Below are 72,089 nucleotides of genomic sequence, written 5' to 3'. Positions count from 1 at the left end.
CACAGTTATGCAGTCATATGTACATATAGTAGCTCGTGCATTTCTCATCGTAATCTAAATAGTGTAATAGTGTACTAGTGTTAAGCTTGAATAAATTTCCTCAAACTATAAAATAAGGGGAGCGTACGGTGTCGTTCGCGAAGACAGTCGGCAAAGGTCGTGTTTGTGGTGCAAAGGTCGTGTTTTAGGAGATAATATTTTGAGGATAAAGTTACCGCTGTTGATTTGAAGGGCGAGGACGCTCTTTAAATAGAACTTCAGAGCATAATACGTAACCATCGTTTCGAATGATGGCAAAATGGGAAAAGTAAGCTTTTTTTTTTATTTCACTTTTCAATTCCGTTCATTGTCATAAAAAGGTGTACACCCCCGACGCCCTGCTTTCTCCTCAAATCAAGAGAGATAACAGCATCATTATGTGCAGCGGTTGGCACTCACCGTGTTATTTTGTGACCGTGTCATTTTGACCACACCGAAGCAGATCACTAACGTACGAAAAAGTGAAAAACAAAAGAAAACGATTAAAATACAGCAGCATGGTCCTGTGAGAAGCGGGACACGCCAGACTGAATCACTCGAGTGATTCAGTCAACTCGATCAAGATCAACTCGAGTTTTTTTTTTCTATTTATTTTACTTATTTTTTCTAAAAAGCTGGATTTATACATATACATGACATTCTCGGGTAAACATAAACAAGCCCCCGCCACAACTTCCGGTGCCACGAAGACTTCCGGTTCTTCCGCGACTAAGGACGCTCGGAACCAGCCGCCATGCAGAATTATATCTATAGCTTTCCTGATTTGTTGAAAACGGGAGGCGTATACGACCCTCTCTCTCATCAAATCAGAAGCGATAACAGTATATCAATTGGCACAGTGGTTGGCGCAGAGCGTGTTTGCTGTGAAACCGGATGTCGTTTTGGCACCAAACCGAAAGCTGTCAAAACGGCGTGTATTAAAAAGTGCTTAAAAGTGAAAAGCTAAAAATATGTGTAAATAAATTATTGGCTCGGTCACACTGTACCATGCGAACTCGCAGCACTTTGTCTCGCAGCCAAGTTGCTGTCAAGTGACGATCCTGCTGACAGCAACTTCAAAACCCGCCAAAAACGGCTAACGCGAAAACAAACCTCCTTCGTGTGGTCACGCGTATACTATAACACGTTCCCAAACTATAGCTCCTCATACATTTTCGCGCCCGCTTTCCACCTTTTCACTCTTTCTCCGATCGAGCTAATCAACTGTTGTAATTTATTACGAACCTGATACAAAGAAGCGTCCCATTGTGCGGGTAAGTCGTGCCCGCTTTAAAACAATGTTGATAGCAAAAAGGTGCAATCGTGCGAGCCTCTTCCGTCGGCCCCAAGGCATCAAGTTGATGTTTAAGGCGTGCAAACTTGAACACGAACGATCTGTGTGTGTATGTGTGTGCCCAAAGCGTCAGAAGGATGGAGGACGGAGATTGGGCTTCACCTCCATCGCCTAACTGGTTGTTAGAAGCGCGTGAAAATGAAAGTGATGGGATGAAAGGCACGTTCCGCTGATTCGGGCGCGCGTTTCGGGGTTTTTTTTTTTTTTTTTTTGTTAATTACGACGTACGGCATTTTGTAAAACACTGTTCGGACACATCGCGAAAGGCTAGTTACGTACATGTTATAATGTGGATTGTGGAACGTGCGTAACAGCGCATCTAACGTTGCAGATGTTGTAAACTGCGCGCTTCCGAGTTGTGAGTATAAAATGAGGCTGTAAACCTGCTTGTCATAGATTGTGCTCTGGATAAGAAAGAAGGAAATCTGAGAAATATGGCTATGGAGTCGGAACCTCATACGTGTAATGCGTTCCTGCAGTGAACCGCATCGATTATCTGTGAATTTTTCGACGACCGCCGAATCGCTCCAGTCGCTTTAATCGCACTTCGTGGTTTCTGCCGTCTGCTCAAGCGAAAGCCCAGATTGTTGCTTTTCGACCGCCGAGAATTTCTCTCTTTTCCTTTTTACGGACCACAGGAAATGCACAGAAAAAATTTCGACAGACGTGCAGCAGATAGAAAAGCAACCCAGTGGATAATTTGATTTTTATTATTATTACTACCACTACAGCAGCATACTTGTATTACGCTTAGACTTGACGTACAACGCCCGAGTAAATGGGCAGCTGCCGTGCGATTCTCCCACAGTTTCAGTTTGTCTTGTTTTCGACTGATTATGCTGGCCGCGTGCACCTTTGGGTGAAAATGGCAATAACTCATGACTCCCCCAATTGGTTGCTGAATTCATTTTCAACTCCAGTTCATATCATCACAGGCCATATTCAAGCGACTGCTAAAAAGAGAGAGAGAGAGAGAGGCGTCCGACGTTTTCTGTTTCTCAAGTACCGCGGTGCTGTTATAGACTGGATTTGTGAACGTTTTTTCGCCCTTGGGGGTATAGCTCAGTGGTAGAGCATTCGACTGCAGATCGAGAGGTCCCCGGTTCAATCCCGGGTGCCCCCTCTTCTGTGGCCTACTTTTTTAAATTTTTTAAAAACATGTAGTTTTGATTTTGCGCTCCATGCGGGCTGTTGTCCTTTTGATTTTGCACCATATTCCTCTTAATCTGCATAACTTGCATGGCTACCGTCATATGCACGTAATTCAACCTCCCTCGTTGGACACCCGAGTTCTGCTTCATTTTTCGCTCGTGTCCACATTAAAGACATCAATGATCTGCAGAAATCACGGAAAGTTCCTCAGTGTTCCCAGTCACACGACGACGACCACTGCGTAGGATGCATATAAACGCCGTTCTGATCGCCCTGCAGCTCTTCGCGCCATCTCCCGGACAACTTAGACTACAACTACATCGCGCTGCGCTTGATAGGTTTCGGTTTCAGATTGCTCATTGTATGCGCCATTTTGAACGGATCTTGTAGATGCTGAATATTATGACGTGGGTAACAGTGACGAGAGTTTCGCAGAACTGGCGTGAGCGTGTCGAAAACGCAATGATCACAAAGGATGTTATGCGACACGTGCCCCCACAAAAAAGAAGAGCAAAATGTCATTCACGCAATCGGACCGTCAAGAAATTGTTGCAGGAGTGCTGTTGTTGCCTACTCCTTGAACGAGTGCACGCACAAACTAGCGTAAATCCTTTTACTCTAAACTAATATACTAAATATACTAAACTAGACGACAGACATATGCGCTTAGGCACCGCTACTTTCGCTAAACTAGATCACTCCTAAATATTCACATAAAAGAGGGCGGGGGGGGGGGGGAGGATATGCTTATTAAAAAGGAAGAGAAGAACCGGTAAATCTTAGCCACGCAAACAGCCGGCTTGTTATTCCTTTGAATAAAATAAAATAAAAATAAAAGGAACAAAACGAAATGTGAGGACAACAACGTGACAATGTCACGGGGTTATGCCAGCAAAACAGCATCAACGATCGTGCTATTACTCTTTCATGATTACTATCCCGCGCACAAATCTCTCTTGACAAAAAGGAAGAAGTAGATACTCTTCGATTAGCATAGGCTACATAAAAAGCGCTACATACATACAAAGATTAGTGCATCATTCCAATCAGACTTGTACGCATTTTAAGTATTATATTTAAAATACTGTATTTTGAGTACTTTTTTCGATATTTAATATCTTACTAGTTACTTTTTTTTTTAGTATTGTGTACTCTACCTAAAATACCTTTTTTTTCCGGTATTTTCTACTCAGTGCTTTAACTACTTTGTCAGTCGTCTTCGTACTGCTACTTTTTTCTTTTTTTCTTGTCCATTTTGTCTTGGAGTGAAATCAGGACACCGTCCCACACACTTCGGTAGGGTCTTCCGTGTCGCCTACATTGTCAGATTGCAACATGGAGCCTACCAAGCAGCCGTCTCTACCTTGGTGATATCTGAGTTCAAGTCTGGAAACGACAACCATAGGTCTTCCTTACAACCGATAGCGCTCAAGTATCTTAAACGTATCTTAAATACGTTTTGAGGTATTTGGCACTCTATTCTAAACACTTTTGTTTTGAAGTATTTCGAGCTGTATACAGTCGGATCTCAGTATTTGGTAACTTATTTTACATACAGTTGTGCGGTATTTCGTACATGTCTGATTTCCATCTATGTTTTTATCTATGTCATTTTACGGTCAAAGGACAGTGCAGTGCATATACAAGTACAAAATCGCAAAGGAGCTTACGCTGTTCCAATACCGGTTCGTATAAAGTAAGAGCCCTCCGAAGTTCACAAGAAGTTCATCCAGAGGGCGGGTCCAAGACGTCAATTTCATCCTGAGTTCACTAAGTTCACTGACATATTTCAACACTAGGTACATCTGAAAACGCGTTTTCACTAGCCACACACGCAAAAAAAAAAAGGCTAAATATAATGAGGATAGCACCATGGAATCTTTTACCATCCGAGGGAACACCGTACACGGATGCGGATCGTGCACTTTGCATGCATGTCGTTAATGAACATGCGTGCTTTGCTCAATAGCGTCATTACTTAGACCAAAGACTTCGAAGATGAACCCTATTAGCCGTGCTCGTCTAAGTAATGGGTACGCGATATGTGTATACGGCCGACATCTTCATATCTCTTCTGTTAACATCATCATCAACAAGTTTAAAGCTCGTAAAGCTTAAAGGCGAGCTCATAACATTGCAAGAAGCCACCGCGCGTTAAATGAGACTTAAACCGGACCAATTACACTCCCTGCCACGCAGTACGAGAGACTCATTGAGTTACACCTAATTCATGCTTTGAATCCAGCGAGGGACTTCACCGTAGTCACGAACTTCAGTGATTAGCATATATGAGCGGACGTTTTACAAAAACCTCAATCCCGTAATTTGGACATAAATCATCTCGAAGGCTGACAACCCTGGGAGCAAGTCCGCGCCATGCATACGGGTCGTGATTTGTGTAAACGCGGTGTGCCTCGCTCCATATCCTTTAACGAGCGAATTAAAGTTAAGCGAGCTTCGGACACTCGCAATGCTTCGAATGCTGTGCAGTGATAAATATTTTAATTACTGTACCCCGTTCTACTGGATGTACTGTGTCAGAAGTCTTCCTGGCGTATCGAGTGACTACAAATGGAAATCGTGACTGTACCAATCTCCAATTGCGCGGAGCAGGAAAATTGCAAAAAGTTCGAAGGTGTTTATTTTTTATCGATGTACGCCTCCATCTCTCTTTCCTTGTAGTGTGTATGCGCCAGCCACACCTACCTCACATTCATTAAGTTTCAAAAACAAAATCGAAAGAGTATTATATGTTTGTCCCGGAAGAAATGACGGGTTGGAATGTTATACAACGGGGAAGAGATCGAGCGACCTCAGAAATTACAGGGGGCACTACACTTCTATATAGCTCTCAAATTGCTACTGTGTTCGAACTACGTTTGCAGTATGCATTTACAGCGAAACGCGTCCTAACATTAGAACTCAATAGCTGCACATGAGTAGGAGATACATAAGGTGATTCTGTTCTATAGCACACCGACGCTTCTTCATTCATTTATTTATTTCAAACTCAATTTCTATTTTAATAGATACATGACCTGGGGACCTGGGAGCGTGTTATCACGTGCGAAGCTAGCATTTTTCGAGGTCCCCTGGGCAACGCAGCCATAGAGGATATTACATTGCAGGGAGATATTAACATGGTCGTGAAAACGGGCCATTGAAACAATAAGATACAACAAGCAACAGAAATGATATAGTGTTTGTTCCCAATACCCTCCAGCGTTGTTAGACATTATTATAGAGTTGGATGCAAAGAGCGGTCGGTGACTGAGCAAAAACGAATAATCTGTTCAAGTGTGTCCCGTTGAAATCGTATAGCCGTATTTCTGAGTGTGGGGTGTGTCTCGGTCATTGAATACACCCCGGTTCCTCAGTACCAGAGGTACAACACCGCAAGTTCATCATCGTAATGTATTGATTGTTTTACTTCCTCCCCTCGAAAATAGTGGGCCCCTTCTAAGTTCTTTCTTTTATTAATGTTTTAAATGAGCAGTGAATTTGGGCGCGTTCCATAATTTTTTAAAATTTGGTCTGTGGCGTATTGTGCTATACGAGTGACGCGAGCTCTTTCGCATGAACGGTAATCGTAGCGGACCCCCATAATCAAGTATTTGATCTATGCACTCTCCAGAAACCCCTCCTCTCTTTCAAAGAGCTCGTAAGTGAATGAGCGATACTGACGTCACTCACTCACATGAAGAGTCCGCCGCATGAAGCGTCGCGCCGTTTCCGCAGCAGACGAATTTTCAGTGAGAAAGGAGACCTCGCGGCCGCTGCACTACAGGGATGCTACGTCACACGGTTCTGACTACGTCATGGCAGGATATAGTGTTGTGCCTCTTCCTTGCTCCAGTTCTGCATAGCACCAAACGCATTCAAACGCGGCAACCTTATGAGACCATCATTGGCGGTAAATTTGTGACGAAGATCTGTGTCACGCGGAGTGTCACGTTACCCTATAAAGTTACGGACGGACCTAGAACGGTGGTTGGGCCTATAAAGCTACCGTTCTGAAATGATTGGTCAGCAGCGGGAAGACTCCGTGTCCTTATATAGTCTAATAACAAAACTCCCTAACGTTGCATTCAATGCGAGTACGGAGTTCTTCCTGGCCCTCAGGCTTTTCACATTAATGGAGTATGACCACCAGCTGGCCTGCCTCTATGTCATACTCTCAGTTACAGTGGTCGCAATGTCACAAAAAGGCGTGCGCCCCGCTCCGTCTTCGAATCAGCAGTGGCAACGCAGGTGATAAAACAGCATAGACGCAGCCGAGCTCGTGGTGGAACTCCATACTGCAAATAAGCATGAGTTTGGGCACAAAAAAGAGACGGTAATGAGTATTGAGTCCCTCTGTGTCGTCCGTCTCTTTCTTGTGCGCGTACTCAGGCTCTATGCTCCGAAGAAGGGACTATACCAGCGCTACATTCTCCCACACTGGTATAGAAGGGACCTGGTTGCAGGAGATTGTGGACTTTCACTGGAAACCCTGTTGGGGTATACTTCCAGCAAAAGATCGGCTGGTCAAACGGGGAACTACAAGAAATTCTACTTGCCCCAACTGTGGTGCAAATGAAACAAATACACATGTTCTACATGAGTGTGTTGTAGCGTCGACATTGTGGACTTTAGTGCGCCACTTCGCTGTAAGGGGTAACTTTGCAGTGAGCGCACGAAGTAATTTTGATCATGTAATCATAATAATTGTGTCATACGTACTCTGGAAGATGTCGGGCTGTAGCTCAGAATCGCCGTATTCAAGCAATGCATTCGAGACCTACTCTTGGTATGTGTTTGGCCGTGACTACCTTGAGCGCCGTCTCTTTTCGCTAGGTGAGCAGGAATTCCTGCGTCAGTGGTCTGTTCGGTACATATGGTTAAGTATGGGCGCGTTGCGCGGAGGAACCTCGTTTTCTAACAAGGGATTCAGACCGTGTAAATAGTGTAAATAATCAAAACCAATTTTTCAGTCGAATTCTGCCTGATATGTGTGCATACGAATGGTAGATTGCACATATTGTTAGCAGTTTGACGTACTTGTAATCATAGTTTGCCCGTAGAATACTTACGTTGTTGTTGTGTTAGTTAAAAGCCAAGTGTAATATATGTATTGGCATCATCGTGGAAGACCAGCCATATTGGCTGGCTCCCTTTAACGCAACAAACGCACTAGTCTACAACTGTAATATGGGCAGTTACTTGTGTAATTAGATAATTATGTTAATAAAATATTCTGAACAACTCTGGCCTTTTTGCAGTGTGGTAACGCAATTATGCCGGTGTTGGTGAAATTGCTCTTATTTTGTAAAGCCATTATAAAACCGAACCGTATACATAGCCAAAGCAAACCGAATCGAGTACGAAGCGAATAGCTGTATAACCGGACCGGATACACATGCGGCATGTACGCATATAAACATGTGTGCAGCATGTATACGCGATATATTCCTACAGATCAGAATATGAAGTAGGGCGTGGATATCTTCACGCACGTTCGTGTTTCAGGATTATTTAAACGTGGAACGGCTTTCAACTAGGATAGTCTCCCATTCTGATCTCCCGCTTTTGCAGGAAGTCCCCTAATTAAAGAGTTCATTAATTAATTTTAGGTAATTAGCCATCTTGTAGTTGCATACTTTCTTCGAGAGGATGTCAGCCTCCGTAGAACTCAACTGCACAAACGACATCTATGCTACTCTCATGACTTTTTGTTTATAAAAATTCTGTAACGGATAAAAAAAATCACCCTGTAGGTGTATATGATGTGACTGATATTGTTACAAAAACAAACAAGACTGGTTTTAGTCGATAATCTGACTAGACAATGTGAAAGTCATTCCGTGATGATGATGTTTGGCAGATGTGAGCTGATGAGGCGTGGTAGTTTTTGTGATAGTGTGACTGTAATCCATAGTTGGTCCATCTCCATTTTTTTTTTTGTTACCAATTAATCAATCCTATAGATGGTACATTGTGTACAACGTCCGTAAAGGCGCAACGAGTACGAGTTGGGCCAGGGGTTAATTTGGCTAGATTAGCAAAGATCGTGTTATTTTGTTTGACTCTATAGGCACGCACGAGGCGATAGTTGCATGTACTTGTGATTTTAATAATATTGAACTTACGAGGCAAGTTCTGGGCAGTGTGCAACAATGGAACCCTTGCTATGTGATCCACCGCTTTCTTCTAACAGAGGAAAGCATGTTTAAGCTTGTTACGTGCTGTGGTGCCCACACGCAAGGCGACAGTATACGAGAGCGTTGTAACTCTGTAAGCCATGAGTTTTGCTTTACAGGGTAGGATACGCTCCTGTGACGATCCAGGAGTCCAACCGCTCTCAACATCTTGGTAATGGTGTGGATGATGTGTTTATCCCATGAGAGCGGGTTTGTCAACGCTACGCCTGGAGGCTTCACTCCTTTTGTATTCCGTGTTAGCACAGCGAAGCAACTGTGTATATGGGCGGCGTACAGGTACAGGCGTACAGGCGTACAGGTACAGGCGTACAGGACAGATGGAGAGAGGACAGCAGGAAGGAGTGGGGGACAGGGGGGTTAGCATTCGTCCTGGGCCGACTTCAGGGGTAACGGTGCCGACATTCGTCTGGAAAGTCTTCGGAAAACCCAGGGAAAACCTCAGGCAGCACAGCCGGGGGTATAGGATTCGAACACACCACCTCCCAGTCTTCAGCACGACCTTGGCTACCACCAACGTGCGGGACGCCTTAACCCGCTGGTTTCACCCCTTCTACAAACCCAACAGTGTGTAGGTGTTCCGACGATAACAATGGTCTCGGACAACAATCGTTTCGGTATTCGAAAAAAAAAAAAGAAAGAAATCCAATATTCGCACATGCCAACTTTTCCGGGATTTGGTGAACGTAAACGAAAATCTGTAAAACGATTCTGGACAGCAAAAGAAAAAGAAAAAAAAAACAGAGGCAAAAGCGCGGAAAGCCTTAGCCGTAATGATCGACGACGATAGCATCGCACGTCACGATGATGCTACGGGGGAGGTCAGGCTTCCTTTCGAGCTGGCACGCTCTGGATCGGATACTGAAACCAACTTCGCTAATTCCTGCCTTCTTTCTCTTTTTTTGCCCGCTTATTATTGTCGTTAATGGTCTTGAGCGCACACGCTACGATATCGGAGCCTGGATAGCCCGGGGGACCCGAGGTCGTCGGTAGCCACCTCCTCCATTTGAATGTAGATGTCAAGATTTCGAAAGGCTCATAATTATACTGCGTAGAAGACATGACGCACGACCAGACGGAGCCATCCTTGAAATGTGCTGCTTCTGTACATTTTACAGCGGTAGCTGTTAACGAGAGGGCCTCGGGACATCGCTGTGGCCCTATCACGAAGCCCTCGGTTTCGGTTTCGGCGATGCAAAACAAGTTAAAAAGCTAATAAAAGCAGTTTTGACATACTCATGTTGAATTCCAATTGCAGAGTCGGAGTAAGTGGCACACTCCGCAGTGGAGCGGCTTGATCTGGCCTAGAGCAAGAGTGATCCGAATCTGCGACTGGAACACTTTCTTTTCTTTTCTTTTATTGCGCTCAAACAATGAAAAACAACATACAATAATAAACAGGACTGCGAGGGCAAGCCCTGTGATGCAGTCCAGGCAGGAACACAATTCAATGAAACACACTGGGCGAGGAGCACTGTCATAAGTACAGTTGGAAACTAGGATACAAAAAAACAAAAAAAAAATGCATTAACACATCCGAGTCGATGGGGAGAGTGAGGGAAGACAAAGACAGGAAAAATGACAATAACATGTTTCGATCTATTGAGATGAGCGGAAGTAGTATTTAATACTGCGCTTAAAAGCGGTGGAGTTGGTAATTGCGCGCAAGTTTCGGGGCAGATTATTCCAGGTCTGGCTGCCAAAACATGCTAATGATAGTGAGCCATAATTAGTTCGAGGCGTGGGAAAATGCAGTGTATTGGTGTCGTGCCTAAGCGGGTAAGGCCGAGCAGGATTTTGTACGGGAATCTGGTGCCTGCTAGCAGGTGTGTGAAAGAGATCGTGCATGATCAGAGACACTTTGTACTTCAGAAGGTCAAAAATGTTAAGGACACCAAGAAGTGGAAAAGCAAACCTTACGGATTCTCGAGGACGTAAATTGAGCATAATACGGAGCGCCCTTTTCTGAGCCACCAGCAAAGGCTGTAAGTTGGTGCAATACGTAAGACCGTATACCTCCAGGCCGTAGGAAAGGTGTGAATGGAACAGCGCGTAATAAACAATGAGCAAAGTGTTGATAGGGACAAAGGACCTGAGCTTAGCTAGAGCATACAGACCTGACGTGATTTTATTTTGAACGTGACTAATGTGCGCCTGCCAGTTTAGGTGTTCGTGGAGTATAACACCCAAGAACCTAGCCGTCGTTGCACGGGCAATAATAAGACTTCCGAGGGAAAGTTGCATGCCAGAAAAATCAAGAATTCTTTGGACGGGGTGGAATACAACATACGTCGTTTTCTGTGTGTTGGCCAGCAACTTATTCGATGTTAGCCACATGTGTAATTTTTGTAGAACAAACGATGCCTTACGAAATAGGTTGGGCAAGTGAGTGTCCTCGACAAAAATATTTGTATCATCTGCGTAAAGAAAACAGGTAGAGGAGAGGAAGTCTGGAAGATCGTTGATGTATACTAGGAATAAGAAGGGACCCAAAAGAGAACCTTGTGGGACTCCAGTGGTCAACGGGCGAGGGAATGATGATGAGCCACAGTTGAAAACAAACTGCTCACGACCCTCCAAGTAATTTTGCAAGAGTGATAATGGAACACCTCTGATACCATATCTTTCCAGTTTAGTGAGTAGAATGCTGTGGTTGATCAGGTCGAAGGCTTTCGTGAGATCCACAAAGATCCCCATAGTTAGTAATTTGGCTTCAATATTAGTACGAATCTTTTCGGTAGCGTGGACAAGTGCAAGTGTAGTGGACTTCTTTTTACGGAATCCGAATTGACAATCGCTAAAATGGTTGTTATCTTCAAAGAAACGTTCAAGCCTAACCAGAATTAGCTTTTCAAGCAGCTTGCTTAATGAAGGTAAGAGGGAAATAGGTCTGAAGTTTCCAACATCTGACCTAGCGCCCTTCTTATGTATTGGTATGACTTTTGCAAGTTTGAGTTCTCGTGGAAAAACCCCCTGAAGAAAGCAAGCGTTAAATATTTCTGACAACGGTTCAGATAAATAATTAGAGAATCGCTTCAGGAAGGACGACGATATCTCATCGTAACCTGTTGAGCTCAAAGGTTTTAATGCCTGAATGGTTAATGCAACTTCGTGATGTGTGGTAGGCGAGAGGAAAAAAGTGTCTGCACAGCGGGATGGAAGCGAAAGTGTGGGAGATGTATCAACAGACGACAGCAGGCGTGTTGGGACATTGCAGAAATATTCGTTAAATGTATTGGCTACATCCATTGGCTCAGTAACAGGCACGTCATTCATGAGAAGAAAACGCGAACCAGGGTTTCCCTTTTTGCGCCCAACTTGCGCCCAACTTGGAGTTTAGCCCTGGCCAATCTTTCTTGGTGGATGGCGGCCAGAGACGGAGGAAGAAGAAGAAGGAGATTGCACTCATGTTCCGATACAACGCCATGTTTTGCAACATCAAGGTCCTCCTAATCTCCGAACGTTGCCCTGGTGATGTTTGGCTTTTCAAGAAACAAAATTGCTAACGTACGACGCGAAATACTAGTCACGGCGAAGATGCGTCGGGAAGCGGCCATGTTGCCGAAGCAGAGACAGGAAATAGGAAGCACGAGCGACAAGTGACACGTCGCGTAGAGTTCCGGTTGAACCTGCCTATTTTGGCGGAGCAGCCTGGGTTGCTCCCTGGAGCCACCTTGGCTCGAATGCCGCTCCGAAGCTCCCATTGGGAGACTCCAGAACTGTTCCCAATCTGCCAATCGAACAGACTTGCTCTCGGTGGAGCAACAAAACTTGCTATGGAAACGCTCCGAATCTGCCATTGGAATTCAACATCAGAGATGGATACGTTGCCCCTGGAAGTGTTTTCCGATTTTGCGGCGTTTACCGTCCCGGCGCTTTTATCCCGATTTTAGTAATATTGTTGTCCCGCTAACCCCAGTACACATCACCACTTCACATATCACAAGACAATACTCGTCACTGTAAAGTAGTTGCGCATATATCAACAACAAAAGTGTCAGCATTCACACAGAACAGCTACCACTGAAATTCGCATTACAGAATCGTAACCGTCCTGTATTTTTTTTATATTTTTTTAAAGGGCAGAAGTCCAAAAGGAACCAGAAGGGAGTGGTATACAGTTAGTGCCAAATTTGGAACCTAGACAACAAGAACATCGAGTTTGTTTTGATGCGTATGAATAGGGTGTCTGATTGCGACAGGCAATACTGTATTCCCATTAATGGGACACTCAATTCATTATCCTGACGGAAGCCTATGCGAAATTTTGGTGAGTGTTTGCAGTGCTAAGAAGTAAATCTCGGGGTAAGTAAGAAGGGGACTAAAATGCAGACAAATTGCAATCTTGGGAACTAGAATCTGTAGTTGCTCCTAAATGTACTTCGTCTTCTTTTTTTACGTGTATCGATTATATCCAATCACGCCAAGAAACGCATAGGGACACACACCGCACTCACCCTCAGTACGTCCTCTCTTACATTGTTGCCGGTCACATTCACGCTCACATTCACAGAGCTCAAGACAATAGTAGCAGACAGGCGCGTGTCTTTCCATATTCCGTTGTTAGAAGTAATTTGGTACAAATGTAATTATGAACCTAGATCTGAACCAAGTCCTAAAGAATCTACAATATCTTGCCCCGTATCATTTTTATGCTTTGTGATATCTAAGAAATGGCCTTGTATATACTCTCTGCAAACTTTAAATTTCTCTCGTTCTTTCCTTCTCTTCCTTTTCTTTTCTTTTTTCTCGAAATCTGTTATTTTTAGTTAGAAAATATATAGCCACCGTCTTTCCTCGGCAGCTTTGAGACATTGCATATTCAGGGAAGTCGTGAGGGTTCCTCTGACGCGTTCACAATGGCAAGAGACCGGAACTGGAACTCAGATAGACATCGACGTAGTATCCTGTTCCTCGCTAAACTCTATTCGGGCAGGAGTCAGTACCGTTCTCTGGACAATCACTGTGAGAAATTTATTTGAACGCACCTGACGCACATATCGCGGGTTGCTCTTTTTTTTTTGAAGTCTTGTTCCGAAAGTTCCGCAATTGTTTTCGTAGATCTTGCTGGTATTGTCAGCTTAGAGCAGCTATAGTCAAGACCTCTGCGCCAGAACCCTCAAAAGAACCTTCGCTAAAGGACGCTAAAGGACGAAAAGGAGAAAGGCTTCGGTTTTTAGTACGTAACATTGCATACCTGTCTGAGCTGCCGAGCACGATCGAGCGATCGTTCGAAGCTTGTAAAAATGGCTTTGTGAACTCGTGGTGGCGGTGACGGAACTGTCTGACGTAGTCGGCCACGCTTAGGCGGGCGACGTCACGACTAGCACAGGGGCACAGTGCGTCCTGGGGCGACTTCAAAGGGAACAATGCCGACATTTGTCTTAAAGCCCCGTCTGAGGAAAACCCAGGGAAAACACCAAGCCAGTACAGCCGGCGCCCGTATTCGAACCCGGGTGACCTCCCATAGTTTCGGCGTCAAATGCCATCATCGTAACCCCTATAGGCCACGGAAGCTGGTTGGTGCAGAATGCATTTACAGAGACGCAAAGCGGCGGCGGCGGTGGTGTTGATGAATGGGCTCGCCGCTGTCGGCCTCACAGAGGTGGGCAACGTCGCGACTACCGCCCTGGGGCAATATGCGTCCTGGGCCGACTTCTACGGGAACTGTGCCGACATTCATTTTGTCGCGGGTGCTTTGTCCAATCAGATCGAGCAACCGCATGGCGAGCGTCGGGCATTCTCAAAAATCAATCTTCCGCAAAAATGATATGTCAGTTCTGTAGCGCTTGCTATCTGGTCTAGATTCGGAACATAAGGTTCTTGCTCCGTTTTGGATTGGATTGGATTGGATTGGATTGGATTGGAAAATAAAATAGGGTTCCGCAAATGTTATTCGAAGCAAGCAAGACGGGAGAATTCTTTTTAGAAAATGGGTTTCGACTACATCAGTAAGTTTCGTTTGCGGGAAGAATCATACACTGTTAAAACAGAACTTCACAACATAGCACGCTCCTAGCAAGCCGTCATTCCGGATGATCCGTGTCCTGATTTGTTGAAAATGGGAGGAGACGCCTATCAGGGATACATTATGCATGTCCCAGATAGGCGCCTCCCCTCTGTTTTGAACAAATCAGGACACAGAACGATATCATTCCAAATGATGGTTGGCTAGGAGCGTGCTATGTGGTGAAGCTCAGTGTAAGACTCTAATGTGTCTTGCGTGCACGTGCAAAAAAGAAAAAACAAGAAAGAGCGCAAGACAAACTTTACAGTGCTCGAATGAAAAGTTAGGACAACATAGAAAAAATCCAGATTCCAACCTGTAGTAGCGTGTCTAAAACATTGCCAATAGACCTCTACCTGTTTGTAAGCAAATGACGTCATAGTGTTCGACAGCGCCACGAATTTGGTAGAGTTGAACTACGTTCAAAGCCATAGTGGCGATCAAGGTCGCGCCCGAAAGCCACGGTCTCGAGGGGATTACGATGGTCTCTAAAAGGGACGCGACCTTCGGTCCTAGTTTTCTTTCAATAGACCTTATGCGAAACGACTGCCATCTATCGGGAGGAAGGAGCGCAGCCGCCATGTTCAAGGGTAGCGTCCTACAGCTGATCGTAGCCGACTGTCGTGCGTGGACGCTTCTCATCGTTTACATCCGCTATAAGAGCTGCCTTTTGCCACTTCAAAATGACAGAGTGGTCTTCGGACCTTTCTGGTCTTCCCGTGTTGCCTGTAGATTTCACAGAGCAGTACAGTGCGAGCAAATCTTCGTCCAACAAGCACAGGAACCGGAGTTATAATTTCGTAACCGAGTCGTACGTTCTTGTGTCAACACTACGGACGAAGAAACTACCAAGGTACGTTCTTTTCACACTTGTCGTTTCCACGCGCTAAAATGTCTTTTGGTGGTCTCACATACTGCATGAGATTTCGCTCGAAGTATCCCAAGCTTGCAGGACGAAAGCCGCAGCGCAAGTGATAATCTAGTTAGACATCGCACGCACATTTTATCTTCAACTTCTTTTGCACTTGTGGTGCGTGCATCACACACCTACAGAACGTCACATCGCACGCGCATTTTATCTTGAACTTCTTTTGCACTTGTGGTGCGTGCATCACGCGCCTACAGCACCTCGCGAAATAATGACAGTGGTTGTATGCTTGTTGATCGCCTCACATGTGAAGTCAATCACGCTCATGAATGGTGTGCTCATCTAGCTCACCGTATTTCACAATTGTCCTATGTGCACAGGATTGCTGACACATATAATCCTTTATTTACAGTGCTGTCCAACCAAGTTACGCCGTGCAATGCAAATGCTACAGGAGCAAAAAGAAAACACAGGCGCCATACACAGTAAACATAACTCTATGTGCAGGGCCAGCTGTTCAGTACGCTCACTGTAGCTGTCCAGCAGGAAGCGGAGGGTACTGCCACCACCTTCTGGCGGTACTACGGGTCCTATCGAAGCTGAAAAGCCTCGGGTACAATGAACCGCCGCAAGAACTGGCACCAACGGAACTCCCACAACAATGGAGGCGACCACGCACATCAATGGCACCCGAAATTGTTATGAATGTTAACTGGCGTAGAGTTGCAGAAGGTTGCTCAGAAGCCCCTTTGCCATGCAGGCTCTATGACACTCGTAAGCGTGTGCGCACGGAGGACCAAAAGCGAGAGGCCTCACAGACACTAGCAGTCAGGTTACAAGAAGCAGGTTGCAGTACTAGTCTTGTGGATGTTCTCGGTTCAGCCTCAAGTTGTTCGTATGTTGACACGAGTTTTGGACGAGCCCCCCGTGGCTCTACAATGGATGTTCAGTTGTCCCCTCTCCCACCAGATTATACTGCACTGGTTTCCCTTGGGAGACTTCATGCTGTACAATCTGGTCCCATACCAATCTTCACCTTATTTAAGGATGAACCACAGTGGACGCCTCCTCAAGATGTGGCTCACGTCTCGACTCTGAAGGTAATGTTACAACTTGTATACGGTTTAAATGCAGTGTAGCTTAAACTTGCCTGAAAACATCTCATTTGGACAATTTTCGCAATTATCTGCTATAATGACTTAAGCGGCCCTTTAAAAGGATGCTTTCACACTGTAATATCTGGAAAAATTTCGAACAAAAAAAAAAAGAACAACATTGGCCGGTATGTCTTGCAGAATGTTGTTTGTAATAATCTGCATGGTGGCATTCCAGATTCTTCTTTTGCATATGAAGTGTAAAATTTCAGTTGCACCATTATTGCAGAGGACCATTCAATGTTGTGACGTGATGTGTAGACAATATTTGTGCAGCTGAATATTAACATGTTTTTCAGAACATATGTTTGTCAGAAGAAGAGGCAAGGGATATGGAAAGGGACACCAGGCAGCAGTTCAACAGCTCTCTATGGCAAAAAGCACGGCTAAATAGGCTGACAGCATCAAGATTCGACATGGTGCTGAGACGTAAGCAACCGTGGACAAATGTTGGACTTCGAAATGTTGTTCGGCCTAAGTCGTTTACGTCATTAGCGGTGAGGTATGGAATTTCAAGCGAGGGGAAAGCAGTTGCCAGGTACACCGAAGTGATGGAACGTCTTGGCCATAATGTCATGGTTCAGAACTGTGGACTAATGGTCAGGCCAGGCAGTCCCTGGCTGGCAGCCACACCTGATCGTGTTATTTATGACCATCATGAGCAGCCTTCATATGGACTGTTGGAGGTGAAATGCCCCTGGACGAAGAGATCCACGACTCTGGAGGATGCCCTCGAAGATTCCCAGTTCTGTATAGAAATTGTGGACGGTAAACCCAGACTGAAGGAGACCAGTGTGTACTACCCCCAGGTCATGGGGCAAATGTATTGTGCAAACATGAGGTGGAGTCACTTTGTTGTGTATTCTTCAGGATGGATTATCATTACACGTGTGGATTTTTCAGATTCAGCCTGGTCAGAAATGAAAAGAAAGTTGGATAGCTTTTATTTTAATGACGCTCTGCCATTTATTGTTCAAGTTGAGCAGGCAAACTGCATGTGAACTGTGCACGACTATTCTTCCATTATTTTTTCGACTGTACATTGAACACAGATTTATTTTTGAACAAATGTCCTTTAAAAGTTCTTAGGTTACATATTCAAGCAGGGTCAGGGATTACATGACGTACTATACATAGGGAGTGACTCCTTAACTATACATGCTCGGCATTTCCTAAGCAATCTAGTCAGTGTGCCTTACTTGGAATAAAGTTGGAACAGTTTCATCTGAATAGTCTTCACTTAGAACACTCAGGCACGATTTCACCAAACACCGGTTAACTTTGAACCGAGATCAAATGTTGCTAAAACTTGAAGGTACTGCTCAATTTTTTTTACAAACGTCAGTTGGTGACGCGATGAATGTTTCAGTGACAATAACTCCCTTTAGTGAAACACTGTTAAGGGATCGCTCATCCCTGTTCAGGTGTTAATCGGCGTTGGTGAAACAGGGTCTTGCGTGTCATGATTCCTTTACAACTGTGCAATTCAGCTATCTTTTATCAGAGATGATTGAAAGTTAGTCAGTATAACACACACAGTCCACAGCTGATTGATCAGGGGAGCCATTGTTATGGGTATGCGACGATCGAATATGTGGAAGTTTTTGATCCTTTGAATTCTGCGCTCAACGTGAATACGGAGTGACGCTATTGCTTCAGTTTCCAGCACGTCCTCTTCTGCAAACTGTTGTTGTCTCAGAAATGGTGGTATGTTCAGCTCCACTTTCAGTGGTTCCAGAAGGTCACCGATTGTGAAGCCTTTGTCTGCCATGACGACATCTCCCTCCGTAAACGGGAGTGAAAGAAATCCACTTTTCTTGACAAGTTCTCTATCCGAGATGGATCCTGTAGCCAGAGCTGACACAAATGTGACAAGGCCATCTGGTGATATTCCAACCAGACCTTTGAATGTGTTGCATGATTTATAGTTTGAGTATGTCTCAGACTGTAGAACAAAAGAACTTGGGACTTCACACCTTATTTCTGTGGCGTCAATGATGACCCGTGTCCTTGGATACTTATCCACAAAGGCTGGTGGCATGTTCTTGTCAACAATTTCCCGGGTGGCCCATAGTGGTAGCTCACACAGACGTAGGTACAAGAAGTTTATCCAGTCAGTGCAGAGTCTGCTCACGGTGCTCTGGTGGATGCCAAAACGATGCCCGAGGTCTTTTTGGAACAGTCCAAGCTTTAGTCTGACCATCACTAGGAACAACTGGTCCTCTGTGCTGAGAACAGTTTTTCGACCCCGCCGGGAAAATGTTGGTTGGTCGTCACATGGCATACCCTCGTCTTGTGATGCTGGGCCAAGGTAGTCAAGAACGGCTTTGAAGACTCCATAGCTGGGCAGCCCAGTGTAAAATTGAAAGCTGTCATCATCATCCTTAAATCTCTCAACGGAAAATTCTGCGGGCACAGCTTCATACTTTCTACACCTTTCCTGGAGCAGCTCATTTTCCCTTTGCAGTTTCGCTATTGTTGATTTTGCTTCTTTCAATTCTCGCTGCAGCTCTTGTATTTGCCTTTCTTCCTTTGTCAGCACGTTTTCATTTTCATTCTGTTGCTGCATGTTGTAGGTTAGGCTTGGATCGCTTTGCCCCCCCTGTGCGTTGTTCATGGTGTCAAACACAGTGTCCGCGGCTAGTGAAGCATTTTCTATGGGTGACAATGCGCCCTCGTTCTGCTGTACCTCTCGTAGCGGTCTTGCTCTAGCTTTTTGTGGCCTTGGCGGTATGGTTCTCTGCAGTGGAGCTCTACGCTTCTTTGGCAGCTCACGAAATGAAAACACAGAAGGGATGACTCCGTCATGTAGTATCCTCCGCCCACTGGCAACATTCCTTACGAAGTCATCAGCAATGAAGTGGTTCGAACAGATGCGAGCTGTGTCTACGTCGAAGTCTGGAACACGCTTTATGGCAACGAGCCACTTTTTCCGGAGCTCTTTGTCTGCTGGAAAACAGTGAAAAGAGACCTGTAACCAAAAAACCAGAAACATTGCGGTGTGATGATCAATTAGCAATGTACTAGCAGGTATGTGTTATATATAGGCACCCATAAATGAGCACCAAAAAAGAAACCGACTGTGCACGCATAGTATGCGTAATTTATTCTGTCGAGATTCGCGCCTAATGTACGTACCAGACGTGTTTAATGCCATCGTTGTGTATAATCCGAAACGTAAAGAGCGAATTTATTCGCAACGGCTAGGGAGTCCACGTTTCGGAACAACAAATAAATTAATGATAATGAATGGGGAAATTCGCGTTGGTTTCGGACAAACCGTCCGCAAAAGGCTGATTAAGTTACAGGACACCTTGGCTTCCGTTGCAAGCTTATAAAAGTTGGAGAACGCACAGTGAAAGGGGAGCCAGCCTACGCACTGGCGGGAAGGCACTCGAACGGACAATTTGTCTTGTGCAGTGCTTGTCAGTTTGGGTACTGTTGCTACTTTACTCTCGTGTCGGTATCCTCACCCTTACTTTCCTCACCCGATGAACCCTTCCCAGCCATGTGGAATTGTTGACATTTCTCACGCATGTTAAGTCATTCGAGTACGAAACAGATTTCGCTCACCTTGCTTCCGTCCTCTCCAATATTTCCACTCTGAGTGCAACGTGGAACGACACAGTATGACGGCATCGCCACGCAAATCAACAAAATTAGCTTGAATAAATTCACAAACCAGCAAAATAGCCAAAATTCGCTGACTGCATAGTCCTCGCTTACAAATGCGCCATCAAAGAACCCTTGAACATGGCGGACGGCCTCCTGTTGACGGCGGCGCCCGACAGATGTCTCTGAATTCCGCATATGGTCTATACATCAAACAAATGCCCATTTGTGGAACCCAGCTCTCCCCTTCCGATCTGTTTCGGTTTCAGTCTATCTACCAACGTCATGATGACGTTTCTCGGGTAGAGGTTTATATTGTGAAACAACTTGGGGAGGACCTTCTTGCATTTAAAGACAACCGATAACAAGAATACGTGAGCAGCGGATACCACGGTAGAAAGAGTTACGCGCAAAAGCACCACTTTTCTCTTCAAGTCGTCACGCCGTCGAAATCGTCGTTTCCGCACTATTATTATCCCCGTGGCCGTGTCAAAACGAAACCACCGATCCACCACGAACCCCGCGCTGAGGAATGTTTTTGCCAGCACCGATTTGCCCAGTCATCGTTACACCCTAATCAGACGAAATCAATCAAAAGTATTACAGCAACACCGCGCGAAGCCAAACCAAGCAACCGATTAACAACCCGAACCCATATACAAAGGGAAAAAGAAAACGTACTCGTTCCAACACCCGTTAACGACTACAACTAATATCGAGAGACAAAGATCCGCCTCTCAAGCGCCCTAAGTAAACACGGCCAGCCAAATCACACGAATTAGAATAACGTCGTGACTCGAGTTAGGCGATGGCGGATAGCTTTTGCTCGATAATTTGATCCATTACGTGCCGAAGTTGGCGGGGGAGAGCACGCTGCCTACGAGCCATGTCCCCCTCGGGCGAGTTTGAATTCTTTTCCCGTTTGATGGTTACTTGAGATTGGGCGCTTTCTTCTTGTCCGTGAGTACAAAAATAAAAATCATCATTTATTATGCGTCCGAAAATGCAAACTTATCTCCCGTAATTTGCCTCGACGTTGTCTTATACGTCTCAAGTACTGCGTGATATATTGCTAGCCGGCGGAGACAACGTTGCGTGCGCGCTTACGTCATAGTTAGAGCTAATGGGGGAGGGGATTGGTTGACGGAAAGGAGATGTCCGTCTATGACATCAGTGGATGGGGGAGACATTTAAAAAAAATTAGACTGGACACAATCGAGTTTAGTTAACGAAGGAAAACGAGGTCAAAGTCGCCTGAAATGGAATTTGTATGCTCCCTGCTTTTGGAATACCTTTGCCCCCTCAGCAATACAAAAAAAAATAAATAAATAAAAACAGCATGAAACGAACGTAAAACTGGGCACCAATATCGTCAACCTACAGTTCTGGACAAGTGTTAACGTAATACCGGCCGGAGTACCATTTATTCTTAGATTATTCTCTCTCTCTCTCTCTCGTTCGACGACACTCAGGAGGACAACAGAAGCAGGCTCGTGCGGTCGTTCATAATGGTGGACCAGCACAGGAGGACCCGGAGGCTTTAATGAAGACCTTAATGGGATGAGAGGAGACTTCAAATGAGGCCTCTCCTTGATCGTGAAATTTTTGTTCGGCACTGCACCCTATCCACAGCGTCCCCAAAACACCATATCCATTGGGCGGCAATTCTGCTGCCACTTTTCATCGTCATTCGCGAGTAACACAAAAATCGCAGTGTGATTTTTGCTAAGTGTGATTTTTGCAATACACACGTTTCGGGTGCAAATGCCATATCCTAATGGCACACACACTCTTAAAAATAAACTTCACCGTATAGCAAGCTCCTATAGCCAACCATCGTCTCGAATGATATCGTTATCTGTTGAAAACGGCAGGCGTACGCCTTTTTTGCGACACTTATGTTGTTCATAATTGTCACAAAAAAAGGCGTACGCCTCCCGCTTTCTACAAATCAGAGCAGATAACAATATCATTCGAGATGATGGTTGGCTAGGAGCATGCTATGCGGTGAAGTTAATTTTTAAGAGTGCACCTTCGTGATTTAACATATACACAAGGGTGTTTTGTAAGACAACCCTTCTAAAGAGTGTATTCTAAAAAAGGCACCATTCCCAGCTCTAAAAACGGAACTTCACCACATGGCACGATGTGCGCCACCTATCGCCACGAAATCAAGGGAGGGAACGTTGTCGTTCGGGATGATGTTTGGCTGCGGGACCGTGCTATGCGGTGAAGCTCTGTTTTTAGAGTGTAGGATCGTGTTTTGGTGTATTTCTATATTAATAGCGTGTGGCCGTTGGTGAACACCACGACACCTCTACTCCTATCCACATGGCTCAAGCTGCTCTATAGAATAGAGAGAAAACTTTCCCACGAGCCTGCACGGTTAATTCTCGCTAATAATCACGCGGAAACCTAATTAACGAAGCAGCTTCATAATGCGGCATGGGCTGCGCGTGACGGATAATTACAAGGATTAACACCAGCGTACATCACGTACGACCGGCTAAGGAACATTTTGTTTTTAATATTTAAAAATGTTCGCGGCGCTGCTCATCATTAGCCACACCCTCAGGTTTCTCGAGGCGACAAAATGGCCACATCAACACGGCATCAACCAATGCCCTTTTTTCGACTCATCTTTGCGCCGTATCGTGGCCGTATCAAACGCAAAACTCAAACCGTAATTCGATTACGTGGTCCGCAAAGAGATAACATCGTTCTCGCGGATAATTGAGCCAAATTTATCCCGCCAGTACCCGAAGTTACTAATTGGCTCAATTTACGAAAATGCCGAAAGCAGACGTCTCTAATCATCGTGGGCTGCCATCGTTTTTGTAACATTGAGTCGATGATAGCGAGTAGGTTGATCTAGATATCATATCTTGAAATCGGACGGCCAGTGCCAGCAAGCGTACCTGGCAACTGAAAAACACTCGCAGGCATGGGCGTTCCCAGTATTTTTTCCAGGGGCGGAAAAGAGCTTCCAAGGTGGGGGTTGGGGGGGAGACAAATACGCACTCCTAGAAATGAACTTCACCACATAGCACGCTCTTAGCCAACCATCGTCCCGAATGACAACGTTCTCGCCCCTGATTTGTTGAAAACGGTAGGCAGAGCCTATTCTGTGCCGTGCATAATAGGCACAAAATAGGCTCCGCCTCCCGTTTCCAACAAATCTAGGGCGAGAACGTTGTCATTCGGGACGATGGTTGGCTTAGAGCGTGCTATGTGGTGAAGTTCATTTTTAAGAGTGCGGTTGCCACCTGTTCGGATTTTAACCGAACACATTCACCGCATGACAAACTCCTAGCCAACCGTCACTTCTGTTGACATTGTTCTGTGCGCTGATTTGCTGGGAACAGTAGGCGTGCGCCATTTTTGTGACAATTATCAACTGCATAAGTGCCACAAAAAGGCGTATGCCTCCCGTTGTCAACAAATCAGGGGGAAGAATGATGTGTTGGAGATTGCGGTTGGGTGGGAGCGTGCTATCCGGTGAAGTTCAATTTTAAAGCAGGGTTCACACTAGTGCGTTCTGCTGCGTGCGGGAGCCTGCGTGCGTATGCGTGCGTTGTAAGCAATCCGTTCCGCTGTTCACATACCTGCGTCCGAATGCGTGCGTCACAAAACCGTAGGCCAATGAGCGCCGAGTAGGATTCCACTTGGGTGGCCGCCATGTTGAAAACAGTCTCGCAGAGAGAAACCTACTGCGCACGCTCGGAAGGCGGCCTCGCGATTCGTTCTCCGCTTGCGGGCTGCTGCGTGCGTCGGAAAAAGTTGAGTTCGGGCGAACTCCTTGCGTCCTGCTTCGGGAGGTCGCGCACGTATCTGTTGCCACGGCAACTAGCGCACGCACGCATCCGCCCGCAGCAGAACGCACTAGGGTGTAGTCAGGCGGAAAACTCAACGCATTAAACGGAATGGCATTAAATTCATCTCCCTCCTAACCAACTGTCATCTCGAATGACGTCGTCCTGTCCCCTAATTTCTTGAAAACAGGATGTGTACGCCTTTTCTGTTGCAATGATGTCCCGCATAATTGTCACACACACACACAGAGAAAAAAAAAAACGGCTACGCTTCCTATTTTCAACAAGTCAGGGGAGAGAAAGATGTCATACGAGATTATGGTTGGTTACACTCTTAAAAATGAACTTCACCTCATAGCACGCTCCTAGCCAACCATCATCTCAAATGATATCGTTATCTGACCTGATTTGTTGAAAACGGGAGGCGTACGCCTTTTTTGTGACACTTACGCTGTTCATAATTGTCACAAAAAAAGCGTACGCCTCCCGTTTTCAACAAATCAGGTCAGATAACGATATCATTCGAGATTATGGTTGGCTAAGAGCGTGCTATGAGGTGAAGTTCATTTTTAAGAGTGTAGGGGGCGAAGTTAATGTCATTCCGTTTAATGCGTTGAGTTTGCCGCATGGCTAGGATATTAGCCTGCAAAAATAGTAGCTGAGCTGCAGTTGCAGTTACAAAACAGGACGAATATGCCTTTTTTGTGACAATTATGCAGTTGGCAATTGTCACAAAAAGCAAAAAGGCGTACGCCTCTCGTTTTCAACAAATCAGGGCAGAGCGAACGATGCCATTCGAAATGATGGTTCGGCTATATAAAATATATTCGGCTATATAAATATATATATTAAAAATGAACTTCACCACATAGCACGCTCCTAGCCATGATCCCGAGTGACATCGTTCTCTGCCCCTGATTTGTTGTAAACGGGAGGCGTACGCCCCTTTGTGACACTTATGCAGAAATATTAATTGTCACAAAAAAATGCATGCGCCCCCGCGTTTCCAGAAACCAAGGGCCCTATTCTCGTCAAAGTAATCGACCTCGATTACTTTGTGTCTCATTTGTCATTGCATATATTTATTAGACCAAATGGGAAAAAAAGGAAGGAAGGTCAGCCAAACGGGACGTCGGCTTGCTATTCCGCAAAGAAAAAAGCTAAATAAATGAAAGAAGAATAAATCACGCGCCCTCAACCGATAGTCGAGCTCTTGATCCTGCAATCTTCATGATAAAGTACACTCTTAAAAACGAACTTCACCGCATAGCACGCTCCTATCTAACCTTCATTTCGAATGATATCGTTATCTGCCCTGATTCGTTGAAAAGGGGAGGCGTACGCCTTTTTTTGTGACAATTATGAACAGCGTAAGTGTCACAAAAAGGCGTACGCCTCCCGTTTTCACAAAATCAGGGCAGATAACGATATCGTTCGAGATGATGGTTGGCTAGGAGCGTGCTATGCGGCGAAGTTCGTTTTTAAGAGTGTACTTTATCACGAAGATTGCAGGATAAAGAGCTCGACTATCGGTTGAGCGCTCACTGAGGGCGTTGAGGGTTGGGTTTGCATTCACCTCAGTTCTTCAGGCCTTGTTCACGTAACGACCACTGAAAGGCGAGACACAGAGTAAGCGAGGTCGGTTACTTTGACGAGAATAGGGCCCCCAAGAGTGACAGAGATGTCACTGTGTACAATGGCTGGCCTTCAGCGTGCTATGTGCTGAAGCTTTGTATAAGAGTAAGTGGGTATACAGGGTGTTTCAGTTAAATCCCCGGGCTAAATAATTCGCGAACCGGTGCACCAATCGAATAACTTTCTTTTTTAGAAGTATCTGTCCAATACCGCCTACAAGATGCGCACCGCGTGAATGAGCGGGAGGCGCTCATTATTTAAATAAAAATGCAAATGAGTTTCGTAAAAAAGCGTAACTTCTAAAGCAGGGCGCTGTCGGTATTAAAATGGGTACTACCCCTTTTGGGACCTTCAGTGGACACCTTTCAGAGAAAAATCTGCCACCGAAGCGGGTCATTTGTTGCAGTAATTAATTGGTTTCGGTTTACGTATTTTTGTCGCGGCTGGTCGCGGCGAAGCGCAAAAAGACGCTCTTTCACTCCCTTATCCATCAATGAATTACGTCCTTACACCAATGAATTACACCAATGAATTACGTCCTTTTGCGCTTCGCCGCGACCAGCCGCGACAAAAATACGTAAACCGAAACCAATTAATTACTGCAACAAATGACCCGCTTCGGTGGCAGATTTTTCTCTGAAAGGTGTCCACTGAAGGTCCCAAAAGGGGTAGTACCCATTTTAATACCGACAGCGCCCTGCTTTAGAAGTTACGCTTTTTTACGAAACTCATTTGCATTTTTATTTAAATAATGAGCGCCTCCCGCTCATTCACGCGGTGCGCATCTTGTAGGCGGTATTGGACAGATACTTCTAAAAAAGAAAGTTATTCGATTGGTGCACCGGTTCGCGAATTATTTAGCCCAGGGATTTAACTGAAACACCCTGTATATTACTCTTCCTGAAATTTAACTACAGTTACAGCTAGAGTTACTACGTTAAAGCAATTTAGTTACTTTACGGTTCCGAATAAATGCAACTTTCAAAAACTTTGTTTTAGCACTTGTACTGCCCTATAGCATAGTTATACCGTGTTATTATAACAATGGATTTCCCACGGTCTTTACAGGATGGTGGGCGTAAGTGTAAGTCCATCCTGCCTGCATATGAGATGAGAGAACTCGCAGAATTCCTGGTTTTAAAAAAAAGCGACATTCTACTTGATGACTCGACAAAACGACGCTAAGTGACACGTGGAAAACATTGCCATAACCGAGAAACAGTGTTACATTTACACTTTACAGTTACTTTAGCCAAAAGCGATTACTAGGTCCGGTTAAAAGTTACTTTTGTAGAAAAGTATCTCGTTACTGTAACTGTTACCGCAAAAAGTAGTAGTTACGCAAGCTACCAGGAAAAGCCCTACAAGTAAAGTATAGTTATTACTTGCAAAAATATGCACTTTAAATGCAGTATGATGTTTCGCCGGCACAAACTACTGTAAGTGAAGTACAAGGTAGTGAGTCATGTACCTGAAGTACCGTTTAGGTACCCTAAAATATATCGTGCTGTTTTCATGCACCGCCTTTTCGCTGTTTACGGAGACTAATATGCACATACATACTACGACAACTACAACAATAATAAATGATAGAGAAGTGATTACGACACATGCATACATGCATACGTTCAAATGCAACCTTTTAGACAAATCGCACACGGACGCTATCTGCATGAGCAAACGAATCGAAGAGCACGTTGAGACTTCCCAATGCATTGGGTCCCCATTCTTTTCTTTATCACATCACCATCACCATCGGCTCCGACAGGATTGCCAACTGACTAAAATAGGCCGAAGGTGCAGCGTTGTAAACACCACAATGAACACCACAATGGCTGTCATGCAACCACGCGAGGCTCACCGAAGGATGCTTCAAGTACTTCAACCGAAAGTACAGCAAAATGTAGTTCTATGAAAGCAGAAACTATTTGTGTAGTAGAATTATTTAGTAAAGTAAAAATGCCCAAAAAGTAATTGAACTACTGAAGTACCGGGTACTTCAAGCGCTGCCCATCACTGGTTACAGTTAGAACCGAAACAGCACAACATATTGGCCCAATCCTTGGCATATTGGCAATATTGGCCTAATATTGAACCAATCTTGGATCAATATTGGCCGAATATTGGACCAATCTTGGACCAATATTGGTGATACTGACCCAATATTGAACCAAGCTTGGACCAATATTGGCGATATTGGTCCAATATTGAACCAATCTTGGACCAATATTGGCAATATTGGCCTAATATTGAACCAATCTTGGACCAATATTGAACCAGTCTTTGGCCAATCTTGGACCAGTAGTGGTCCAATGTTGGGCGAAGATGTTGTGCTGCTTGGCAAGTCACTAGTTACAACAGTTGCGGAATGGTTTGTCGAAATAAATACTCTGCCATTTGGTATTCTGCACATTTTCATCGTTTACAATACCCTCGACCGCAGCGAATCATTTTGGCGGCAGCTCAGCTTTGCGACTTCCTGTGATTTTTTTGGTCGACGTCCCGAGGATTAAATTAGAGGTACGAGTTGCGCCAGGAAGGGTTGGTGCCAGCGCAAATGGCAACCCCCTAAACGAGCCACTTAATTAGGCCTGGCGGACATCCTATCAGGGTGCAACGTGTCACGATGCCTACGGCGATCGCTTCGACCAGCCTGTGTTCGCGATTGAATCGCGTGAGCCAAAAAGAATGCACTGACGCAGAAAACGAAACTAGCAGGTTCTTCCTTTTCTTGTTGTTCTTGCGTCTGGATGCATTAGCAGACCGCCTGGGGGCGGCAATATGTCACCAGTGTCAGAAGGAGAGCGTCAACCTGACGCCAATTATTCTCGCGGCCGTTTGATGCATGGAGGTTAGGCACCTCCCCTGAGATTCTATCTACGACACTAATTCCGTGAGTATCATGTGAGGACACCCGCAGAGTCGAGACGGCGGCGAAATGTTAGTATATACGCATCTGGTGTGGATGGTGGTCACATTTATTACTCCTCTTTCGAGTTGAGTTGAGTTTGAATGTAAAAAAAAAAGGGGAGATTTTTTTTATTTCGTTTTAGCGCCGCGAAGCAAGTGTGGCTATGAGCAGCGTACAGATCTGGACAGATGGAGGGAAGACAGCAGGAAGGAGTGGGGGACGAGGGTGTTAGTATGCGTCCTGGGCCGACTTCAGGGGGAACTGTGCCGACATTCGTCCGGAAAGTCTTAGGAAAATCCTAGGGAAAACCTCAGACAGCACGGGGCCGGTGGCAGGATTCGAACCCACCACCTCCCAGTCTTCAGCACGACCATGCTGCTGGTAGGGGGGAAATCGAATTCATCACCCGACAAATTCTACTACTCCCATAAAGAACCCCTATAAATGAATGAAACCCAAAGGAGATGAAAAAGAAAAATGAAAAAATAAAAAACATCACCCCTCCCCCTCCCTGAACTGCATATGCACATGCATTTCTGCATACTCAAGAAGTGAAAGGAATCACGACAAACTAAAACTGGAACAAGGAACTCGACGACACAGGCCTGGCACACGGTGGTCCTAAAATACAGTTTCGATATCAGTACTCACTATAAAGTTTACAAGCGCTGACAACGTTGCATCTCTCTTCTTGGGCTCCCATATGATCAGCACCTTGACTATATCGAAGGTTCTACTGTCCAAGCGGTCTAGGGCAGCCTTCAATGTAGCTCATTTGTGCGCATATCTTGTGCAGTGCATGAGGATGTGCTCCGTGTTTTCCACAGTTTGCTGAACCAGCCCTGCCGACTGCAGGACGCTTCTATTAACTCGTGTTTTTTTTTTTTTTTTCGTTTAGTATATATGGCGCTCAGCATGCGATTAGGCTGCATGGGAACTCAAAATCGTGCAATTTAGTACCCCTTTAACGCGTAAAAGCCACGCGTGAAAATCGCGTATGACGTCCCACTCCCGTTGCCATGTTATTAACGACTTGTCTTCGCAACCGCGAATGGAGCACACGACCAAGGGCTGCGACGAAAGCAATCCACAAGAACGTAAAGAATAAAAAAGAAAGAAAGAGTAAGGAAAATTCCCGGAAGCGATCGAGCACTTCTAGAGAAATTAAGCACATCATTCACCGCGCTCGAAAACTTCGTAACTGCCCAATCGACGGTCGAACGCTTTAGCAAAGCAAACAGTATAAAAACGATTGGGGTCTGCGCGTAAATGGGGCCTACCCTTCCACGGCCAAACGGTGCAAAATCGTGAAGTCCGCTTTTTTTTCCTCACCCTTCAGACCATTTCTCATTTCACCCCTCGGGCCGTAAAGGCCAATCGATATGACACGTGAATCATAAATAATCGATCAAACAGCCCGATCGCCGACAGCTTTCGTCATATTTCTCGTCTTTTTTTCTTATCTGGCAACCCTTTATCTGGTTTCTTCGTGACGGGGCTGCGACTTCTGTTCGCACGGCGTAAGAGAGGTAGACCGCGGCACGGGACCGGCTGTTGACCAATCACGGACACGGAAATGATCAGATATGGCGCGCCTTTCGATTGGTCGGTGCGTCTGGAGGTTATTCGGCATTTTGCAACACAACCTCTTGGGCATGGGTTGCCCTCTTCATTTTGTTATTGTCAATCTCTGCGTCGTACGCGAGTAATGGCACGTGTAGTGAACTGGTGCCTCCTCCCCTTTCCTATTTCTTTCCCATAGTTGTTTCCTACAGTCATTGCTTTCGTATAGTTGTCGTGTTGGCACCAAAGAGAAGGTGTGAGAGGTGCAAATATCCGTGGTGTTTCTATATAATAAACCTTAGCAGCACACTTGTCCGTTTGTTTTCATAGGTATTTCAGTTTTCTTGCATTGCTATCAGCGCGTTTTATGGGAATATTCTAAAGAATTATGTTTGTTCTGTGGAGTACGGTGTAGTAAACTATGGGAGAGGGAAACCTATTATGCAATATTCTTCGTCAAACACGTAGTCTGAGCCATCGCAACTCCAGGAGCTACTTATAAAAAGCAATCGGTATTTGCCGTTATAGTGCCTGAAGAAAACCGAAAGGATCCACCCATATACAGGCACAGCCTGGGTTTGATACCGTGTCGCCTCACACTTTGTCCATTAAGCCCAGGAAGGGACTCTATAGGTAGGGCAAGCAGCCCTTCAGCAAAATAGCAAATGTGTGTTACGGGCAGGGCGTGTTACAGGGCAGGGCGACTGTCTTACGGGCGAGAAATGTGTCCGGGACAAAGCCGTCCTAGCGGGAAGATATACATTCAGAACACGGCAAGCCAATTGCCACGTGCATGGCGACAGAGCATTTCTTTTTGCTTTGAATTCGAGTGCGGACGTGCTGACTCAAGACTCAGCGTCTGTGTCAGTTGTGTGTCATGTCTGTCCTGCACTTTGAGGAACTGCTTCCCTTGTCATTTCCCCATTGCCATGACACACGCTTAAAAGCGCAGCGTCGCCACGGGACAACAGAGCATGCAATCGCAATTCCGTGTTTTAGGTCGCTGGGCAACGATGATCAAATCTTGTACTCACCAGCATGACGTAAACTTGTTTATACTGTTCACTAAGGCAGTCGTTATCAATCGCTGCTCACGATGGGATCATTTCTGCCGACATTCCGATCTTTCATTGGCACTTCGGCATCTCTCCGTTTCTTAAAAACCGCACAGTGAACAGGAGAAGAAATATCCTCCGTCGTATACTCCGTTCGAAATATCGGCGACTCTCGTCCCGAGACGCTGCCCTCCTCACCGGGTCACAGGGCTTTCTGCCCTCCTATGTCCGCACAATGTCACACAACACGCCATGAAACTCGAGCCATTACACCTCACGACTGAGACAGTGAGGGTAACTGTGTAAGCGCTCATTTGCTTCAGCACCATAGCCATTCGTACCACCAACAGCACCATAAGAACTCAGCCACCGTTGCCGTTCCTTCCGGTTGCTCACTAGTAAAGTCCGTTACCAGCCCGCGTTCGCCTTAGTTCTTATCAGCACGCGACTGCGAAGTCAGGCACTGGGTTCTCTGCTGTGATTAGGGTGGTGACCTCTTATCAGAACAGATAACAAAAGAAAATTACTCTTCGCGTATCATGGAGACGACAGCCCATGAAAGAAAGGCTACCCAAAGACTATAAAGGATTTTTGGTCAAAATATTGCCGAACTTGATGTCTCTTTACCGGAAAGTGCGGTTTATGTATTTATTTATTTACCCTCAGGGCTTAGAGCATTGAAGAGGGGAGGGACATGGGTTACAGTGTAAAGTAGCTATGACATCGAATAAATAGAGGTGGATCGAGACGGTGGATGCGCATTCGGATTGTGCATGCATGTAAGCAGACGATGCGCATCGACGGAGCAGCGTCGTCTGCTACTCCTGTATAGTCGGGGTGACAAAATGGCGATATTAGGGAGTTCTCAGACGAGCAGTCAAGAGCCGTTTTGGATATGTGGGCTAGTCTACATTAACAGAAGCAGCAGGGCTTGCAGCCGTATAGAGCAGAGTTCATTCTGAAGTACGCTTAAAGGTACTGTAAAGCAGCACCGATCAAATGTCATTTAGTGTGGGTATTCGATAGTCCAAGCCACCAGGACAAAAACTGCGCAAGTTTCATTCCAATCGACGGTGCAATTAACTAGAAAATTACAATTAAAGATTACGGGCAACACTGTACTAGGTATTCTAAATGATTCCGTACTCCTGCCACATACGGCGGCAACCACATTGCAAGCGTATGACACAGGGCCTGACATAACAATCCACCATAAAATCCGTCCCTGCAATTCACACAACGATCCACACCTGAGGATAAACGGATAAGCGAACTGAAATGAAATGCTGAGCCGTTGAGAAAAATGTGTCAGACGTTCAAGAAGCCAGACAGCGTCGGGACTTTTTTGCTCACAGAGGTTCACAGAGGGAGTTTTTATTTCGAAAGAGGCCGCGAACAAAAGGAGCGCACAGGCGCAGTAGAGGAGTAGGGAGAGCCTCTATTGATTGATTGATTGATTGACTGACTGACGGACGGACGGACGGACGGACGGATGGACGGACGGACGGAGGGAGGGAGGGAGGGAGGGAGGGAGGGATGTATGGATGGACGGATGGATGGTATAGGGGCACCCCTGGCGGGCCTCTTTCTAACGCGGGTCCAGCAAACAGCGAACTGTGCGGACATGCCAATAAGTTTCCTGCATTTCAATTTCAATGGCTCAATGCTTTCAATTTTCTATGTTCCTTTTCATTTGCGTCCCTGTCTTTCTGTGGTTCACATTTGGCTTCCGGTTCATGTGGTGGCACTGGTGGCGCCGGCCTCTTCTCCGTTGACTTTGTTTGGTACTTCGAACTGGTTCGAATCGCGTATGTGTAGGTTACAATTGCCTTCGTTGCCCGGTACTACTTCGTAGTTTGTTGTCGTTGAGCTGGGTCCTGTTTGTATTCTCATTGCTGCGCTCCTGTTTCTGTCGTTCCACTCTGTTCAGTGTCATCCACTGTCTCAAACGGGGTATCGTTGCTGTCACCTCTGCGTCCCCTACGCTGGTTGTATAGAGGCCGAGTGCTTCTTCTATAGGGCACGTCCGTTTACCTCACAGGTCGGCGCAGTCCAGTACAACATGCAGTATGTTCTCCACAAGTCCTTCCTTGCATAACTGGCAGTGAGCATCGATGGGCTCAAACTTGCTCCTCCACTCCCTTGTGCGCAGCACTCCACACCTTGCCTCAAACAGTTTACCGCTTTCCTGGGAGTTATCGTAGAGCCCAATGACATTTGCTATACGTGTCTTCTTCGTCCTATAGATTTCCAACGCGTTTTTTTTTCTCTCTCTCTCTCCATGCTTGTTGTCCATGTATCTGTTTCCGTTGCCGCAACTTGCCGCAACGCGAATTTCTTTGTCCGACAGTCCTGGCGATGTCCTTTCTAGGAGCATAACTGGGATATTGTACTTAGCTTCTAATTTTCGCGTTCTAAGATTCCACCGAGTAGAAATTCCTGCAAACAACGTCATTTTGTATATTATTCTTGGCCATCTGTGCTCTTCCATGTTCATCAGCCTGTTTTCGAATGTCGCTTTGCTACTTGTTTCCCTTGCTTCAAATGTGGAGAGGCCAAGGTGTCCTATTACAGCTTCATTGGGTGTTGATCTGTGTCCTTTCAGTGCCATTCTTCCAATTTCTCGTTCAAGAAATTCCCTGGTACTGGCAGATATGCACAGTACTGCATCAGCGTACGTCATTGTTTTCCAAACTTCCCGTACCACTAGTGTGTAGTTAAAGCTCCATTGTGCCGTCCTATTCAGATATCCAATTGCTCTTTGTACTTTTCCACTTAGCTTTTGTTCATACTGTTGGAATCCATGCTGTGCAGCCTCTATATCAACACCGAGATAGGTATATGATTCCTGATGTGGTACAACTGAGCCCTGAATTGTGAATTCCGCTTCTCCCTTTTGGTCTCCGATACTCAGTATGGCTGATTTACTGGTGTTGAATTGCAGACCTCTTTCTTCCGCAAATCCTCCGCAGAGATCAAGCATTTCCTGTAGTTCTTTCTTTTCCTCTGACAGCAGTACAAGGTCATCCGCGTAGAGTCATCCCCGGAATTGTCACCATCTGTTGCAGCCCATTCTCCCAGTAGCACAATTTCACTCCCATCCCCTTTTGTTTGTTTTCATCAGTGGGACAGCCTTGCCTTAATCCTTTTCTAATTTCCACTGGCTTGGTTAATTTTCCTTTCCACTTTGCTGATGCAGTAGCCCCGCTATAAATGGCCTGGATAATGTTGATCGTCTTCTCCCTGATGCCATATCGCCTAAGCAGGTGCCAAAGTGGTCCATGTAGTACGGAGTCATATGCCTTCCTAATGTCAAGAAATGCTAAATGTATCTCTGCTTTTTGTTTTCTTTTTATGTCCAGGATCTGTGTGAGTATGTATAGATTGTCCTCCAGTCTTCGTTCCTTCCGAAATCCGTTCTGCATTTCCCCCAGGATCGCGTGTTCTTCTATATACTTGTTCTTCTAGTCTACTTCCAATTACCTTTGCAAATGACCTGTAGATAGCTGATGTGACTGCAATTGGTCGGTAATTATTAAAATAATTTTTTAGGCCTTTTCCTTTGTAGATCGTTGTGATATGTGCTTGCTTCCATTCTGCTGGTATCTGTTCTGATACGATTACCTCATTAAATAGTCTTCTTAAATATTCTTGTCCTTTTGGACCTAATTCCTTGAGCACTCTTGGGGGTACCCCATCTGGGCCCTTACTGCTTGAGGCATCCAATCTATGGAGTGCACTTCTCACTTCTTGCTCTGTGATGGTGTCTACCTCCATCCTTGTTTCTTCACTTGTACCTTGGTCTCCATTTGTCGCTTTCGTGCTGGCTTGCGTTTCCCCCGACATTTGTTGTGCCATCCACACTTGTAACTGCTCCAGTTCTCTTTCTGTGCATTGATCTGTCTGAAGGCCGTTCCTGTATGATTGGTTTTTCTGAGACAATTATTTGATATATTTCCAAAATTTTGCTGGTGCCTTCTTTCCTGATGTTCTCAACGACTGTACAAACTCTAAATCCTCTTGTCTGATCTTCCGTTGCACAGTTTCAGCTGCTTCTTGTTTACATTCCCTGTATTTATGCCGAGTTTCCTCAATTAAGTCTATTCTGTGGTTTTTTACTGCATTCCTGTGTTGGACTAGTGCTTCTTTCCTTTTCCTGATGCTAAGTTTGGCTTCCCTATCCCACCATTTCTTCAGTCTTCTGCTGTTTTCCACAGGTTCTGTCTCTTTTACTTTGTCTTTGTTTATGAGTAGTGCCAGCCAGTCCTGATATGTTTTGTCTGTTAAATCTTGGTTTTCTAATTGTTGTGCAATTTCTCCTACTTTTTCGTGTAGTGGGATTGTCCTTGTGTGACCCTGTCGTTTTAGTTGTATGCTACCGAAGCTAATTGATATCCTGTTGTGGTCACTGCCAACACTCCATAAACCTCCTTCATCAATATGGATGCGGCTTACTTTTCTTGCTAACCGGGGGGAGAGGAGACAGTAATCGATGCAGCTTCACCGTCCTCTGGCACTCCATATGTATCTTCCATCACATTTACTGCTTAGGTTTCCTAGCGTAAGGTTGTGTCTGTCTATGAATCTCTTTAGTTCATGTCCCTGGTGATCAGTCTGTCCATCCAGCTCTTCTATGTGTGCGTTGAAATCTCCCACAATCAACAGTTCTCCTTTGCCCCTTAGATTCATTACATCTTGGGCTATGCATTTAAATATGTCTGTATTTTGGGCTCGGGGAATTTTGACCAGTCCACAGGTACACTACTGCCAGGTATACAGAGCATTTCCCAATCCTTCCTCATCGCATCCACATATGTTCCCTGCATTCAGGTTTTATACGGCTCCATTTCATATTACTTCCGGTGAGTACCCCCAGACCCCGCCCTGTTGTTCTTTATCTGTTGTGTTGCATCCTTCCCATTGCACTTTGCTATGTGGGGGTGGTCTCTCTTCATTCCTTAAATGTGTCTTCGCAAGCCCATAGATATCTATTGCACCTGGCAGTATACTGTCCTGTATTTCAGCCCATTTTTGCACTCTGCGTCCTCCTTGCATGTTTAAAAACGCTACGCTAATTGTTCCTCTTCCTCTTTTACGTCTTTGGCTGCCCCCTTTCCTCCTATTGTTTGCTTTGGAGCATTCCACCACCGCTGCTGTGGCTGAGATTCCTTGCAACTCCTTAGGGCTGTGATCAGTACGTCCACTAAGTCTGTGTTGTTCCGCCGGAGGGGACTGTTGTGTCTCTGCCTTCCCCTATTGCCTGGACCAGGGAGGTACACCATTGGCAGACCTAAAAAAGCTGTCACCTTTTTTCCTACTTTAAAGCCTAGCCTGGTCGCTATTTCTTCATTATAATGTATGCCATCTGGCTCCATGGCTTCCGGCCACCACGGTGTTCTCAGGATCTCGATGTTAGGGTTGGCACTGCTTTTCCGGCCCATCTCATATATAGCTTTGTTGAGTTCTGCTGCTGCTGCTTGCAGCTCTGGGCCTCGGTGATATATCCCAGGAATTTACACAACACAAAAGCTGCATTACGGTGCTGTGCAGCCGCCCTCGTCAGCCACTCTTTTAGTTCATCTGCAATAACATCCGATGGTGTACCTGCTAGGATGTCGTTCGTCCCTTCTTGGATTATCATCATGACCTCATTTTCTTCAGTCTTCTGCAGTTGTAATGTAGCCTGATGGAGGATTTGTTCAACACCCACACCCCCTTTCACACATATTTTTACTTCGTCCGCATTCTGTGTTTTCTGGCGGATCGTATCAGTTGTGCGTCGCATATTTGAATCGCCTACTAATACTGCTATTCTCCTTCTAGCTGGTGTGTCAAGCTTCGATTGGTGGCCGGGTGTATGTCCCTCATGTTGCCTGTGATTCCTTGCCGGGGTTGTGGTACAGTTGGACTTTGCTCTCTCTCTACTGTCCTCCCTGGTCCTACCATTGCTGTGTGTTGTGCCCATCTCGTTTATGTCGTTGTAGCCCTCCAGCGAGTTGCTTGCGACCTCTGTCCTATCCTGCACCACGCCGTCTGTAGCCGTTATTTGTTCTCGGTGCGTGCAATCCTCCCCTTCATGGTTGCTGACATTGTCTGTCGTTGCTCTTTGTTGTTTCTCCTGGCCTTCCACTTCTCTCATTTTTGCTTCGAGGACCTCTACCCTCCTCTCCAATTGAGCAACCTTTTCTTCGTACTGTTTCTCTAATTTCTCCATGGCTGTCGCCCACTTACACCTTTGGTTCTCTGCCTCTGTTTGTCGTGCTGTTTTTTCTTCAAGGCGTTTCTAGTCCAATATTTCTCGCAGTAAGCTCATTTGTGTACATATGCTGCAATTTAAAGTCACATTTACGGCTTCCTCGAGCTCGTTGAATGATGTCTCGTCTAAATAGCCCCAGCGTTGGCACACACCACACTGTGCCATGTCGTATACTTCCTTTCCCATTTTGTTCCGGATCGCTTTTGCGCACCAAGAGAAAGAAGGAAAAAAAACCTCAATGACCTTGTCGTGTCCACGTTATACACAATCACGTTGTCAGAAGTTGACAGACGTTTACAAAATCACGATCTTTACAAAACGAAAGTAGCGAGCACCCGCCATCTACGCCATCCCAGGCACGCAAGCCGGTAGCCTATACCTACTACACACTACACTTACACGCATACACTATATGCAAACTATCATACTGCATACTATCATATGCACTATCGCGCTTAGAAGTGGGGAAAAAAATACCAATACCAAAAATACCAATTTTCAGTGTTGCCCGCTGTGGAGGGGGCTATTTGACACCAGGCGTCACACCGCTCCACTACGCCGCATTTTTCATGGCAAATTAAAAATATTTATAGCGCGTTGTCGGTCGTATGGTTCCGCACATGGTATTTAGAAGTAACAAAGTCTCTAGTCACATCACCGGCATACCATGCTTGTCTACTGCTTTACAGTACCTTTAAAAATGGGGCGTAGACGCTACGTTTTCGACGTTTTAACGTTCGGTGCGAAGGTAGCGCGACACCGGAAACGGCGGTATTTGCGGAAGTGCGCCTCTAACTTTCCAATACATGGCTTTCTGCACCCCTTCCGGTTTGTTGCCAAGACGACATCCGGTTTCGCAGCGAACACGCTCCGCGCCAACCACTATGCCGATTGATACAGTTATCGCTTCTGATTTGAGGAGAGAGAGGGCCGTATACGCCTTTTATGGCAATTCAAATTGTCACAAAGAGGCGTACGCCTCCCATTTTCAACAAATCAGGAACGTGAAAGATATCATTCTGCATGGTGGCTGGTTCCGAGCGTCTTTATAGTCGCGGAACGAACCGGAAGTCTTCGTGCAGGCATCGGAAGCTGTGACGGGGACTTGTTTATGTTTACCCGAGAATTTCATGTATATGACACGTTGTGGCGCCATCTTCCGTCTGGACACGATGCGTATCCATGTAAACGGTGGCGTACCGTCTCGATTCGATACGCTTGCGTCGTGTTCATGTAAACGCGGTTAGCGCGTTTGGCTGAAGTCCAAGCATTGCCCAGAATGATACCGTTATCACTCCTGATTTGTGGAAAGCGCTGGGCGTACGCCCTTTTGTGACAATTAACGTAACTGCACAAGTGTCACAAAAAGGTGTAGGCCTCCCGTTTTTAACCAATCGGGGGCAGAACGACGTCATTTGGGATGGTGTTCAGCTAAGGGCGTACTATACGGCGAGTTCTATTTTAACAGTGCAGCTAATCATCATTCAAAATGATGTTGTAATCTTTCTTGAATTGTTGAAAATGCTGGGTATATATTCCGAGAAAAGAAGGAGCTAATTGGGGAGTAACATAGCGCGTTTAGTCCCTGAGATTGCGAGTTCGTCCCCGTGTGAGTCTCTTAACTACCTAAAATGTACGTCCCGGCACAGCAGATAGTCCCCAACCATCGCATAAACCTCCATGCATTCCGTCCCGAAGAGGAGTAATAGTTTGTCACAGTGCATCTAGTCATCTTTTTGTGATCATGCATGTGCAGATGGAAAGTGTTTGGAAAACGTGCCCCCCTCCCCCCTCGTTTTCATTAAATCAGGATAGGGTACACCATTTCGAATGACAACTGCATACACTTTTAAAATTGAGGGGGGGGGGGTAATGGAAGGATAGGCACGCCGTTGTTGGCCACACAGAAGTGGGCGTCGTCACGACTATAGCAAAAAAAGGACATAAAACACAAAGAAAGGACGGCCGGATGGAGGATAGAGGAGGATGAAGGATGGGGATGCGGTGAGGGTGCACGAGTTCGTCGGGGAGAACAAAGTATTAGATGGGTCGTTGAGCAAGGCCTGCCTTCTGCAGAAAGAGAATGAGGTTTCTTGCAAGAGAATGAGGTCAGCATAGCACGCACCTAGCCAACCATCATCCCGAATGATAACGTTCTCGTCCCTGATTAGTGGAAAACGGGAGGCGCACGCCCTTTTTGTGCCAATTGTTACTCAAAGCTGCAGGAGCAGAAAGCGACACGGAAGGGTTTTGCTGACAATCACGAACACAAACACTGAACACAAACAAACTGAACAAACTGAAATCACGAGCGGAGTCAACATCGTCCAAGCCTCTTCCTCCTTTTCTTAACTCCAATTATGTACTACATAAGTGGTACAAGAAGGGCGTACGCCTCGCGAGTGTGCTATGCGATGAAGTCCATTTTTTTAAGAGTGATATAGGAATGAAGTTCTTGTCGTTTTTAGGGTGTAGGGTAGGGGGCCATGGTTTCGATTGAGATCACTTTCTCTCTCTAAATGATTCGTTGAAAACAGGTGTCATACACCTTTCTGGGACAGACGTAGACTATCTGTTTGCAGATCAGGAGTGTCGGTGCCATTCTGTGGAGAGCTTGGACTTTAGCGATTTATTTGGAAACGGCTTTTTTTTTAAATAATGTATTTGTTTTCGTATTATTTAAAAAATCTGAGGAACCCGTTCTTCCATTTTATTTTATTTTGTTCCGTGTTTGCGCCGCGAAGCAACTGTGGCTATGAGCGGAGAGGGAGGTCAGGCGGGGTGAGAGGGCGTGGTCAGGCGGGGAGAGGACAGAGGGAAGGAGTGGCGGAGAGGGTGGCCTTCGCTTTTAGCTAGGCAAACTTCACCCGGAATTTTGCATCTCCACGTGACAATTTTATGTGCTTACTATATAGTTCTAGTCAAACTTTGCGCTAACAGTCACATTGACGTAAACTTATAAATTTCGTATTTGAGTGTTAAACAAATAAAATCGATATTTAAAATTAATATTACACTATGATTTTTTCTCTAATCTTCGATGATCAATCTAAGCCGTGCTACAGCGAAAATTTATGTCTTCTTTTCCACTTTTTCTAAACAAAAACTTAAAGATACCTTTTTCTTGGGGTGGGGGTGGCAGGCGCACTCTGAAAACAGAACTTCACCGCATAGCACGCTGTGCGCCAGCCATTGCCACGAATGATACGATTATTGCTTCTGATATTCGAACAGAGAGAATGGGGCACCCATTTTGTGCCAATTATAATATATTCAAACTGACACAAATAGGCGTACGCACCCGAATCGCGCTCTGTTCTAATCAGAAGCGATAACCCTACCCGTTGCGGCAATGGTTAGCACACAGCGTCCTATGCGGTGAAGTTCTGTTTTTAGTGTCCCTCAGACGCCTCACAAGGCATCCCACGTTCCCGGTCAACCTAGAGGTCGGTAATAATTTCTATCCTGCACTTAGTGGCCATTTCAGTGACAAGAGAAACCTGCTTGCACACCACTTCACTTCATGTCTCCCGACGATTTTTAAAATAACAACATAAACGACATTGAACGAAATGAACGGAATAAAATATGAGGACGGATGTGTGCGGTTCATTGGCTACGTCCATTGCCACCGGGTGCCCTACTTAAAGAAATTATTAGGCACATTAGCACTCTCGTCCCCCACGAACTCGTTCAAAGCTCCATAAAACATGGCGTTTCCCATGGCGTTTGCGTTTTTAATGATGCGGGTCCCACCGACGGGGGGTCAAACTGCCTCCCAAGAGTAAACGATATCATTTATAACGCCGCATGCTTTGTCAAACTGAGTTCACGAACCGCCTCGAAACAGATTCTTACTTCCTCCGTGCTTCGGAATGACACGGTAATTGACACTTAATTTCACCCAATTACTGAAGTGAGTGCCATCTCTGAAATTCCAATCCCTCGTCACGGGCCAGCAGTATTTGTCATCGACTTCCCCCTGCAGGCGTTTATTCTTTGGGCAACCGTCAACTTGGATGTGCTTTTGGTGGTCGAGTAATACAGGGCAGAAGATGACCTCTCGTATCGCTTAGCGGTTAGGTCCTCTTGCGAAATTGATTAATAACTCGGGTCCTCTCTTTAGAGTCATTGTAATGGCGAAAGCGCCCAAGGAAACGTTGGAAGGGTACGCGAAGATAGGGGTACCTGGTGGTGCGGTCGCCATGGTGCAATTTAATGGATGATTTGTGTTGCACAATCATGTTCGATGCATGTTATTAAAATCATGCTCCATAAAGGAACGTGGCTCGCAGTATCCAAATATGTCATTCTTTTAGTGCCAACGAGCGTATTTACTAAGAAACAACGCTCAAACAACGCAAAAATCAGAGTCCGCGCGACTCTCTCCTTCCATGTTGGAGACCAGGTGTATCTGGGGCATTTCTGACCCCTACTGTTAAGTGTCTTTCCACTGTCCTGTTAAGTATCTCTCCTCAGTCCATGGCGATGGGGACTGACCTTGAGTAACTTGTGTCCTGCTTGTCATGGTGAACATAGCCAAGGGACGCTCGTTAAGAGCGTCCCGAGAAACAGAGATGGAACCACGATTTTAGGGACTTGAAGGGACGAACGGTAGCCTGGAAAGGGAAACGCGGGCAGATGCTCTCTGGACGCCACTGATGTAGGGCTGCTCCGGGGCTTTTGGAAATAAATGTAACTGGTTGCTAGTCGTACTGTATTGTAATGTGTCGATAGTGTCTACATCATCGGGACGGACAACACTCACCGCCCCCGAACAAAGTTAACTCCAACACACTTAAAAATGAACTCCACCTTATATAGCACGCTCCTAGCCAACCATCTTTCCAAGTGGCACCGTTCTTTGCGCTGATTGGTTGAAAATGAGAGACTTACGACATTTTCGTGGCATCATGCAGTTCATCATTGCCTCAAAAATATATGTATTGGCATCATCGTGGAAGACCAGCCATATTGGCTGGCTCCCTTTAACGCAACAAACGCACTAGTCTACAACCATTGCAACGCCAACACCCAAAGACGAGCTCACGGCAGGTCTGGGATTGATGTACGTGCTAGATGCCACCTCGCAACAAACCAAAACTCACGGAGAGTTGCTCGTGGGACAGCAGCACGAAGGATATTAGAAGCGGATGACATACCTACCATTGCTTTCTTCGAAGAGGGTGGCTGATGTTTGCCACCGCCTACCAAACTGGACGGCCCCAAGAACTGCTCTCTCCCTGTATAACACTCTACGGATGCCCGCTGCGGTGTACGCCCCCGGTCCCCATCGAGTCAAGGGAGCGAGCGTTGTCATTCTGGATGGTGGTTTGGCTAGGGGCCTATACCATGCGTTGAAGCTCTGTTTTTAGGGTGTATAGGGAATACTGGGAAAATCACTGGCCTGCGAACACCATACACGGATGAGCAACTCCTGGAATTTTTAAGCCCCATTGGAGCAATCGAAGTACGCCGACAGAAAGCATTCAGACAACAAGATGACGGAGATATGCACGATAAGGCTTCGTCCAGTATAGTCGTCACGTTACATCGGGCATGAAGATGCCGGCCAGCGTTTTACTCGGGTTTGACACTTACAAGTTGGAAGAATATTTCTCGCCTACCCAATGCTTCAACTGCATGCGGTTCGGCCATCTGGCAAAGAACTGTAGAAGAGTGACACGGCGCAAGGTTTGTGCTGGTCCGCACAATCATCGCGAACGCACCTCCGAGAGAGAACGCAAATGTGCAAACTGCCATGGCCCTCATGCAGCATCCTATATGCAAGCTGTCTCCGCCGCCAAGCGGCCATCAAAGCCGTCAGAGTAGATGCATATGGCGAAGCACTGACAAAACGCGAAGTAAAGAAGACAGCAAATGCCAACACGAGCGAACCGACCAAACAGAAGAAGGGGCAGCCCACAGTACCCCCGCGCACGGCTGAAAATTTTCTTCAACTCCCACCCCGAGGTCATCTATGCAGGTTTTGGCATTTGAACCTGAACTTCTGAAAATTCTAACACAGACCAGCCATGGACAAAGTCTACAGTGAAGCTACGGTAATGCAGTGGAATTGTAATGGACTACAAACACGAATCAGTGATGTGAGAAACTTTTTCCAACGGCATCCACTTCCGGTACTTACGTTTGTTGAAACCAGAACCAGCGGCACTCTCAAAATTGCGAGCTATGTGTGTTTGTGCCCAAGAATTAAAAGCCGTGTCCTCCTTGCTATTCGTAAAGACTTTCCATCCGTCCACTTGAGCTCATCCGGTCAAGGATCTGTAGAATATGTCGCTGCCAAAGCACTCATCTCATCAAGTACAGTTTCCTGGAAAGGTTGTGTCCTTTTTCTTTTTCGCATACAAATCATCAATGGAGATAATAAAAGAAAGAAAAGCAATGACAGAGAGTGAGAAAGAGCAATGATCGGCAAGATCTCAAAATAAATGACCACGTGAATTCGCCATTAGTATTCACTCTGTAAAAACAAGATCGGGGCAAGATTGACAACTGCTTTTATTAGTGTATTCGTAGCAGCAAACCCCACACGCAACCTTATCCCACTTGATTGATCAATTTGTAAAAGAGAAGAAAAACGCTTACTACATTGAATTGTTCAGTTTGCAGTGCAACGCTATGGCTGGGCCATCTACCAAAATATCTGTCTCAGACTGATCTGCATAAAGCATTCGGAGCGTACGGTACTATCGCCAGTATCGATGTAATTTTTTTTTTCATTTTCCTGCTTTTTTGAGCGACTTATCCCATTTATTCTCAAACAAAACAATGAATTATGGTCACAGAACTTATCGTGTTAGTAAAAGTATAGCAACATTACAGGAAACATTAAATCACATGCGCAATTATGAGAAAAGAAAACTAGGGCGCTGGAGTGCTTGGGAACTTCTTGAGCATCGACACTATTTCGTTCTTCTCATTGCTTTCGCAGCTACCCTCCTCGGGGTTGCACTGGTGTCCTGTGGGGCAGCAGTGGACTCCGTCATCGCAACACACTGCTTCTGAAAACGGGCAGCAACTGTACTTCCCATCCTCTGTCTTGCAGCAGGTCCTGCCTCCTGGACACCTGGTCTGATCGGGGCACGTGACTTCAGAACCTGCGCAAGTGGAGGAGTTACCACAGTTGGCTGATCAGTTACCACGCTAAGGACGTATCTTGAGCGTTGAATACTGGAGGCACTGCGGGAACTTTGACACGAAGTAGACTAACTTCGTCTGATGTTCCGTACGCAATCGAATCCTATGTGCCTTAGCACCTGCTTCGCTGAGAAACTTCTGTGTAAACTTGCAGTCAAACATGAGGCATTATGCCCAGGTCTAGTGCTAATGACTGAACCTAAAATCTTCCCAGCAAAGAAAGCGCAGCCAAAGACGTTTTCGTTGCATTCCGGTCCTCGTTCACTGAAACAACTTCGACAATGGCCACTGCGCATATCAGTGGTGCATACCTGTAAAGTTTTCGATATTCCCATTACCTTTCCAGAAACGTTTGTGGCTGCGCGGCTGATCGACGCGGATCTCAACCGCTAGGTCTACACCGCTCCGTGTCTGGGGAGGGAGTGATATGGCGTCCCGTGGGCGATGACGAAGATGTGCGTCCGCTGGCGCGCGCCACTGCGCCTGCCAGCCAGTTCTAGCGGCACCGTCTTAGCGTGAGGCCACGACCACCTGCCCGCTGGGACATTCCATCATCGCCGATCAGGACTCATGTAAAGGAAGACCATCGTCCTCTATACGCTACTTACTGAAAAGAATTTGAAACAGCAGTGCACCCGCAGAAGGTGACTTCTTCTACGAGTTTATTGTGGATGGCCCAAAGACGCATGCGCCGCTGAAATCACAATGGTAGCCTCAGCTACAACAGTGAATGCCGTCATAGCAGCACTCAGCCTCTTTGTACGGACAGCAGCCATGGCCTCCGAGGGCTAAAGGGCAGCATGTGAAGCACTGTGCGCAGCGTGTTGTGTTACCAGCGCATAACACAAATCCGCCTAAATACGAAACAAGCGTTTGCGCGTGACAAAGTAGTCGTAGCCTGCCAGCAAGGAGGCCACGTGTTTTCGAATAGGGCTGCGCTGCAGGCAAAGGTCCTTATGAAGGAACGCCGTATATGTTAAACCATCACGATGTTCCAAATTAGTCCTGTAGCCGGCCAAACATGCAGACTGAAGGTGGGGACTGCGTCGCGTTGGTGACACGAAAGCATGAAACAACATGGCAGAAAAAAACTGCCAGTCTGAGATTCAACGATACTTGACACTTACTCTGTAAGGAGAGCACCATGTCCAGAGAGAGAGATGGACGCTTCTCTGACATTGCAATACTTGTAGAACCTTTCGTGCAGGAATGAGTAGATACTTGGCAGCGATAACCCTCGGGACAGCAAGCATCGTGGCCGGTACAACACACAGCGTGTTCGATATGACAGCAGCCATACTGACCAGTTGTTAAGAGGCAGCAGGTTGTCTTGGCAGGGCAATAAGAGCGGTCGGGGCACTCGATGTATTCACCTAGACGACATGTAGGCATGTGAGCGACTTCTCATTCCTAGAGACGTGCCCAGCTCTCATTAATGTTACTTACGCTGTATGGCAAGCACCACGTCCAGAGAGAGAGATGGACGCTTCTCTGACATTGCAATACTTGTAGAACCTTTCGTGCAGGAATGAGTAGATACTTGGCAGCGATAACCCTCGGGACAGCAAGCATCCTGGCCGGTACAACACACAGCGTGTTCGATATGACAGCAGCCATACTGACCAGTTGTTAAGAGGCAGCAGGTTGTCTTGGCAGGGCAATAAGAGCGGTCGGGGCACTCGATGTATTCACCTAGACGACATGTAGGCATGTGAGCGACTTCTCATTCCTAGAGACGTGCCCAGCTCTCATTAATGTTACTTACGCTGTATGGCAAGCACCACGTCCAGAGAGAGAGATGGACTCTTCTCTGACATTGCAATACTTGTAGAACCTTTCGTGCAGGAATGAGTAGATACTTGGCAGCGATAACCCTCGGGACAGCAAGCATCGTGGCCGGTACAACACACAGCGTGTTCGATATGACAGCAGCCATACTGACCAGTTGTTAAGAGGCAGCAGGTTGTCTTGGCAGGGCAATAAGAGCGGTCGGGACACTCGATGTATTCACCTAGACAACATGTAGGCATGTGAGCGACTTCCCATTCCAAGAGAGGTGCCCAACTCTCATTGACGTTACGTATACTCTGTATGGACAGCACAACGTCTAGAGAGAGACATGGACGCGGACGATTATTTCATTCCCCGCATCACCGCCAACAATGGGGTAGAGTATCGCCCCTGGCGATGAAACTCCCCATTCATCATCTTGTAATAAAGTTGTTGTTTGCACGTTCGTGCTCCAAGGCAAGGTGTATCTTGCGACGCGTTTGAACATTGTGTAACGTTCGCTTGCTGCTTCCTGATGCCGCGTTCGCACTCGCCTGCTGTGCTTTGACCTTTTTGTGTTCGTATCAGCATGCAGGAAGTGACATTTTTGCTCCTGACGTTCTTAGCGTGATCTGCGACAATATAAACTACAGTGAACGTCAGCGGCTTCAGTACGGCCGGAGGTGCCTTGCAATTGGAGCTCTGCTGCAGCTGTGGAGACCGCTTTACGTGAATACGATACTCAAGTGTTTCTCAAGTGTTTCATGTTCAAGTGTATGCTCAAGGTTCGTCTGCCCAGCGTGTTCCACGACTTGCACGAGAACATGTGCTTCCTTTCACGACTCACACCCGGTTTATGCGCACCCGGTTTTAACGTTAGCAAATCAACTTTTTGCACGCCGTACGTTGCGAAACGTATGCCTTGGTTTCTTGTTGTTTTAATCATCATGTACCAGTTAGACTGCGCATTGTCCCTTTGACGCACGTTCATTCATGTGTTTCAGATCCTTCACACGGAAAGCACGAAGTTGTTCTCGAACCCGCATAGCGCGCCAGAGTACTCGTGACGTGAATCCCAAAAGCATGTGAGTTGTGGAGCAGTTGTGTCTTTCAATTCATGTTTCGGTGAACCAATATTTCGCTACATTGGTACACAGAACGACTGCGAAACAATGTGTCGGGCTTCACAAGCGGCTCCTGTGCAAGAAGGGGAAGATAGGCACCCATAGACCAACAGAAATGGTGTCTGAGAGATGACCCTTGCCCGTAGAGGACGCAGTGCAGCAGAATAAGTGCGGTTAGTGTGCAGGTGAGATTGATGTGAAGTTGGTGTAGGCCTGTAGGCTCCAAGAACGTTGAGTATGTGAAACAGAGACATGGAGGAACGACTGGATGAGGATGGACTACGCTGGAAAGTTCGGACAGACAGCATTGCCTTCGGCAAGATGCGAGCAAAGGGGTAAGCGTTCAAATTAAATGTCTGTGTGAGCGACTTTCTGGGGACACTGCGAGTAGACCTGTGTGTTCGGTCATAGCCGCGAAACGGAGCGTATTCGTAAACTTTTGTTCAGCACTGTACAACTCAGTGCATTGTTGCGAAAACAGAACAACGTTCTGTTCTGGCAACTCCTGTAATAAGGCTCTTCCTGTTTTCTAGAGGTGCAACAATTTCTTTCCTTGGTCTTCCGCCATATCTTCCCTAGATCCCCTTAAGCGGTTGCCATCTTCGTTCCCTTCTGCGTTCTTCCAGTGTCCCTGACTGATGCCAGCCGAGGCTCAGCTTGTCGTCACGCAGTAATGTTCTTACAGGCAAAAACTTCGTACGCGTACGGTAACGAAGGCTATAACGTTCATCTATTTAGTCACAGTAGATGTTGTACACTCTGTAGAAGAAAAGCGGAGACAGCGACCATTCTGTTTCGACAGTTGACGCCATCGACGATCAAAACTGGGTCTCTTCCGGTACGTTCTAGTGGCCACCGTAACTTTCCCGTTTCCTTACAGTGTCCATCCTCGTTCGCACTCTCGTGCCGATTCAGCTGTACCCGGCGCATGGCGCATTCCTTCCTCGGAGTGACACGCTAGCTGCGAATGGGACCGCACGGACTTATAGACATGTGCCACGCGCAGGAGCGTGTCCCGTAAACTTTTGTGGAACACTGTACCTGGGAGCCGGCACACTCTGATGCCGCGAGGCTGTCAGTTTCACATTGCGCAGGTGTCATCTTAGAACAGCAGCAATTTAGGTGGTGACGATTGGGTGGTGACTTTGGTAGTGACGCTATTAAAGCTATGGGGTTCCTATACCCCATAGCTTTAATAGCTTAGTCATTTTGTGATATTTTAAGGATGAGCCTCACAGTGTGGACACAATCCCTCCATTGTAGAGAAAGGTAAGGAGTGCCTTGAGGGCAGAGAGTTGGTGAACTGGATTTGTGCATTGACCAAGTAACATTGTCTCATCGTCATCATCTATTGTTGTTGTTGTTGTCATGGTGAGAGGGTGACAGCCAATCTGATTTAAAGACACCAAGTGTGGCCTGCTATTTTTGTGCATGATTTTCGCCCCTTGTGTAATAAATATTGAAGTGCTGGGGTCGGATTCGCAAACACCATCGTAAGTAACGATAAAATGCGCCTAAGACGTCGCAGCCTGCGACACGCGTACGATGGCGTCGTAAGCGGGATTCACAAAGCTATCGCGGTGGAGAGGGTGCCCCTTTTCCCGAGGAAGAGAAAGTTGCTCATTTCCTATCACGTGCAACTCGGAGAGAAACAGCCGAAGGGTGCGAGACTATGTTTTCGCTATGGTAACGATGACGAAAATCTGCAATCTCCACTCCACGGGACTATTGTACAATATTGTTGGTACACTATTGTTGGTACAACAATAGTCGTCCCGTTAGAAGAAGTCGTCCGTCGCGTTACGTGCTCTTGGTCTTTCGGTAGCCATTATGGATGCCATGCAATCACAAGCGAAACGCGTTCCACGACCCCAGCAGGGACATTCCCAATATGTTCGTCTGGGGGAGGGGGGCGTGTTCTGTAGGAGGGGTGTGGCACACATATTTGCAGATTTTCTGACTTTTTTTGGCCTTTATTGCAGACAATTTGGAGCGGCGTTACAGAATTCTGAGGGTGCGGGGGTCTTAGGGGGGTGTAGGGGATGCTTGGAAAATCCCTGCGACACGAATTTTCGGAGCGCAAGACTGATGCATTTGTTGAAGGCTATCAAGCAAAAAAAGTGCACCGTTGACACTACGGGAGATGGTCTTGAAGGGTCTGTGGCAAAGTGCAGTGCGTGGGCGCGTATTACGGAGTCTTTGTTCGCTGTCTCCAAATCGACCGCTGCCAAATACGCCGCCATCTTTCCTCGTAAGACCGTTCGGGAGCTCTCGCAGGATTCCGTCGTAAGTAGCGAATTTTGAGACGCGCGCCCGTCGTGAATCTAGACTTCGTCTTAACTTCGTCGTACGACGGAGTTACGCCAAATTCCGTCGCACGAGCTTTTTGTGAATCCGACTCCTGGTTCATATCCCTGCGCATAGCCGTTTCGTACATGTAACTAGGGTCGAGCACTCATTCTAACTTCGTAGTTAGCACACACAATGCAAGGAATGTGATAACACTGAAAATATACCTTGCGTCGCAGTGATCGACAGAATCAGCAGCACCAGCACGTGCGGTCCAGCCGCCATCTTCTGAAACTACCAAAAATCATTTTGTGTTTAATTTTCTGCTTCGTACGTATACTACGGACGTTTGACTTAAATGAAAATGGCTACAATGCTTTGGACAAGAAATATTCAATAAATAAGAACACATGAAATAGAAAACCCCATGAAATTGTCAAGTTATTGATGTGCATGTGGCAGGTTCTCTGGAATAGCTGACTGTGAAAGTTATTCGTTTTTGCTTGGATTTTTGCAGCCTGGTCTAATAATAAATGTTAGATATTCTTGTCTTCACTTATTTTACAAACATTTATTTGTATATTTTTGTATATATTGTATACTTTTATATATTATTTACAATAATTTTATGCAAAGCCGTCTGACTTGAGATGAGGACTCCAGAGAGGGCTGACGCAAGCAAATCGCTCATTATTCTACTTCCAACAAGGCTTAATAGCGATGCAGAATCTCAACGCAGTTAAGAAGCTCTATCGCATCAGCGTGGACTGAATAGAAAATGAAAAAAAAAGAACTATGTTCTTCTACATTACGCGTTAATTTCTTATAAGATTCCTATAAACTCCTTAATTCCTACAGAAAGCGCGAATGCTTGAAACATGATTTTTTATTTCGAAAATCTGAATATCCTGGTGGTGGAAGCCAATCTTGGTGGTTGTAAAAAGAAAAATTATATCCTGTAATACTCGAACTCTATATACGCATACACAACCAGGGGCTGAGGAGCAGGGATTTCCCTATACACCCCCCTGGCTTTCTGCAACGTACCACGAAGGATCAATAGCAGAGAACGTCTGCACCCATGCACACCAGCGTGTTTTCTTTTTTGAACTCTCGATAATTTTAAAGGTACTGTAAAGCAGCAGAGGTCCAATTTAATTTAGCATGGCTATTCAATAGTCCAAGCCATCAGTGTGAAAACGGCGCAAATTTCATTCCAATAGGCGGTGCAGTTAATTAGAAAATTAAAATTAAAGATTACGGGCGACACTGTAATAGTACTCGGAAGGGATCCGTACTCTCTGCCGAGTACGGCGGCAACCGCATTGCACGCGTATAACACTGGGCACGACCAAACAATCCACCACAGAATCCGCCCCTGCAATCCACACAACTAGCCACATCTGCGGATAAACAAACTTCGTGTTGTGTCTGTCCCTTCGTGTTCCCTAGCCTCGGTGCTTTACAAATACTGAACTGTTGAAATGTGGAAGTCGTTAAAAGGGCCAGACAGTGTCGGGATTTGTTTGTGCACTGTGTGCGTCATCCTCAGAACCATTGGTTTCCGTTATGTCAATCAGCCTGTGATTTCTCGCCACTTGGTTCAGGTGGCGCTTCCGTCGAACAGCGCTGCGTTTCCTTTTCATTTTATTTCGCAAAAAACACACTAAACAGCGGTTTCTGCACACTTACGTAAATATAATTCGAAATAATATAGCCACCAAAAGAACAAAATCGTGACAAAATAATGCTGCATACATAATACATATTGGACAGTGTTGCCCGCTGCAAAGGGGTTTGTTCGACACCTGGCGTCGCGCCGCTGTACTACTACAGTGGCTAGAAGGAGAAGTGCGCCGGGCGCCATATACACGCCATGCGATAGGGAAGCGCAAACCGCAATGACAATGACGAAAACCCGAGACTGGGAAAAAGACGAAAAACAGACGACACAACACAAAGTCTCAATGTTTTTCGTCTTTTTCCCAGTCTCGGGTTTTCGTCATGGATCTTAGCCACCAGCTCGCTTGCTTTTTAACCATTTTATCCGCAATGACAAATTCTGGCGTCGCAGAGGGCGCTGCAACCACTAGGCGAGTCGGGTCGCTGGAAGCAGGCGCTTACTTGTCAGCTCAACGTGTGACGTTTCGAGCATTTGTTTGTTCAATTTGTGTCTCTTTGGGCGCTTTTGTGTGTCACTTAGCGAAGTCTGGGTATCCAGTCTTCACGACATGGTCCATGCCACCGTGAGGACGAACATGAGGTCAGCTCCTGTTCCGACCACCGAAAGAAACTATCCGCAGAGAAGAGTAGACGCGTAACGTAAAGCGCGGATAAAGGACTAACAATTGATTGCGTTGTGTGTGAACGGTAATTCGAGGAAGGGTATCCCATGAGGATTCTTCGGCACATCATTGGCGACGAAAACGTCGAAATTCTGAGGAACAGGTCGCTGCTAACGGACGATGCCGTTCCAACCCTGTTCCGGACGCGCCGAAGTATTTCACGAAGAAAGTGCACCCATCAAAATAAACCTGGGTTCTGGTGCGCAGGTGCACAACTTCAACCCGTTGTGCATCAACAGTGATGGAAACGATTTTGCAATCTCTGTCAACGTACGGCACATGAAAGAATGGTCAATGGCATGACGCATCAGGAAAAAATCAAATGGAATTCCGTATCCAAAATTCCCTTTTTGCTACACACAGATTTAGTCTGAACTGGTTACAAAACGGAAAAATTGCCGTATAAAAGCTGTATGCAGTGTGCTTTATACAGAATTTGATAAGGGCTGGTTAGAAAGGTTAAGAATTCCTGTTAAGAAAATGTATACAGTGCGCATAATAAACCCTGTACGCACCTTTATTCAGGTTTCTGTCTGCTAGATTGGGAACGAATAGGCTGGATAGGCCATGGTTATAAGAGCTCTATATAAACTAAGAGATCATTTTCATAAGCCGCACAGATCCAACAAAGTGAGTTCATCAGCTGCTTAGACGTCTACTATATCCTGGCCATGGACTGGCCAAGCTCATTTGAGTGCTGGAAGCAGCATTTACGTTATATTTTTCCACTCAGAAGCTCTACGCCCGCAGTACCTTTTACTTTATGCAAGTCCTTGACCAATCTATAAAGCTTGAACAAATTGGCTGTGACGTGCACTGCAATGAACTGATTAGACGTGTTCTTCAGATCTTTTTAGTCACGCGACTGCATTCTCTTACAAAGTTTCTTTTTTTCTTTCTCTCTCAGATTTTCTTGAATAAGGAGAATGTGTCAAAAAGAGAGCGACGGAAGCATTTGAAAATACGATTGAACGGAAATCAAGGAGATGTTTCTGTTCAATCGTACATGTATACACCAGCTCGCTTGTCCCCTCATTTATGTCCAACGAAAATACGCTATTTTTGCTTGAAAATATGCCATTTGAAAATATTCGCTATGACGTCTCGGTAAAATATAAATGTGTTCAGTACTGTACCATCATGGCTGTATTTTTTTTCTTATTTCTTTGTTTAAAAATTGCGCATGCTCGTGTTCTCGTAGTTATCGCTGCATAATTAAGAGGACATGAATCAAGCACCAACAAGATTCCTTTTCAAGCTAACGTGAAATCCTCGGGTTTAGTGCCGAACACCGCAACTTTCCACGTCGGGGCCCTTCGGGAGGTAACTCGCCTACTGCGACCAGCGCCACCTGGACCTTTCATTGCAGTTTTGTGCGCTTATTTCGCGGCGCCCGGCACACTTCTCCTTCTAGCCACTGTAGTACTACGCCGGATTTTTCATGACAAATTAAAAGTATTTAGAGAGCGTTGTCGGTCGCATGGTTCCGCATATGGGATTTACAGGCAACAGAGTCTCAAGACACGTTGCCAACATATCTTGCTTCTCTACTGCTTTAAAGTACCTTTAATGAAGCCGCTGCAATACAATATTTCTCGTGGTGATGATGATGGCATTTAAGGAAAGAATAGGGAGGTGACTCACCACTATATCGGACTTGCTACCCCAGTACACCTGAAGTCCCTGAATACTAGTCAGGTTACCTGAAGAAGTGCGGTCTCGTGCACGACTTTCTTATTTACCATGTGTAAATAAAGAAGTTGTTCCTCTACCATTTAATATCACTCTTTGATTTACTCACCACCGGCAACTTGGCAACGCCTATTTTGTTGAATTCGTATGTTATTATTAGTCTGCGTGACAAACGTGGGAGAAGAGGCATTAGGCAGGCCTTTCTGTGTCTAGGGGGCGTTGGCTGAACCAACAGTTGTCACCGGAACGAAGACTGACTCGAGATAGAGATTGAAACGAGTCGTCACGTTCTCTCGCATTTGCTTCTCCATTTTACGCTTCAGTAAGTGTCTAGAGGTCCGTCGGACGCACTCTGCTTTCAACATCACGGAGGCCCCCCACGGGTCCTGACAATGTTATGTTCGCTTCCGCCAAATGGGCGCCTAACTTGAACCGGAATGATGACAGGAAACTAACTCAAAATGTACTTGAACCTCCGCTGGGCATTCGTTTGGTTGGCGTCACCACTCTGCAAGTCGGTTTCACCTCCCCCTACATGCAACGTCAGGTTCGAATTAGTTGGGTTATGTTAGTTTATCCGTACTAAGTACTATAAGTACTAAGTGCTATCCGTTGATTTGTAGCCCGAATTCGCAAATATTTTAGTGTTCGACACTCTATCGAGATGGCAGCACATGTTCGGGACGCACCAAACTTTAATTTATTAAAGATCAACGTCTCAACCTTGTCCTCTAAAAAATACGTCATTGATTAGAGAAAAGCTAAGAGAACACGCAGTACCAATGTTATGATGATCGTTTAGAGCGTTCACCTGTCTTGTGCAAACGAAAATCGCCGGTGTTACTCACGGTTCACGATTGTTTAAAACACATGGTGACGTAGTCACAACACCCCTGAAATACTTCTGTGACAAATCTGCGACATGTGGCGAATCTATTGAAGGTTGTCGAGAGATCTCTCCAATGCAGCTAGGGCTGAAACATCATAGCTTCAGTACCGCTTGCGGTGCTGTTCCGGGAAGATCTTTTCTTGAGCTTCATAAAATCGTAAAACTATTAAACTGTGTACGCTTCACGCTTGCATCTAGCAAAGTTACCTCTGAGGAAGAACGAACCTCTACTCTAGGCACTTCCATAAACGCTATTTCACCCGCCTACACCATGCTTTCTTCTTCACAGAATCACCCGAATTCGACCCCCTGAATTTCCACACACACACAAAAAAAAAATAACAATACTAAAACCCAAAAACATTCAAGCTGTATAACTGGCATATCTGTTATATTATAGCTGATATTCTTTTGATTCCCATCAGCATCCTGCAGGTTGGCTTCACGTCACCTTGACATCTTGATGCCGCCATCCTGTTGGGTATTCGCGGGAAGCACCGGATACGCCTAAAGAAGTCCACGAGACTAACCTAACACAACCCAACCCAACCTAACCTAGCTATATTTAACCCGATATTGCAGGCGGAGTGAGGTGAAGCCGACTTGGAGAATGGTGACCCCAAAGATGGGCCATGCGAGTGAATTCAAATACACGCGGATGCATGCAGTCCAGAACAAAGATCTTTTCCAATTTTACGGCGTAATGTCTAAGTCCACACACCTTTCCAAACGGGGTCCCTATGTCACCTCTTCGTTCCGCTGCTACCAGTCCAGCACTGTTTGAAATGCAACTAACGGATGTCAACTGAAGCACGAGCCGCGAGAGGGACGTTATATGCTCGTTGAGGAGTTATCTCCTTCTCGCCTTCACAAAAAAGAAAGGTAAATAATAATCTGTTATTAGGGAGTTTTCAGAAGTCGTAAGCGCGCTCCGATTCTGACTGTGTGTGGTTGTCAATCAATCAGATATCAACAACATCATGCCGGCCACCTCAAAAGAATCATGCCATTCGCTTATCATGTTTTCAGGTACGTTATCGTGACACTTCTACGTTTTCCTAAAGCTCCCTATTGATGGTGGTGTTTGAACCGTTGAACGCACAAAATCATGATAGTAGCGACAATGTCCACTTGAAGCACTCGATGCGATATGAAAGAAAAGTATGTATGGGAACGATGGAAGGCGGTGAATGGTCTCCTCTTTCAAATGAGAAGCACTGTTCGATATCGTCGCTGTTATCTAAACTCATGATTCTGACTCTTTTCTTCATGCATGGCTCTGAGTACGCAATAAGTGCATGACTCTGAGCACGCAAAGCAATGAGGCGAAAACAAAAGGTGATGATGCATTCTGGCGAAACGCATCGTGCCAAAGCCAACCTTTGAAAGAGTCTGCAACGGACAAGGACCACTGAAAACAGAGCCACGCCGAACTATCAAAAGGCCGAAAGTCAAAAGGCCGAAAAACCAGAACGCCGAACTATCATAAGGCTGAAAGCCAAATGGCCGAAAGATCATAACGCCGAAGTGTCAGAAGGCCGAAAGTCAAAAGGCCGAAAAATAATAAGGCCGAGCAATGACAAGGCCGAAAGTCAAAAGGCCGAAAATCAGAACACCGAACCGAACACCGAAATACAACGGCCAAAGAAGCAGAAAACCGTAAGCATCCCTGTGAATGACCACTAAAAGGGAATTGCTCTTTTCATTAAAAAAAAAAAGCAATAAACTATAACCTCGTATTGCCAAACAACAACAATCTGCCAACCTGATTTAGCAATAATCTATAACATGTTTACTACAAAGAGAAAGTGTGTGGTAGGTGAATGTCAGTGAATGACTTGTATCACCCACTGAATGAATTGTAGAGGAGATGGTGTTTCTCTACATTTGGTAACCCGAACCTGATTGCCACCGTATACAATAAACACACAATAACACAGTGGTTCATATCTCTACTTTTCCTTTTTGTTTTCCCCTAAGTTATCGAAAGTACTTTATTAATGCGATGTTCGGTGAAAGATTTATTTGCTGTATTAATCCCCAACAAGTTTATTCTATTTAATTTGTAGAGCTATTTTTTCTTTCTTTCTTTTTTTTATTTTTTTATCGCAGTTGGAATACCAGTTCTCGTATCCTGGGTTCCTCATTTGTCGGCGTTTCGATAATTCGGTTTTGTGGCTTTTCGGCCTTGTGATTGTTCGGTATTTTGATTTTTCGGCCTTCTGGTTTTCGGCCTTATGATTGCTCGATGGGGAACCGGTCCACTCGTCACAATCCCACTCGTCACCGGAAGATTCGTCACAGGATAATTGGTCACACCGGCCCTCTGGTACGAGGTCCTTTTGTCACCGGAACACTTGTCAAGGGGGGCGGTTCGTCACCGGTAGAGTCACTAAATAGGCTACGATTCAGAGCATCGACACTGAGTTCCAAGAGCGAGCGTGTGCCATCTTGTTTCCGCGCCATGCTACCCACGCGCACGCGCATAGCGCACGTTAGCCCACGAGGCCATCTTTCGTGCGCGGGTGTTTAGAAGCAGGTCTTGAGCTTACCTTGACATCTTCGGGACGCTCTGGTGTACAATACATGGATTATCGCACAACAATCACACACGCGTCTCTATCCCACAGCGAGTATTACGTTAGCCGTCTTTGGTCCTCAACTGGGTATAGTGCCGGTGTGGTGCGGAAACAAGATGGCGATCCTGCTGTCCCTTGTACCTCAGTGTCGATACTCTGAAGCGAAGCTTATTTAGTGACTCTAGTCACCGGAACACTGGTTGCAAGGCTGACCCCGTTGCAAAGGGAATGCGTTTCACCGTGTTTTACCAGCAGGGATTAGTTCAGTGCCCGACCCGGATTCCCAAGACTGCTGATCGTACAAATTTCACGTCTTTGCTAAGGGCACGGAGAGCATGGAAGTGACGAAAACTCAGCGTGGGGCTCCGTTGCTGGGGCGAGGACAAAAGTTGAGAGACTGACCAAGGTTAGGTCAGGAGAGCCTTTTACGTATTTCACATGTTGGGGAGTGGGTCAGTTCATGTAGAATATGCACCTGTCGAGACTGACGAAGGTTAGGTCAGGAGAGCCTTTTACGCATTTCACACGTTGGGGAGTGGGTCCGTTCATGTAGAATATGCACCCGTCGAGACTGACCAAGGTTAGGTCAGGAAAGCCTCTTGCGTGTTTCACACGTTGGGGAGTACGGTGCGGTGAGCAGGTGTCAGGTTCACTGTGATGATTATTCCGGCGTGACGGAAGTTCCTCGTACGAGATTCCCTGTGACGAGTTGGCCTGTGACGACTCTGTCTTCGGTGCCACTGGACAGCGGAACTGCTCGCAACTGAGTAGGTGAGCCGGCAGCAAATGCTGTAGTTTTGTACGCCGCGGCTTCCAGAATTCTGTTTGATCTGCATGGTTTGCCACTTCTTCCAGAGTTCTAACTTGAAAAAAACGTGAAGGCAGAAAAATAGGCGATGTCAAGTTGCCGGTGATGAGTAGATCAAAGAGTGATATTAAACGGTAGGAGCAACTTATTTATTTACACATGGTAACAAGACTTTCGTGAACGAGAGTGCACTTCTTCAGGTTACAAAAATATGAAGGGTAACAGGGTGATGGAAAGGATGTAAATACAGGTAAAAAATAAAAGAACATAAATACAAACGAAGGGGCATCAGAATCGCATGTAGGTGACGTTCCAGGAATTAAGGATAAAAAGGGGTTTATGGCGACGGGATGAGGACACAAGTGCGGAGTACAAAGGTGACCAGTGGACCGTGAGAACGTGAAGACAGAGGTGGTCTCAGGAGAGAGTCAAACGAAGAGAATATGGAAAGAAAAATGGAAAGTTGTTTTACAGTTTGCGCGTGTGCGTGATTATCATTATTTTATTTTATTTTATTTTATGCGAGAAATAATATTTACGGGTTAAATAATTTTAGTGGGCTTGCGTGGTCGTTAAAACCGTGCGGCTTCAAAGACTGGAATTTTGCGATTAAAAAGGATTCGCGATTTTTGTGCTTCATGTCACTGTTATAACCCGATTCAAGGTTAACGATTTTGAGGTCTTTATGCATTAAGATTCCGCGCCATTACATCCAACGTGCCGTTACATCCAACAACGGGTCGTTACGTCCAACATGTTGTTACATCCAACGAGATGTTACATCCATTTTTGGCCACTACATCCACGGGTCATTACATCCAACGAGTCATCACATCCATCGGGCCAGTACGTCCAACGAGCCATTACATCCACAGACACATAACACTCCGTCAATGAAAGATGAAAGTCACTGAAAAGGTTAGCCAGCTGTAGGAGTCGAACCCACATCTTCTGGATTGCCGGTCCAGGGCTCTACCAATTGAGCTAAGCTAACACGCCTTCTCAGCGACTTCCAGGGTGCGTCATCTGAAGGGACAAACCAGCCACTCTCTCTCACTCATCCTCCTTTCACTCTTACATTTTTGCTCACTCATACACACATTCATACGACGGGATCGACGCAGGCGGCGACTGTTGAACATGAGAGAACTGATGTTCTGAGGCTGGAACAACATAGAAGGGACAAATACATACAAAGCCTCAATTTGCCTAAGAAATTACCGATGAAAGATGAAAGTCACTGAAAAGGTTAGCCAGCTGTAGGAGTCGAACCCACATCTTCTCGATTGCCGGTCCAGGGCTCTACCAATTGGGCTAAGCTAATACGCCTTCTCAGCGACTTCCAGGGTGCGTCATCTGAAGGGACAAACCAGCCACTCTCTCTCACTCATCCTCGTTTCACTCTTACATTTTTGCTCGCTCATACACACATTCATACGACGGGATCGACGCAGGCGGCAACTGTTGAACATGAGAGAACTGATGTTCTGAGGCTGGAACAACATAGAAGGGACAAATACATACAAAGCCTCAATTTGTCTAAGAAATCAACGATGAAAGATGAAAGTCACTGGAAAGGTTAGCCAGCTGTAGGAGTCGAACCCGGGTCCAGGAAGAAATGTCCCCGGAAAAAATGTCCCCGGAAGAAATGCCCCCGAAAAATTTGTTCCCGGAAAAATTGTTCCCTGGAAGAAATGTCCCCGGAAAAAATGTCCCCTGAGGAAAATTCACTTTGGTACGCGTGGACTGGTTGACTTCGGACGTTGATTTTTTACTAGGACGGTGGTGGACGTTTGGATTTTTGAGCACCAAAGCGAGTAATCGTATATGCTATTCCATTTCCGAATCAAATATGGAATTCAATGTTCGAGTTCCAAATCGAATTGATGCTTCTACTAAAGCGAATATATTTGAATAGTCCCGAAGCTGCACATGTAAGGCCGGCAGCTCCTTTTTGTGTGAATAAACATATACCCCCCCCCGGCCGGCACATGTAGGGAAAAAAAGAGTAAGCGCTATACTTAAGCATACATGTACGATGGACGCCCGACATGCTGAAGGGATGGAACTAATTCGCCACTATTTTTGTGTGCCCGGTGAAGACGTCGCAACGTACCTGAAATGTGTGATAGACGTTGGGATTTGCCATGTAATGTTATAGTCCGCGAATGAAGTGCTGTTGTACCGACTTAAATATAGTATGCACTTTGCTATTATAAATTATGGCCGCGCTGCTCAAGGAACTGTGATGTTTTGCTGTGAAGTCATTGCTATGCCTTTGGTAATTGCCACTGACCAGCAACCGCCTGCGGGTGGTAGTCGTCTTGAACACAGGCAGGTCACCCGTTCACTCCTGCTATTCCTTAATCCGGGCTTCGTCTCCCGTCGAATTCTTACCTCCCATCGCCCCCATGGCGCCCCTGATTATTTGGCCGTTACGTCCATCATGCTGTTACGTCCAACGCGTCGTTACATCCATACCGTGCTATTACATCCAACGAGCTGTTACATCCATCGTGCCAGTACCTCCATCGATGGATGTAACAGCTCGTTGGATGACATGGCCCCGTACCTGCATTAATGCATTAAGCTTAAATAGCATAATGCATAAATGCATTAGGCTTCACGGGAGTGGTCATATGTACGGTGTCCGTGAAACTCAGAACAAGATAAACGTTGGCTCAGTAATAATTGCAATATATATATATATATACGCAACGTTGCGCATACTGGTAAACATGGTTACGGCGTAGAGATCAGTCTGTGCTGTGTAGACCCATTGTTCCGTTGGAACAGCAAGAACTTCTAGCACCTGATGAAATATTTACGCCGTTCTCTGTGTACCGCTGTCTTCCCGAGCCGTGTTACGCATTACGGCGTACCGAATTCAGCATTATGTATTTGATGCACGCGACGATTTTGATATTTATTTTTACGTGATCTCATAGTTGGAACAGTTGAAGTAACGTGTTACTAACAAGAACAGATGCCGCGAAACTCTTTCATTAAATGGAATAAATTCCAGAATAACATAGAACGTACACAAACGAAAAGGCGCTATGTGGGTAAAAACAGATCATAAATCAGTTATCATAATATACCAAAGTGACCATATGTTGTTTTCAGTCTATTCCCTTGCTGTGTTTTCTTTGTTTGTTTTTTGTGTTTTTTTTCGTTTAGAGCGATTTTAGCAATGCGGTGAGTCATAAGCAAGAATTCTTCCTCAGACTTTTCGCACTTTGTGTGCCCTTAACATGTGTTGGCAAAATTATATCATGCTGCAGTTTTCCGTATATTAAGCTGACATTACACCAAAGTTCGGAGAAGGGAATATAGAACAGTCTTCATGGGGTTCCTAGTTGCTGACAGCAAAATTTTTCCGAAGTTCAGCGGCATGCGCTTGTGTTGCCGATCGGCGTACACTAATCCCCATCTGATCTGTGAAGAAAGAGTTATTTATCTTCTTGAAATTTAGAATGATATGCTTGATTTAACAAACAAACAAGCATATTACCTTGCCGTTTGAATTATTTTGAGTGACAGATACAATGCGCTGTCGCGATCGGTTTCCCTATCTTGAACGGGGAGCGCTGAAACTTCAAACGCTTCCCAGTGTCGTTTCATCGAACGCCGTTTCGTCGAATCTGTGGCGCCCGTTTCATCGAACGCCGATTCATCGAATCGCTTCTATTTCAGAGAAGACGCCAGAACCTGGGGGGTACCACAAGACGGTTTTAGTATAGCACGCTACCACCTCGCGTACGCAAGCACATAGCAGTTATCGTGTACACGATAACTGCTATGTGCTTGCGTACGCGAGGTGGTAGCGTACGCGAGGTGCTCAAACGTTAACCATACGCATACAGTTCCTGTACGCATACAGTACAGTTCCTACGCTGTACTAAAACGCACTATCGTCGCGTAACTCAATGCCTTCAAAATTTTCCAGGCTCGCATGACATGTTACGAGAAGTCAACCTGGTGGGACATTTAGCTTTTCCTACTAAGACAGTCTCAATATGTAGACCAGAAGAGTAACGACAGCTATACGCGTTCTGTGTTGTGCTTGCATAGCTAACGCGGGCTATTTATTTAAAACGTCAGTGCTTAAGATGGTGTGCAATAGCACGCAAAAAATCATTCATGCCGCAGTTCATTTCATGCAGTTCATTTCATGACGATTTCTGTGCAAGGCTCCAAGTTTTTCATTTGTGATCCTGATAAACCGCGTCTGTGGGGATGGCTGCTGGCTGCGCAGCATTGCTTCCAACTTGTGTTCCGTGCTGATCTGCTCCTCCTGTATGGCTGTTCGGCACAAGGGCACGTCAGTACCCTTCATGACGGGGGACGTCAGTACCCTTCGATGAGCCAGTTGCCTTAGTTAGGGCACGCACAAACAAACGTTGTCCAGGTCAATGGTTTGTAGCCTTCGAGGATCATTGTCTGCTGGCCCCATCCTCTAGACCCCATCCTCTAGACAATCTTCCTGTTGTCGTGATACTTTGTGTCACCTTCGTCTCTACATTATGGAACGATACATCATACACATGTAGAAGAGACAAATAAAAGAGTACAAGCTAACTTTTGTTACTTTGCCACCATACATTTCCCTGAATTTCGGGGAAGGCAGGCTTCATCAACTTTTGTGTTTTTCTCCCTTGTGCCTTCCACAAAATTCGGGAACATGTATGCCAAAGTAACGACGTTTTAATGTCATTACCTTTTCGTAGTAATTGTAATGTAATTTCATTACATTTCAAATGCAGTAATGAGTAATGTAATTTAATTAGATTATAACTGGAGTAATGAGTAATGTAATTTAATTACATTTTACAAGTTATGATATTTGTTGTCAATGCGCCATTAAACTCCCAATCATCACCATCATCAAGTAATTTACCCAGGTATGCCACAGAGTGATAGTAGAAAAAGTGACAGTTCCTGAAACTGGGAGAGGGAAAGTGCGATCCCAGCGAAAGTAGGACTGGCAAATTTCCGACTTCAGTTCACAAAATTTACATAATTAAACTTACGTTACACGACTTCTCACATTAGGAGATGGCAAAAATCTAGTAAGAACAAATGCCGTTGACCGCATGATTCTAAGGTGTGTAGTTTTTTTATTATAATTCCATGACACGTTTTCTGGAACACCCTGTATGGGGGGGGGGAAGCGAAAAACAAAATTACGAGGCTGGGCTTTCAAGCTTTTTCAGTGACACGACAGGCGATGTGGACTCCTTGTCGGATTTGCAGCTTTGGTATTCGAGGCATTTGGCATTGAAATCGCGTTCGATGAAACGGCGTTCGCGGAGTCGGCGTTCGATGAATTGGCGTCGATGAAATGGCGTTCGACGAATCGGCGTTCAATGAAACGGCGTCGACGAAACTGCGTTTGATGAATCGGCGTTCGATGAAATGGGCGGATACCGTCAACCACCTACCCAGTTGGAAACGGCCTTCACAGGAGGGGGCACTACCAGTACTCCAAAACTTTAGTGTACGGAGCCTCCCGGGCTATCTTATTTAGAACGAGATGATTATTGACGCACAAGACATTTGAAAAATGCCTTCCTTTTCTTTTATTCTATTCCTTATTTGCTCCCTATCTCCCTAAAATCCTGAGACTGAGAAGTTCCAAGCTCAGCGGTCGTCCTGCTTGCTGTCTTTGTTCATGTGTCAGAGATCAACCAACAATCACCCGTATGCTGCACGGCACACTAAATCACAGAATGGCATGTTCCGCTGGTTGATGCGTTGAGACATTAGAGGCATCCAGTAGGACAAATCTATGGGGCGTCTTGATTTGGGATGCGGACAAAATGTTCCCGGGCAAAACGTCCCCGGACGCAATGTCCGCGGCTGCCGTCTTTCACTACAAAATAGAAGTTGCTAAAAGCCGTTGCTAGCTTCCGTGACAATAGATGTTTGTCTTCATGCTGCCCCGTGGAAATTGTGCGTCCTGGGCCGACTTCTCTCAAGGAATTTAATTGCCTTTTTGTTCCTCAGCCCCAATTAAGCTACCCCCTGGATATTCTGCGTCCTGGTAAGTCTTCTTTCGGAGAGGAATTAATTGCCTCCCTGTTAACGTACTGCTTTGTGGCCACATGCAATCAGACATATCTCAAAAGTGAGAACCGTTGCAGTGTTTGTGACATTGAGCTAACCAAAATATTTATTTACAATTATTTACATCTGCAAACGTCTGCACCACTTCGTGTTCCGTTCTAGAAGCGGATCGGCCTGGCAACAGCTCGTAGAAGAGACATGGCAACAGCTCCTTGAGAGAGATGTCGGCCCAGAACGCACGATCTGTACGAGACATCATGCCACAGAACAAGGAGGCAAATAAATCTCATTGAGAGAAATTGGCCCAGGACGCACGATCTTTACAAGACATCATGCCACAGAACAAGGAGGCAAATAAATCCCATTGAGAGAAATTGGCCCAGGACGCACGATCTTTACAAGACATCATGCCACAGAACAAGGAGGCAAATAAATCCCATTGAGAGAAGTCGGCCCAGGACACACAATCTCAACGGGGTATAGCATGCCGCCGAACAAGACGATTTTATTCCCTTGAGAGAGATGTCGGCCCAGGACGCACGATCTTTACGAGACATCATGCCACAGAACAAGGAGGCAAATAAATCCCATTGAGAGATATCGGCCCAGGACGCACGATCTTTACAAGATATCATGTCACAGAACAAGGAGGCAAATAAATCCCATTGAGAGAAGTCGGCCCAGGACACACAATCTCAACGGGGTATAGCATGCCGCCGAACAAGACGATTTTATTCCCTTGAGAGAGATGTCGGCACAGGACGCACGATCTTTACGAGACATCATGCCACAGAACAAGGAGGCAAATAAATCCCATTAAGAGATATCGGCCCAGGACGCACGATCTTTACAAGACATCATGTCACAGAACAAGGAGGCAAATAAATCCCATTGAGAGAAGTCGGCCCAGGACACACAATCTCAACGGGGTATAGCATGCCGCCGAACAAGAATATTAAATTCCCTTGAGAGAGATGTCGGCCCAGGACGCACAATCTTTACGAGACATCATGCCACAGAACAAGGAGGCAAATAAATCCCATTGAGAGAAGTCGGCCCAGGACACACAATCTCAACGGGGTATAGCATGCCGCCGAACAAGACGATTTTATTCCCTTGAGAGAGATGTCGGCCCAGGACGCACGATCTTTACGAGACATCATGCCACAGAACAAGGAGGCAAATAAATCCCATTAAGAGATATCGGCCCAGGACGCACGATCTTTACAAGACATCATGTCACAGAACAAGGAGGCAAATAAATCTCATTGAGAGAAGTCGGCCTAGGACACACAATCTCAACGGGGTATAGCATGCCGCCGAACAAGAATATTAAATTCCCTTGAGAGAGATGTCGGCCCAGGACGCACAATTTTTACGAGACATCATGCCACAGAACAAGGAGGCAAATAAATCCCATTGAGAGAAATTGGCCCAGGACGCACGATCTTTACAAGACATCATGTCACAGAACAAGGAGGCAAATAAATCCCATTGAGAGAAGTCGGCCCAGGACACACAATCTCAACGGGGTATAGCATGCCGCCGAACAAGACGATTTTATTCCCTTGAGAGAGATGTCGGCCCAGGACACACGATCTTTACGAGACATCATGCCACAGAACAAGGAGGCAAAAAAATCCAATTGAGAGAAGTCGGCCCAGGACGCACAATCTCAACGGGGCATAGCATGCCGCCGAACAAGACGATTAAATTCCCTTGAAAGAGATGTTGGCCCAGGACGCACGATCTTTAGAGACATCGTGCCACAGAACAAGGAGGCAAATAAATCCCAGTGCGAGAAATCGGCCCAGGACGCACGATCTTTACAAGACATCATGTCACAGAACAAGGAGGCAAATAAATCCCATTGAGAGAAGTCAGCCCAGGACACACAATCTCAACGGGGTATAGCATGCCGCCGAATAAGACGATTAAATTCCCTTGAGAGAGATGTCGGCCCAGGACGCACGATCTTTACGAGACATCATGCCACAGAACAAGGAGGCAAATAAATCCCATTAAGAGATATCGGCCCAGGACGCACGATCTTTACAAGACATCATGTCACAGAACAAGGAGGCAAATAAATCCCATTGAGAGAAGTCGGCCCAGGACACACAATCTCAACGGGGTATAGCATGCCGCCGAACAAGAATATTAAATTCCCTTGAGAGAGATGTCGGCCCAGGACGCACAATCTTTACGAGACATCATGCCACAGAACAAGGAGGCAAATAAATCCCATTGAGAGAAGTCGGCCCACGACACACAATCTCAACGGGGTATAGCATGCCGCCGAACAAGACGATTTTATTCCCTTGAGAGAGATGTCGGCCCAGGACGCACGATCTTTACGAGACATCATGCCACAGAACAAGGAGGCAAATAAATCCCATTAAGAGATATCGGCCCAGGACGCACGATCTTTACAAGACATCATGTCACAGAACAAGGAGGCAAATAAATCTCATTGAGAGAAGTCGGCCCAGGACACACAATCTCAACGGGGTATAGCATGCCGCCGAACAAGAATATTAAATTCCCTTGAGAGAGATGTCGGCCCAGGACGCACAATTTTTACGAGACATCATGCCACAGAACAAGGAGGCAAATAAATCCCATTGAGAGAAATTGGCCCAGGACGCACGATCTTTACAAGACATCATGTCACAGAACAAGGAGGCAAATAAATCCCATTGAGAGAAGTCGGCCCAGGACACACAATCTCAACGGGGTATAGCATGCCGCCGAACAAGACGATTTTATTCCCTTGAGAGAGATGTCGGCCCAGGACACACGATCTTTACGAGACATCATGCCACAGAACAAGGAGGCAAAAAAATCCAATTGAGAGAAGTCGGCCCAGGACGCACAATCTCAACGGGGCATAGCATGCCGCCGAACAAGACGATTAAATTCCCTTGAAAGAGATGTTGGCCCAGGACGCACGATCTTTAGAGACATCGTGCCACAGAACAAGGAGGCAAATAAATCCCATTGCGAGAAATCGGCCCAGGACGCACGATCTTTACAAGACATCATGTCACAGAACAAGGAGGCAAATAAATCCCATTGAGAGAAGTCGGCCCAGGACACACAATCTCAACGGGGTATAGCATGCCGCCGAATAAGACGATTAAATTCCCTTGAGAGAGATGTCGGCCCAGGACGCACGATCTTTACGAGACATCATGCCACAGAACAAGGAGGCAAATAAATCCCATTGAGAGAAGTCGGCCCAGGACGCACAATCTCAACGAGACAGCATGAAAACAGACATCTATCGTCAGGGAAGTTAGCAAGGCTGTGTAACAAGAAATCAAATTTTAACTTTCATTTCGCAGTCAGCTGGGGACATTTTGTCCGGGGACATTTTATCCTGCACCCTCTAAATTTGATGCTTCATTGAAGAACAAAACGGGGGATTTTTTCCTTTTTTTATTTTTTTCTTTATTTATATCGTTGTTCATTTTTCTTCACGAGAAGCACTGGGCTTCTTGATTGGTTCAGTAAAAGAAGATATTCTATTTCGCCACTTCTTCCAAGAATGACACGGGGCTCATGCCACCTCTTCGTTCCGCTGCTACCAGCCCAGCGCTGTATGAAAGGCGACTAACGGCTGTCAACTGAAGCACGAGCCGCAGGAGGGACGTTTATGTGCTCGTCGAGGAGTTATCACCTTCTCGTGTTCACAGAAGAGAAAGGTAGGTAATATTTTTCTTATTGATGGCAGAGATTGAACCGTTGCATGCACAAAACATGATACTAACGACAAAGTCCACTTGAAGGGGAACCGAACATCTCGGTGCGGACGTTTCGGTCAGCGGACATCTCGATTCTCGGAGAACGGACACTTCGGTGCACGGACGTTGCGGTGCACATTCTGTTCGGCGGTGCAAAAGGAAAAGAAAAATTACAATGGAGACTATTTTTTCCGTTCCGTATTCACCATACATTCAGAATTTAGCAAGCTTTCTTTGACGTCTTTCACGGACGCCTTTATTACACAAAAATCACGTTATTTTGCCTATATTACTGTGTTCTTCCGTGCACTTATCTCATTGAAAAAGCGCTTCGCATGCAGGGGCCTGTTGTTTTCGCAGGCTGTGTGTCGTGTGCGGTGACAAACATAATATTAGAACGTTTGTCGTCGCATGCAATGTGTTGTGGCTGTGGGTATGGGTATGGGAAACATCAAATTTCTGCATCACGTTTCCAACTCCGCGCATGACTGAAGCTCCTTATCATAGTAAAATAATTCGTACATGTGCACACTGCTCAAGCATAGAAACACTGTAGGAATCACGTGGTAGCGAGCTATGTCGGTAAAGCGGAGCATGAGTGTAATAATCGAGGGCATTTATTGCTTATTCATTTACTTCCAAAAATGTATTTAATAGTTGCGCAGCAGACTGATTTAACTAGTGAAAATTTCGCATCCACGAGAACAGCAAAAGCGTATAAAAATAATCCGTATACGAAATACTGTGAGGGTAATATCAGGCTTTTTTTATGATAACGATTTATTTTACCAACACAAGTATACAATGCAGTAACGCCTGCTTAAGCCTTAAGCGTTGCTTGCAGGTTGCCAGACAACAGCACTATAATATTCTGTGCCATACTCTCCTGACATAAATAAAAATACAAAAAGATACAGATCACAGGAACAACAAACTAACATACACACTGGATGACGTAACACACGAATAAACTACTACTAACTACTAACATACCACTACTAACTACTACTGCTAACATACATACTAACTACTACTTCTTGAAGGAGGCCGGTGGCCCTCAGAAAGGAAAGAAAAGCGCCAAGTGCACGGCACTGATGTGCAGGGTTACTCCATGGGCCGAGAACTTTGCAGATGTTGAATGGCCTCTGATCCAGCGCTCGCATACGTACTGGCTACAGTCTTCTATAATGTGTCGGATTGTTGCCGGGAAACCACAAGTTGTACACAGCGCCGTGTTGCTGTTATATCTAAATAAATCCCTAAACTTGAATATTCCCGACTCTACATATATATTCCGAGCTGCACCATTGTAACCGTGGTAGGTGGCAGTGTAGCATTTTCATGGGTACTGATTCTATTCGTTTAGTACCGCGCACAATTCCCATATAATGTTATTCCGCAGTTTAATGGCGACATACCCAGCGCAAAATAGATGGATCTTCTAATACTGCGCATTTCTTTTAATGAAATACATTTGTGCCGAGACGAAGCGGAGCTTCTTACAAACCTTATGAACTTGCGTGTGCGACTTCATATTATAGTCTAGGTACAGTCCAAGGTGCTTTATACTATCCACACACTCAATCAAGGGGGTAATTCGTACAATTACAAAAATCACCATGCATTTTTATGGGTAATTCCTTAAATATTTTTCGCGGATGCCTAAAGACCTCCATCTTAGTTTTTTCTACATTCACCGTACTTTAATTTTCTCTGTACCATTCCATTAATTTTTGTAAATCGCCTTTAATGACGTTCACTGCCCTTTCACAACTATGATTTGCTACCACTAGCGCTATATCACCGGCAAACTGATATGATGTCCCCGGCAACGGTACCTTGAAAATTTCATTGGCATATATAATAAATATTAAATAAGAGCAGCCCGAACACAGAGCCTTGCTGGAAACCATGTGATCAAACTAACTTACGACTAAAAAAAATTGTCTATTTTCACACATTGACATCTGTTGTCTAAATAATTTCTGAGCCAATCATAAATATTTCCTCTTATTCCAACAGAATATAACCTATTCAGCAAAATTTCATGATTTATAGTTTCAAATGACCTTGAGAAATCTATATAAAAAGAGAGATAGCAACCCATCCACGATCTAAAAATCTATTGACATCGTTAAAGCCTTCTAACAGATGAATTGTAGTTTTCTTAGGCCGAAATCCATATTGAGAATCGCTTAGTATGTATTCCCATTTTCCCCCTTTATTTCCTAAATCCTGTAAGCCTGTTCTTTTTTTTTTTTTTCGTTGATATTCAGGCTGATTCTTGTGCTCCGCCCATGCCTCTTGTCATTCTTTTTATCAACTGTTCTATTTCTTTGTTTACCCATACACTCTGTGGCTTCCGTTTTTTTAACTATAACTTTCTCCTCAGCAAGCTTGCACATATTCCTGACGGTATCTACGAATTTGTTTTACATAACATCAGAATCCCTTAAATTCTGCTTTTCAGTCCAGTTGGTGTCCCTTATCAATCTGTCCACTCTTCCCATTGTTCAATGATATTTTTCCTTCATCCTTTCGCTTTGTGATAAGTAGACTAATCCACCCACAGATTTTGACCCTGTCTTCGCGAAATGCAGTGGGCGCGCCCTGTGGTCGGTGAAAATTTTGGGCCGCGACTTTCTTGTCTCTTTTTTTCTTTTCTCTTTTTCTTTTTTTGCAATGTATGTAGTACATGATGGGACGCTGCCACGCTGGGAAGGGGGTTCGCAGAATATTCCGTCGGGTGACTCCACAGCGTAATCCTGCAAGGAATGGCCTGGGTAGGTGACCATCGGAAAGGTATTTTTGTACGTCATATCTCAGGGAGCGGTCCTGCTTTGTGTATGTGAGGTGCCGTTCTTCTTCTAGTATTCCCTCTACAGAAAACGAGCACTGGAAGGTTTTTGATCCCCCCCCCCCCTCTTATTTCGTCTTTTCTTGGAAATCCAGCACCACACAAATGGCGACTAAAAAGCGGCATGATGCAATAACTTAGAACAATATATCATCATCCTCGCCGGTATACCATCCGTACAACAATTACAACACTTACAACAATTACAACATCCGTACAACAACAACAACCGCTACATGAACGACGCAGGGATGAGTAATCAGTACAGAATGATAGATAAGTAATTTTACTTGGGCTCATTGTGTATTGAGGATGCCGCATATAGGTGGTGGAACGCGCTTATCTAAACCCATGATTCTGACTCCTTTCTTCATTCGTGATTCTGAGTACACAGGAGGTTGCACCTTTAACTGGAAAACAAGAAAGCAATGGAGGCGAAAACAAAAGGCAAAGTGCCAAAGCCAACATTTGAAAGAGCCCGCAACGGACAAGGACCACTGAAAACAGAGCCGCGCATCGAAGCAGTATGGTACGAGAGAACCCGGGCTATCTTATTCAGAACGAGGTGATTATCGACGCGCAAGACATGTTTAAAATGCCTTCCTTCTCTTTTATTATTTTCCTTATTTGCCTCTAACTCCCTAAAATCCTGAGAGACTGAGAAGTTGCAAGCTCGGCGGTCGTCCTGTTTGCTGCCTTTGCCCACGTGTCACAGATCACAAAATCAGCAATCAAGTGTGTACTAAATGACCCCAAATCGTCACTATCCTATCTCAATCTATGGTGTATTAGGACACCCGTATGCTGCACTTCACACTAAATCACAGAATGACATGTTCCCCTGGTTGATTCGTTGTCACCGCATACATTAGAGGCATCGAGTAGGACAAACCTGTGGGGTGTCTAGACTCAGTGGCGTATCTAGGGTGTGGCAGGTATGGACAGGTGCCATGGGCGCCAGGTGAACAGGGGCGCCATTATGTGGTCGGGTGTGAATGTGCCAGGTCGGGCACTCAACCTGGCACATTCATAAATGATCTAGAGCACCCGCTATTAGAGACGCTGTAGTGTGAAACTTAGTGCGGACCGCACGAAAACGCATCCCCAAGGACATCATGTTAACCATGTTGCCATGGGCGCAGGTAGCTCTAGATACGCCACTGTCT

The 72,089-nt window shown here is 45.7% G+C and overlaps 2 protein-coding genes, 2 long non-coding RNA genes and 1 other non-coding gene across 6 annotated transcripts; 3 read left to right on the top strand and 2 right to left on the bottom strand.

The window, feature by feature from the left end:
* The first annotated feature begins 2,423 nt into the window (after nucleotides 1-2,423).
* Nucleotides 2,424-2,495, top strand: Trnac-gca (transfer RNA cysteine (anticodon GCA)). Its single transcript has one exon. It is a non-coding gene; the product is annotated as a tRNA-Cys (tRNA).
* A 12,869-nt stretch (nucleotides 2,496-15,364) lies between these two features.
* LOC135392752 (uncharacterized) lies at nucleotides 15,365-17,601 on the top strand. Its single transcript, XR_010422207.1, has 4 exons — nucleotides 15,365-15,581; nucleotides 16,104-16,491; nucleotides 16,566-16,696; nucleotides 17,050-17,601. It is a non-coding gene; the product is annotated as an uncharacterized LOC135392752 (long non-coding RNA).
* A 187-nt stretch (nucleotides 17,602-17,788) lies between these two features.
* On the bottom strand, nucleotides 17,789-20,526 carry LOC135392750 (uncharacterized). Its single transcript, XM_064623473.1, has 2 exons — nucleotides 20,324-20,526; nucleotides 17,789-19,721 (listed from the first exon to the last, which is right to left on the bottom strand). Exons 1-2 carry the CDS (start codon nucleotides 20,387-20,389, stop codon nucleotides 18,237-18,239), a joined length of 1,551 nt encoding a protein of 516 aa, XP_064479543.1. The 5' UTR covers nucleotides 20,390-20,526; the 3' UTR covers nucleotides 17,789-18,236.
* A 23,511-nt stretch (nucleotides 20,527-44,037) lies between these two features.
* LOC135392749 (progranulin-like) lies at nucleotides 44,038-55,842 on the bottom strand. Its single transcript, XM_064623472.1, has 6 exons — nucleotides 55,586-55,842; nucleotides 50,166-50,232; nucleotides 46,521-46,766; nucleotides 46,202-46,447; nucleotides 45,883-46,128; nucleotides 44,038-44,715 (listed from the first exon to the last, which is right to left on the bottom strand). Exons 2-6 carry the CDS (start codon nucleotides 50,221-50,223, stop codon nucleotides 44,480-44,482), a joined length of 1,032 nt encoding a protein of 343 aa, XP_064479542.1. The 5' UTR covers nucleotides 50,224-50,232; nucleotides 55,586-55,842; the 3' UTR covers nucleotides 44,038-44,479.
* LOC135392748 (uncharacterized) lies at nucleotides 47,268-49,633 on the top strand. Of its 2 annotated transcripts, XR_010422206.1 has the most exons (4): nucleotides 47,270-47,440; nucleotides 47,530-47,610; nucleotides 47,683-47,984; nucleotides 48,530-49,633. It is a non-coding gene; the product is annotated as an uncharacterized LOC135392748 (long non-coding RNA). The 2 variants fall into 2 exon arrangements; XR_010422205.1 differs by lacking the exon at nucleotides 48,530-49,633 and having other exon boundaries at nucleotides 47,268-47,440; nucleotides 47,683-48,204.
* Nucleotides 55,843-72,089: the final 16,247 nt, after the last annotated feature.

The sequence above is a fragment of the Ornithodoros turicata genome, chromosome 4, assembly GCF_037126465.1.
Source record: "Ornithodoros turicata isolate Travis chromosome 4, ASM3712646v1, whole genome shotgun sequence".
NCBI lineage: Eukaryota > Metazoa > Arthropoda > Arachnida > Ixodida > Argasidae > Ornithodoros > Ornithodoros turicata.
Note: the sequence above shows the minus strand (reverse complement) of the source record. Positions and strands in the feature narration are given on the sequence as shown.

Bases quoted from the DNA above. Each gene is read 5' to 3' on its own strand.
- LOC135392749 (XM_064623472.1), bottom strand. From the start codon at position 50,223: ATGGCGGCTGGACCGCACGTGCTGGTGCTGCTGATTCTGTCGATCACT. The intron at 46,129-46,201 runs GTAAGTAACATT...CATGTCGTCTAG, and splicing joins CGTGGTGCTTGCCATACAGC to GTGAATACATCGAGTGCCCC. The intron at 44,716-45,882 runs GTAAGTGTCAAG...CCACTTGCGCAG, and splicing joins CATGGTGCTCTCCTTACAGA to GTTCTGAAGTCACGTGCCCC.
- LOC135392750 (XM_064623473.1), bottom strand. From the start codon at position 20,389: ATGCCGTCATACTGTGTCGTTCCACGTTGCACTCAGAGTGGAAATATT. The intron at 19,722-20,323 runs GTGAGCGAAATC...TTTTGGTTACAG, and splicing joins TTGGAGAGGACGGAAGCAAG to GTCTCTTTTCACTGTTTTCC.